A 72,089-nucleotide genomic window follows, 5' to 3' on the forward strand; every position below is an offset into this window, starting at 1 on the left:
CTTAACATTGTATTTATTTTTACCTTTCTGTGCATATAAATACTTTAACATTTTCAAACCTACAGAAAGTATCTTGTTCATAACCTGGAGACTGCTTGTATTATATAAATAGTTTCACTGCCCTAAAAATCCTCGCCTGACCAGGCGGTGGCGCAGTGGATAGAGCGTTGGACTGGGATGCCAAGGACCCAGGCTCAAGACTCCGAGGTCGCCAGCTTGATTGTGGTCTCATCTGGTTTGAGCAAAAGCTCACCAGCTTGAACCCAAGGTCGCTGGCTCCAGCAAGGGGTTGCTCAGTCTGCTGAAGGCCCGCGGTCAAGGCACATATGAGAAAGCAATCAATGAACAACTAAGGTGTTGCAATGAAAAAGTTATGATCGATGTTTCTCATCATTCCTGTTTGTCTGTCCCTGTCTATCCCTCTCTCTGACTCTCTCTATCTCTGTAAAAAAAGATCCTCTGTGGTCTGCCTTTTTATCCATTCTTTCTCCATTATTCCTGGTAACCCTGTTCTTTTCACTGTCTTCATAATTTTGCCTTTTCCACAATGTCATATACTTGGAATCATAGAGTAGGTAGTCTTTTCAAATGGGCTTCTTTTACTTACTAATAAACATCTCAGCTTCCTCCATGTCTTTTTATGATTCGATAGCTCATTTCCTTTAAGCACTGAGTAAGATTCCATTATCTGGATGTGCCATAGTTCCTTTATCTATTCACCTAGTGAACAGTTGTTGAGTGTTTACTCTGAATAAAGCATTAGTTATATGCAATTAAGGGACATAATATAAGACATAGTTTATAAATACAAGACATTGTATGGTCGTTCAAAAAAGGTATATTAAATTAGGGCCTTCTATTAAGTGGTAGCCTGGAGCAAGAATATCACAAGAAAGGAGAGCTTCTAATTGGTTAAATTTCAGTCTTCTTGAAGAGAAAACATACGAGGAGAGAATTAGAAGAATGGGTAGGATTCCAACACTGTTATGGACTAAATTTGATCCTTTCAAAATCTATATGTTAATGTTTTAACCCTCAACCCATCAGAATATGACTATATGTGGAGAGAATACTTTTTAAAAGGCAGTTAAAGTTAAATGAGGTCATTTGGACTCTAATCTAATATAACTGGAATTCTTATAAGGCTACACAGAATGCATCTTAAAAGTAGTCATGAAGAATAAGTAAAATAGTTCTTATGAATGTGACTGGTACGTATTAAACCTCAAAATGTTCAGATCAGTTTTCTTATTCCACAAGGATAGTTTTATTTGTCTTTGTGTCCCTGGGACTTGCCATAATTCTTGTCACAGTGTTTACATGCAACAAATGTGTGGTGAATGAATGAAGCATTAACAGAAACAATAAAGCTGGGAGAAGCAAAAGGGAAACAGAATATAATGTATAAATAATGTATAAGGGGTAGCTGTAAATATTCAGTTTCTCAGGTAAGCAGAAAGTTTTGAGCAATGTTAAAGGGCAGTAAAAGGAAAGAGGAATTCCTACCTTAAGCTGGTCACATGGGACCATACAACAGGTACACTCAACATAATTTGAAAAGCATGAAGTATAACAGGTATGCAGGAGCTATCTGCAGCCTCATCTTACTAGGATTTGAAGAAGAAAAGGTCGCCTCAAGCATCCAGGGATACTGACACTGCTCATACCTCAGGAACAAGGGAGGTCAAGGGAAAAGGTACAGAGGACACTCTCGGGGGGTGTCAGTGACAACAAACCCAACAAAAAAGATCATGCAAGGTGGTGTGTATTAAGCATGTCTTTTTATTCTGATGCCTTGACATCTTGGGATCTTGCTGATTCCGAAAGGGATTGTGCCCCCTCCTTTCCCCAGGGTCAGCTAGTTTCTAGAGATAGCAAACAACCTTCCTGGGAGCCCAATTTTTTATATGTAAACCAACCAGCCCCAAGCCCATACCCCAACCACCTCCTTTATGGGGGTCTCAGAAAATTCTCACGTGGGAATCATAAGCTCCCTGCCTTAATGGTCTGAAAGCCAGTAGACAACAAAAGACCATCCTCCTCCCCCCAATGCCTCAGAGCCAACCAAAATTATTTAAACTAGCCAATCCTAAACCTGCCTACCGGGCATCACCTTTCGCATGGAAACCTCAATATAGTCTCTTGCTCACATTTTCCCCTTGCCCCTTTTTTCCTTCAAATGGGCCCTGGTGCTTTCCCATGTGGTTAAGTGGTGTGCTGTGTCTCCTGTGTTCAAGGATCTGTGAGTATAAAAACTTCTTTCTTCACGACAGTCTTTTCTGTGTCCACATCTCTCTCCCTCTCTCATTCATTGTAACATAGCCAGTACTATGTCAAAACTATTCTTAGTGTCAGTGACTCAGGTTTCTTAAGTTTTTAAGTTTTATTTGTCATCTCTGACCAACTTTTAATACTTTAAAAAGTAGTCAAACAACAATGAAATACGATCATTCACCTATTAGTTAAAATCCAAAAAATGGACAATATTGCGTGATGGAAAGGATGGGGAACAATAAGAACTCTCATCGAATTGCTGGTGTGAATTCAAAAGCCACTTGAAAAATACTTAGGTGATGTCACCCCATTAAAAAAATAAAATTATAAAAAAAAGAAAAATACTTAGGTGGTTTCTTACAAAGTCAAACATAGTCTTACCATTGGATCTAGCAAGCACATTCTTCGGTATTTACCCAACTGAGTTGAAAACTCATGTACACACGAAAACCAGCATGAGAATGTTTGTAGCAGCTTTATTTATAATTTGACAAAAATTGGGAGAAACCTTCAATAGGTGAATAGCTAGACAAACTGTGTGGTATATCCATGTTGCAAAATGAGCTAGCAAATCACATAAAGACAGGGTGAATCTTAAAAGCATATTGTTAAATGAGAGAAGCCAGTCTTACAAGGCTACCTCTTGTATAATTCTACTCATATAACATCTTGGAAAAGACAAAACTCTATGGAGATGGTAAATAAATTAGTGGTTGCCAGGGACTCAGAGTGAGAGAAGAGTTGAATAAGTAAACTACAGGGGATTTTTTTAGGGTTATGAAACAATTATTTATGTTGTTATAAAAATGGTAGGTACATGACACTACATAGTTGTCAAAACCCGGAGAAATTTATAGCACAAAAGGGGTATCTTAATTCTGTGTAAATTTATAGCACAAAAGGGGAGTCTTAATTCCACATATTTAAAAAAATTTTTGAAAGTTGTAAGACCCCATGATGGAATGCAAAATATGACAAAAGAATCTAACAGTATTATAAACAAATGAACAATCTCATTGATGGGGGTGGGGAAAAGTGCCGACCTAAGTAAATCTAGAAATAAATGGAGTATGTAAAATTAAAGGCAGAAGAAGTTGTACATCAGCATTCTAGTTTATAAAGTTATTTTCTACAAGGTTACAATCATGTAAACACTGTACAGCAGTGTTTTATAACAGCCAGAAATTACGTGCCAGTCTGTGAAAGAGTTAATCACCCTGACGTTGTATGAAAATTACAGACCCAATGATCTTAGTAGAATTTGTATATGCTTAGGATGATTTCTGCCTTACTGGTCCCTGTAATAACTCTCCTATTTTTACCAGTCCCCAAGGGTAAAACGTTTGAAAACCACTCCTCTGTAGCACACTGAAACTGAGCATTTAAGTAATGGATGGTTGGTGGTGGGAGCCAGGTTTCTCAGTGTAGGGATGAGGATATAGACAAGCAAGGGGAGAAGGCTAGAATAGTCCATGTGGTACCAGGTTAGAGTTGGAGACATCAGTATGGACCCATATATAGCTTAATATAGATACAGATAGTTTTTAGAAATATTTACAGAGATGTGTATGCGTGTGTTAAATATACACACACATATATTTTTTCTCTATCATCTGAGAGGACCTAGCTGTAACAACACCACAGGAGCATCCAGCACACCTAGACCCTAGCCTCAATCTAATTCCTGCTTCTAGGACTGAGGCAGGTAATAGACAAGATGAGCCTGAGCATCTTATAGTTCCAGAAAGTAAGGGAGTGCTCAACAAAACCCCATAATGACTGGAGTAGTTTATAGAACACAGGAGCCAACTGGAAAAGATCTCAATTGCCAAAGCAACAATTTGAGCAACAAAATGAAAGAGCATTGGGTTTTAACCCAAAGCATAAAAGTAAACATCCATGAATCCATACTGATATGAATAAATAATTGAATAAATAAACAAATGGGGACAATGACAAATCTCCCCTGTAGAATAATCAAATAACTTATGTAACTATTTCACTGTCAAAGACACAGGTCTAACTCCTCACTCCTTAGTTGTGGGCTGCATAGAGTGACTATCTTCCATAGAATATAGTATGAAAAAGAAGGGGAAAGGTACCTTTACCATGGAGAAACATGACAAACACTAATTCAACCACAATAATCAAGGTCAACATCAACAGTCACAGATCATATTGACAATGCGCAGTCTTGATGTGATGAGATGAGGATGGTACTTTCCCTCTGTGATCCTCTTCCCTTTAACTCCCAGGAACATTCTCACCATGAGGAAAACATCAGACAATTCTTAATTGATGGATAGTCTACAAGATACTTAGCCAGGTCTCCTCAAGACTACCAAAGTTGTCAAAACCAAAGAAAGCCTTAGAAAGTGCCACAGTAAAAAAGAGCCCCAGCCCTGGCTGGTTGGCTCAGTGGTAGAGCGTCGGCCTGGCGTGCAGGAGTCCTGGGTTTGATCCCCAGCCAGGGCACACAGGAGAGGCGCCCATCTGCTTCTCCACCCCTCCCCCTCTCCTTCCTCTCTGTCTCTCTCTTCCCCTCCCGCAGCCAAGGCTCCAGTGGAGCAGAGTTGGCCCGGGCGCTGAGGATGGCTCCATGGCCTCTGTCTCAGGCACTAGAATTGCTCTGGTTGCAGCAAAGCAATGGTCCAGATGGGCAAAGCATTGCCCCCTGGTGGGTGTGCCAGGTGGATCCCGGTCGGGCACATGCGGGAGTCTGTCTGACTGCCTCCCTGTTTCCAACTTCAAAAAAAATAAAAAAAAAAAAAAAAAAAAAAAAAAAAAAAAAAGAAGAGCCCCAGAAAAAATGACATCTAAATATAATGTGCTGTGCCAGATGGGATCCTGCAACAGAAAAAGAATATTAGGGAAAAAATAAAGAAATCTAAATAGAGTATTTTATTCAGACTCTAGTTAAACATAATGTATCAATATTGGTTCACTAATTGTCAGAAATTTATATATTAATGTATGGACCATATTAATGTATTAATGTAAGATATTAGTAACAGAGAAAGAGTATATAGGATCTTACTGTATTATCTTCACAATTTTTCTGAAAGTCCAGAACTATGTTAAAATGAAAAGGCTTTTTTTTTTTTTTAAAGTTCTTGGATGAGGATCTGGTCTTAATTATTTTTCTTAAAGCTGGTTTTTGTCTTTAACTCATTATTTTATCATTTAAATCATGGAAATCTAGCTTTTTAATTAATAACAATAATAAGTTTTAACTTATCATAAATAAAAAGCTAAAAATCTTTTAGAAAATTGGAAGTAAATGATTAAATCATATGCGTACAAAAGTATAGGACTCTATATATTTTCCATGCTGACAATAAGCATTGATCACTGCACATTCACATTACTGAAATGAAAGTGGAAAGTCCCATGACAAAAGTAAACTTTGAATTTAGCTAAAGTCTGTATTGCTATATACCTTCAGAATACAAAATACTGCTGGCTAGGAATAGGGTTTGGGAAAAAATAATGAATGACTTGAGAGAATTCTAGTAAACCTGATCCCGTAGGTATCAATAAACAGGTGAATGGATCCCTTGAAATGTTGACAAGAAACTTCTGCTTACTTTTGCCAACATTGGCAAGTGTATGTCTGGTAGTCTTTGGAATCTTCTAGAAATTATATAGACTCTAGTGCCCACTGTCTCTAAGAAGGTGGGTAGCAAGAATGCTGTGACGTCCTCTGAGTGTCTCTGGTGGTCACAGTTGTCTTGAGGAAGTGCGGGATGACAGAAAAAGTCATCTGTCTGCACACCAAGCAGTTGAGGGCCTTTCTCTTGGTTTAAATACTGACCCTGGCACCACCGCCCTCTTCCCTCTCCCTCACAAGTCCGTATTCTTTGTTCACTCCATACATACATTTAGAGAATGATTAATACATGTGGAACCTGTACTAGAATGTATAACACAAAGCTGAATTAGACATAAATCTCTCTGATCTTCTCTCAAGGAACCGACAACCTAACGAAGGTGATCACACATTTGCATAAATTATGAAACAAGGTAGAGTGATCATTGGAAAGCAATAGTTCTGAGTTGATAAGAGCATTATTCCACTTTTCCCCCTCCTGCCTAGTAAAACCTAAGCTCACATGAGGCTATTTGGCTGTCAGGCACACTTTTGGTTTTTAGCTCTCATGTCTCGTCCGAGTTTTTCATCTGTACCCTCTCACCAGCTCCAGTTGGTCACCAAGTCAACAGATTGGACCTCAGGCAGATTCTCATAGTGATCAGAATAAAATAGAGAGTACTTAGCTGGCTACAAAAAACCAACCAACCAACCAACTAACTAATAAACAAAAAAACCAAAACTTTCAAGCCTTAGCCCTTGCCTATTTCTCCAATCTCATCTTCTAACCCAGTGGTTCTCAACCTTTCTAATGCTGTGACCCCGCAACACAGTTCCTCATGTTGCAGTGATCCCAAACCAAAAAATAATTTTGGTGGCTACTTCATAACTGTAATTTTGCTACAGTTATGATTCGGAATGTAAATACCTGATATGCATTATGTATTTTCCGATGGCTTTAGGTGACCCACAGGTTGAGAACCGCTGTTCTAACCCATCCTCAGGTTCCAAACATACTGAGCTACTCAAGGTATTTAAAACATGTTCTTTCACCTCTTTGTGTGGGCAATGCTGCCTCCTCTTTCTAGAATGCTCTTCTCCCTGCCTTCCATCTGACTACCACCTCCATATTCTTCAAGGCTCACTTTTCCTGTGAGAAAGGGAGGTCCTCTCTGCTGGTCTACCATCCCTCCTCTGTGTTATTATAGCTCGTTGGCTATGGCTGCATCCCATTTTTTATTGTCCGAAATGTAACCCCCACCTCCTTTATATACTCTTACTTGTCCTCCAAGACTCCCCTTTGGTAGCCCTCCTCCCTTTAGTCAGAGTTAATCTTCCCTCTATTTATCCTTCTATTATAGCTCTGAGTCACATCTGACTTGTGTTAGTTGCTGGCTTGTTTTGTCTGGCTTTTCGCCTGATTGTTAACCATTTCAGAATAGGCAGCTTATCTTCATCTTTTATTTGAGCACAATGTCTGGAACAACACCTGTTGATTAAGTTAATTACCCTTTCTGTGGTTACTTGGGCCTCTAGGCAACCGAACATCTCAAGGCAGATGCAGAGGCTGCCCAGTTGGCTCCATTTCTGGACATTCTCACAGGGCAGGCTGTGCCAGTCTTTACATGACTTAATGAGCCTCACACAACCAGGAAGTGTAACTCACAGCGTGTTTATTTCTTCTCCCGATACCTGTTCTGCAATCATGAGCAAACAGAAAGAATAAATCCAGACCAGAATCTGAAATGTAGAAAGGCCACTTGTCAGCGGCACCAGTGTTTTCTGCTGGAGCTAGCAGAGCAGCCTGGGCTGCACATTCCTGGGCCATGAATAATATCAGTTGTGATTACACTTCAGTATCTCATCCATCACCAGCCTGTGAGCATCGAATATAACCTAATTAGGAAACGTGACAGTCCATTTGCTGGGGATGAATGCCGGGAAGCAAAGGTCCACCTGCCTCTCCAGAGGTGCGGGCTCATTGAGGTTCACAGGCAGGTTTGGATCCTGCGGAGCTCAAGGGCAGATCTCACCGTCTAGTTCACATTTCTTACATAATCACCAGGAAGCTAAGCTCAGACACCTTAAATTCCATCCTATTCTACACTCTTCTGCAAATGCATTGTGAAAGAGTTATATTGGGACTGATAGTCGTTTAAGGTATTAACTAAGTGTTAACTCTGCTTAACACATTTTTCTGTTTACTAATTTTGATTGACCTCAAATAGGAACTCTGAATTTGTTGATAATTGGCTTCTCATCTTTTTTGACTTCTAAACTTGTTTGGTTTTTCTTGCATAGCCCTTAAAATGCACTTGAGGGCTGCATTTTACCTTCCAAAGTGCAGAGAACAGAAGTCTAAGGATGTCTACAGGCCCAATTATAAAGAATGAGGCAACATCTTTATGGTTCTTTTGCATGAGAAAAACTACAGGCTCTTCTTTGTACAGAATGCTACTGCGTTTGATTCCTCATTTGTCATGCATGGACTTTAACTTGTTGTATTCATTATTCAATCCTCTGTCTATTCATTCATCTGACATTTGCTGATTACCTGCTATGTGCTGATTAGTCTCACCTCCATGGGGTCTTGGCACCTGGCAGTTACAGAGTAACTGGCAGGAGCAAAGAAGCCTGTGCCCACGAAGCAGTGAGAAGGACTCAACTGCTTTGGAAGTGAGGGCCTGGTGGAGCACACAGAGCCCCAACAGGCTGAGTTAACTGATAAGTCAACTTTAATTCTATTGTAATTTTTTTTTTGGTCAAATCATCTTCTGCCAACTCAAAGTACAGTCTTATAACCTATGCCTTGTCTTGATAATGCGTGAGCTTCAATGACATGTCCCAAGGTTCTTTTGCTGCTTGACATGGGGTCTCAGGGATGATCACTAGAATTACTGATTTGTCTTGAATCATGGTTAAGTCATCTTAGAGCAGGGGTCGGGAAACTTTTTGGCTGAGAGAGCCATGAATGCCACATATTTTAAAATGTAATCCTGTGAGAGCCATATAACGACCGTGTACATTACGCATTATCCAATAAAAATTTGGTGTTGTCCCAGAGGACAGCTGTGATTGGCTCCAGCCACCCACAACCATAAACATGAGTGGTAGGAAATGAATGGATTGTAATACATGAGAATGTTTTATATTTTTAACATTATTATTATTTTTTTATTAAAGATTTGTCTGCGAACCAGATGCAGCCATCAAAAGAGCCACATCTGGCTTGCGAGCCACAGGCTCCTGACCCCTGCCCTAGAGTGTTATGATAGTTGACCACCTGTTTCCGAGTGTCCTCTGTATCCATTTCAGAGATCAGAGCTACCCTGGATTCTCATTCTTGGTATGTAGTCTATCTTTCTCTAATTTTTAATGACATGTTCTCTTCCCAAGAGATGGAAACTGGTTTTGGCCAGGATCCTCATTGTTGGTCAAATAAGTTTGTAAAATATGATTTTTATGTTTGCTTGCTTATAGTTTGCATTGGGGGCTGGGCAGCACCAGGTATATGTGGTCTGTGAAATATCAAATTACCTTCCTGCTTGGGAAGGGCCATTGTTTGGATAATGTTTGCTCGAGGAGAGGTTTTTACACCAGAAAGTTTTGAAAAGAGCAAAGAAGAAGGAGAAGAAAGCCATGTTTGCAGAGAGGAGCAGAAGGAGCAGAGAGAATGCAAAGTGGTGAGAGAGGAGCCATGTTTGACAGAGAGAGGGAAGGTGTGCAGATGGAAAACCAGAGGTGAGGAGCTTTGTGAGCTCGGCTGAGACTGGTGAGGCCTTTGATGCTAGGAGAAACTGGAGAAGATTCTCCTGGTTGTAGAACTGGAGAATACATCAGTGGCTTTGGGAGCCCTGAATGGAAAGGGAAGTGCTTTCCCTGTGTGTTTGCTAGTTGGCTAGTGTGAGACTTTAATAAAGGAATGGCCTACAATTTTTTGGCTCCACTGTTTCTTTACTGTCTGCCTGAATTCAACGGGAACCTACATGTGAATGCCCATGATGGCGGCGGCCACTGGTCATACACTCATGAAATACTGAGTGGGTGGATACCGTCCACTCCTTTCTGTTCACCAGGTTCTGACCATGACTGGGGACATCCTGCTACTTCTGTCCTTTAACCTGATGTTTGCCTGCTTTATGTCTGGACATTATTTAATTCCCTTGGTTACCATGCCCTACCTGCTTGTTGGAATTTTTGTTGTCATCCTAACCTCAACCTGTTTCAGCAACTCCACCCTGCTCATGCCTTACTAAAGAATCATGAAATTTGACTGGGAGGATAATCATTGTTACTACTTTTGCTTTACTGTTAGGGAAACTGAAGTTCAGTAGGATTAAGTGACTTGGTCAACTAGATGTATAATACATAAGAGAACCAGGCTTTATTTCATGTACTCTGTCTCTAAATAGTTTGTTCCTTGCTCAAGTCCATGCTATTTACTCTAAAAATCTTCTTTTAATTATTTTTTATTTTTCAATTACAATCAACACACAATATTACAATAGTTTCAAGTGTACAACCCAGTGATTACACATTATATAGCTTACTAAGTGACCATCCCAATAAGCCTCATACCCATCTGACACCATACATTGTTATTAGAATATTATTGACTATATTCCCTATGCTGTACTTTATATCTCCATGACTATTCTGTAACAATAAATTTGTACTTTTTAATCCTGTCACATTTTCACCTATTCCTTTAACCCCCCTTTCTTGGCAATCATCAAAATGTTCTATCTATGAGTCTGATTCTGTTCTGCTTTTTAATTTATTTTGTTTTATAGATTTAATTGTTGATAGATATGTATTTATTGCCATTTCATTGTTTCCATTTTTATTTTTCTCCTTCTCCTTCCTCTTCTTCTTCTTCTTCTTCTTCTTCTTCTTCTTATTCTTATTCTTATTCTTATTCTCTTCTTCACATTTCACGTTATATACAATACTAGTTTGGTAATGATAAACTCCTTTAACTTTTTCTTGCCTAAGAAGCTCTTTATACGTCCTTCAATTCTAAATGATAGCTTTGCTGGGTAGAATAATCTTGGCTGTAAGTTCTTCCTTTTCATCACTTTGAATATTTCTTGCCACTTCCTTCTGGCCTGCAAAGTTCCTGTTGAGAAATCATCTTACAGTCTTATGGGAGTTTCCTTGTAGGTAACCGTTTTTCTATTGCTGCTTTTACTACTCTCTCTTTGTCTTTAACTTTTTGCATTTAAATTGTACTGTGTTTTGGTTTGGGCCTATTTGGGTTCATCTTGTTTGGGACTCTTTGTACTTCCTGGACTTGTTTGTATATTTCCTTCACCAGGTTAGGAAATTTTTTTGTCATTATTTTCAAATAGTTTTTTATTTTTTTATTTTTTGCTCTCTCTTTTCTCCTTATGGCACCTCCATGATACAAGTATTGGTATGCTTGAAGTTGTCCCAGATGTTCTTTACATGATCCTCATTTTTTTGGATTCTTTTTTTTTTTCTATTTTGATTGAGTGGTTTTTGCCCCAGTGCTGGAGCTCAGAAGGAGTGTGCAGGGGCCTTTAAAAGGAGTTGCCTGGGACTGCAGCAGTCCTCTGTCTCCCTCAGCTACAATCCCCATCGGTTTTTACATCCAGGAATTATGAGGACTTGTCTTCTTTGCACTGGAATACTGAGCTGGCAGGCCTGGTGTGGGGCTGGGACCCCTTGTTCCTCAGGGGGAACCTCTGCATCTGAGATATCCCTTTCAATTTTAAACTGCCAAACATGGGTGTGGGATCAACCCTTTCCACATCTCTGCTCCTACAACCCATCTCAATATGGCTTCTCTTTAAATCTCTAGTTTTAGGACTTCCATTTAGCTAGATTTCACAGGACTCTGAATGATGGTTGTTCTGTAGTTTACTTGTAATTTTGATGTGGTTGTGTGAGGATTCAAGTACTGTGTTTACCTATGCCACCATCTTGACTGGGGGTCTTACTCTAAAAATTTTAAGATGTGATAAAAAACAACAACAAAAAAACCCCCCCACCTTAGCTGTGATAAAAAAAGATGAAAATATACAGAAATAAATCTTTTGTTGTCATTATCATTAGCAAATAGGCTCCTACGAGTTTGCAGCAATGTGTTTTTTCAGCATCTATCCAGATCTTTGAAACAGAAAAGCTGCTCCTTCCTGCAGCAGATGCAATTGGCAGGTGGGTGGGAAGTTATGACAATGTCTACAGATGCCAGGTGTGAACCAGTTATGCTTAAAAAAATTTTTGTGGTTATTTAGAAAATAGACCTCCTTTTCCCAAACAGAGAATGATATAAGTGGTGGTTAGATCATTGGGTTATCCCACAAAGGTTTTCTGACTAATAATGTAGCTGAAGTACATATTTCTAGTTCATAAGGTAAGTGAAGTAATGCTTGTGTTATGCCATTGCAACATAACCATCAAGGCCCTGATCAATGAAGTAATGTTTATTTTGAGCTCTTAGAACTGTCACCTGACATTAGTGATGCTATCACTATTGTCTCTAGAGTGTGTCAGGGTGGTTGGGAAATATCTCAAATTTTAATACTCAGGAGTTGGTTTGTCTGATGAGAAAAGTGAGAAGATCTTCCAGAGAGAGGTCAGGTGGCTTAAAAAAAAAGTGCAGATGTGGAGTAGAAAAAGGGCAAGAAAGGAGAAACTCCAGGAACAAGAACAACAACCAAAAGGTGAGAGCAAAGAAGTTGGAAAAAAATCAGTTATCCAAGGATGAGAAATAAAATCTGACAAGAAAATGAGAACAAATAAGAGGACTTAGAGAGTGTAGATTTAGAAGGTTAAGGATTTATAATGTGAGAGACAGAAGATGATTTTGGCAGAAGATAATTTTGAATGGCTTTGGATAGAGCAACCTCAGCTTTAGAGAAATGTATTTAACAAAAAGCTATATAATAAAGCTTATGTCACCTAACCCTAACTAGGTAAAACCAATGGGCTGCCAGGTCAGCCATGGATTCTTACCGAGGGGCGTCAGGAACAACCTAGGAGGACATGAGGGCTAAGGACTGATGGGAAAGGGCCCTGTGGGGAAGCTAAGCCAAGAAAAGTCGGGGAAAAGCAATTCTGCAGAGAATGGCTTTGGTGGAATGTGTACCTCCCTGTTAGTCTTTGCCCTCTTCCCAACATTAGAATGTGAGGAAAACGACTAGAATAGGATTTGGTCCAAGGTAAAGAAAAGGAATTAAATAGTGGCAATTAAGTTGATGGTACTGTTATCTCAAAGATGACATAATGAGTTTCTTTGTTGGTTTGTTTATTTGCAAAAACCTAGATAAGGTCTGGAAATAAAAGAATAGGAAAGGGAGATTGATAGCTCTTTGTCAATAATGTAAAACTGCTATCTCCTTTTTGACCTGGGGCAAACTCTGCATATTATGTAGTCTTTAGGGAAATGTTTCTCTTCTTTAAAAGGGATTTAAGTGAATTTATTTTGGGAAAGTAGAGTGTGCTTATTGTTTAGATAAAAATCCAAATGTTGTTGCCCATTGAACAACTCTGACATTAGGGGAAGATGTGCTGTGAACTATTATGTCTCAGGGATTGTCCTAATTGGAGGATTTGGAGGTGGAGGATCATATTTTAGGATAAGACCAATCCCCTTAAGTGGAAGGATAAAGTTTCCTAGGGGAAGGTTGAGATTTGAAGCACAATGGATTGAAGAATGTTCTTTTTTTCTGAGGAGGGACAGGGCAGTAAGGTTAAGAACCAGGGGACCCAATGACAGGATCTATCCACTGCTCCACCACCTAGTCAGGTGCAATGACAGGATCTATGTGAAACATTTAACTTGCTCTTCAGTTTTTTTTATAAACCCTGGAAACAGTGATGCTTAAGGTCATTGTTAATATTAAAATGATAATTATCTTTATCTCCAAATCCTTTGTCAAGTACTATAGCCTAGTGTTGTTGATAGAATGTAGTGAATTTAAGAGATGTGATAATAGAGGGCAATGTTACATTCTGCTGAGGTCACTATGACAGCACAAGAGTTCTAGGGATGGGAAAGTACCTTTGGAAATCTAAATGAAGAAATAGCAGTGAGTAGCCAGAGGCAGAGGTGGCACTGGCAGAAGCAAGCCATGGTGCTGGACAGTTTCAAGAGCAGATGAAAATTGGAGAGAACTTCAATGAAGAAAGTGTCCATTGGGATTACATAATCAAAGAACGGAGACTTTTTTCATCTACTCTCCCAATTAAGATGTTGGAAGAGCAGATTTCTCAGGATCCTAGGCAGTTGAGCACATATGTGGCTGAGGCTTTCTCAGAAATGCTATACATGTATTCTAGAAGAGTTGAAGATGGAGAAAGTGGGAGCCAGGGGAAATCCATCAGAGGGACCCTAACAGAAGTCAGTGGGGAAGCCAAGTCAGGAAATCTTTTCACCTCATCGGTCACTATGGTGAAGTGGAAATAAATGCCTGTATAAAGGTGTAGAATTTCAGCAGGAGTAGGAATTGCCATTTTCATTTGTCATTCATGGACATTATTTATTGTGTGTTGCTTCCTATTAATTAAACTTGTATTAAAATAATATTGTGGTGAGAGAGTTGGCAAGAAAAACACTTGTTCTTTATTTCATTACTAGGCAACTTGGGACTATTGGCAGAATATTCCAGCAAAAGCAGTATTTTATGAAACTGATTACCTGGAGACCTTGTGGAAGGATTTATTGTGGTGGGTGTTACACTTAGATGAGGAATTTTTCAGTAGCTGTGGAAGTCTCAAAGGATTTGATATGAGATACCTGAAGAAGCAAGAGTTAATAGTTTTGCATGTGGGAAGAGGAAACAGAGCCTGAGATAGTGTTGTCACTGCGGAGTTAGAAGAAGGTTTTGGCAATACTTCCAATGATATCATGTAATTAAGAAGGAGGTTAGGTGAGGGGAAAGACTGGGAATTGGCCTTAATTTTTATTCCATTTGAAATGTTGATTTAAGTTTCTGCTGGGTTTGCTCCATCTATTCCACTGGCCTGAGAAAACGAAGTGATTTAGCTTCACACATGAGTTCAACTCCATCAAAATCTCCTCTTCTTGGAGAGGAGGACAGGACCCTAATCCAGTCTTAAAGACCCCATATCTAGGATGATTCTTTGCTTTGAGGAGCTTGTCCTCACCTCTAACACCCACTACATCACTGTTTAGGTGACTTTTATCTTATACCCTCTCTCTAATCCTACATCTCAGTATGTCTGAAGGACAATGTTATTTGAATGTCTTTATATATTGCATTTAATTTATTAAGTAAATTCATGTAGTTTTCTTCTAATAGTCACCTTTCATAGTGTGTGTGTATGTTTTTTTTTTTTTTATTTAGTATCAAGAGAACTACTTGGCTTTTTCTGGTTCCCTGGATAAAAACTTAGCAGCTTTTTGACATCTAAGATCCAATCCTGTATCAGTTATTTTGCACAAGGCAGAGTTTTAGTTCAGAAGGCAGTGCTGAGTGAAACTGAATTTGAGGCATTTCAAGAAGTTATATCTAAACAGCAGAGGTCAAGAATGCTAGATAAATAGGTTATAAATATTTAGCAGGTGTTCTATTGTTGAACGAGTAAATGAATGCCTACATGCCTGAAAGCCTCTAGGACTTGGTAAATCCATTTTCAGTGGAAATTATTCTGGTGCATCAAATATTTATTAAGCACCTAATATGTTCCTGTCATTTTGCTAGACCCACAGATGGAAATGTTAAAAAAGAAAAAAAGTAAAAAATTCAGAGTCTTTGACCTCTAGGAAAAGACAGGGAAAGATATATACACTCACACACACACACACACACACACACACACTCTCTCTCTCATGGTTAGTACAAACCAAGCAGAGGATGCTGGGAGAGCATAGGGTGATTACTGAGCTAGGAATAATTATTTAGGAAATGGCGGCTCCTGGCTAAGTGAGCAACCAATCAAAGCTTACTGTGTGAGAGACAAGCAGACAAAGAATGGGGCAAAGTTAGGAAGGGAGTTTCAGCAAGAGGGGCTATGCAAAGAAGAACACAAGAGTGTTTTAGAATGGATAGTATAGTGAGGGACCAATTGTTTAAGGCATCAAGTGAGAGGCAGTGGTTTGGGAGAGATAAGAATAGATAGATATGCTTGACCGGTGGTGGCGCAGTGGATAAAGCATCGACCTTGAATGCTGAGGTCGCTGATTCAAAACTCTGGGCTTGCCTGGTCAAGGCACATATGGGAGTTGATGCTTCCTGCTCCTCCCTCCCCCCTTCTCTCTCTCTCTCTCTCTCTCTCTCTCTCTCTCTCTCAGTCTCTAAAAATTAATAAAAGAAAAATTAAAAAAAAAAGAATAGATAGATAGCAACAGATGAAAGAGGGCCTGCATTCCCTGAAAGGGAGCTCAGCCAGGCTTGGGAGAGTTACAGAACCAATCCAGGCAAAGGAATTACATGTGGGCTCTGTGTTGGAGTGGTCTCTCTGACAGCCAGGTGGAGGATGGACTTCCTGATTGAATTAAAAGCAGAAAAAGAGTATGTATAACTAAACAGGAGATAACTGAGGCCTTGAACTATACTTTAATAATAGAAACATAGGAGAAGAAATGTGTTAGAGAACTATTTTGCAGGACATTTGGGCAAGGCTTGGTGAGTGATAGAATTTGGGAGAAAAAAGAGAAAAATGACTCTAGGTCGACCCTCAGATTCTTGGTTTGGGTGAGTAAGTAATTTCTGTGTCATTGTCTTATGGAAGCAAGGAATTGAATGAATAATGTAAGGACAATGATAATTTCAATTTTGTCCTTACTGACTTTGAGTACCCATTGGGATATTCAAGGGGATGTAAGAATTCCTTCAACTAGAGGAGGGTGCTTGAGAGAGCCATGTACGGAAGGGAGAGTCTAGTTCAGGGGTCCCCAAACTTTTTACGCAGGGGGCCAGTTCACTGTTCCTCAGATCATTGGAGGGCTGGACTATAAAAAAAAACACAACTATGAACAAATCCCTATGCACACTGCATATATCTTATTTTAAAGTAAAAAACCAAAATGGGAACAAATACAATATTTAAAATAAAGAACAAGTAAATTTAAATCAACAAACTGACCAGTATTTCAATGGGAACTATGGGCCTGCTTTTGGCTAATGATGGTCAATGGCCGGTTCCATATTTGTCTCTGCTAGCCGTAACAAGTGATATGATGTGCTTCCAGAGCCATGACGCATGCGTCCTACGTCACCGAAAGTAGTACTGTACATGAGCGATGCCAAGCTTTGTGGTGCTGCCACATACAGTACTCCAGTTAGGAAGGGAGTTTCAGCAAGAGGGGCTATGCAAAGAAGAACACAAGGAGTGTTTTAGCATGGAGAGTAGTGAGGGACCAATTGTTTAAGGCATCAAGTGAGAGGCAGTGGTTTGGGAGAGATAAGAATAGAGAGATAGATAGCAACAGATGGAAGAGGGCCTGCATTCCCTGAAAGGGAGCTCAGCCAGGCTCGGGAGAGTCACGGAACCAGTACAGGCAGAGGAATTACATGTCAGCTCTGTGTTGGAGTGGTCTCTCTGACCACCAATGAAAGAGGTGCCCCTTCCAGAAGTGCAGCGGGACGGATAAATGGCCTCAGGGGGCCTCATGTGGCCCGCAGGCCATAGTTTGGGGACCCCTGGTCTAGTTCCAGTTAAGAGCAAGAAGTGGAGGGAGAATCTCTAAAAAAGTTGAAGAAATAGGATGGTTGAATTATCATGGAAATGAAGTTCAAAAGGGCACAATTGATAGCTATGAGGCAGGAGGAGTAAGAAATGGTTAGGCAGTTGCAGGAGGCTTCAAGTCCTATGAGATGATGCGTGGGAGGGTCAGGGGAACATTGGTGACATTTCTGGTTACTAAATTAAATTCTTGGGTGTAGTTTTGACTTGTGGTTGGGGTCCCTTCACACACACACACTGTTGGTCAAATAAGTTTATAAATATGATATATATGATTGCTCGCTTATAGTTTGCATTGAGTTTGAGGGACAGGCTGCCTGTAAACACTCAGGATCGTTATAGCCTAAGGCTTAGTTTTAAAACTAAGCTTTTCCTCACACACTTGACTGCATAATGTGGGGTGGTGCACTCTTATGAGGAATCCCATTATGCCTCAGATAAGTGACTTTGTATCAGAGACTTCCTTATTTGTATATTAGATTAAAGGTTTTGATTTCTACAGTATAAAATGGGGACAGATGGGGGGCTCGCTTTCTCGGTTCCTGCTATCACCATTGCAGGGGCCTCCCTGATCCCTTGCCCTTGTCTTCTCTTGTGGCTTGCCTGTCTTGGTGAGACACCAATAAACAAAATGGCCCATCATCCTCCGACTCTGCCATTTCTTTACCGTCTACCCGAATCCAATGGGAACTTGCATGTGAATGGCTATGATGGTGGCTCCTGGCTACACACAAACGCACACATAAACCCCAACAAACCATTCTCAGACAACTGCAGTGTGTTGGAGAATTTAATTCAGTTTTGAAACTGTCTACTGAGAGATAGCATCATATTCCACAGGTTAAGGGTTTAGTCCTATAGGCCTGCCTCACCCCATCCGCATCGCATCCACACTTAAGATGCAAGATTCAAGCTCAAGTTACCAGAGTTTCTTACAAATAGGCCACAGATTAGAGGTTACAGTGACCCCCACCCAATGGCCAATCTCAAGTCCAGGTTGTTACCTGTACTTCTGACTAACTGGCTGTAAAGCCAGTAGCCATGGCCACCATCACAGCCGCCTGGTCCATGCAGGCTCGCATTTGATTCGGACAGACAGTAATGAAACAACAGAGCCAAGAACTGGTGGGCCATTACCTTTAATCCTAGCTTGCACCTGGTGGGCAAGTAAAAACACAAATTGGGCTCCAAAACCCACTCATTCAGTGCTCACAAAGCTACTGACTTATCCGAGTTTCCTAGAATCAAAGGTTTCTAGCTCACTAGCCTTATTCACCTCTCTGCACAAACTGGCTTCTCCTTCAGCACTCTTCCATCTTGGCTGTCTCTCTTCTCCTCTATGTGGCCTTTCTCTGCTCTCTCCTCTAATGCTAATCTCAGGAACCAAGAGAGCAAGCTCCCGGTCTGCCCCACTTTATAGTATAGAAATCAAAACCTTTAATCCAATATACAAACAAGGAAGTCTCTGATACAAATTTACTTACCTGAGGCATAATGGGATTCCTCATGAGAGTGCACCACCCCACATCAAGAAGGGTGGGAAAGGCTTAGTCTTAAAACTAAGCCTTAGGCTATAATGACCCTGCCTGCTTACAGCCTGTCCCCCACACCCAATGCAAACTATAAACATATACATCATATTTGCAAACTTATTTGACCCACACTGGCAAAAATCAGAAGTTCCTACAATTCCCTCCTTGAGTTCAATTAATTTGCTAAAACAGCTCACAAAACTAAGAGAAACAGATTACTTATCAAGTCACTGGTTTATTGTAAAAAGGAGAGCGAAGTAGAAGAGATGCATAGGGCAAGGTAGGTGGGAAGGGACTCAGAGCTTCCATGCCCTCTTCAGGCATGCCATTCTCCCTGAATCCCCATGTGTTCACCAACCCAGCGTGATGAAATCATTGGCTATTGGTCATTGATTCAAACTTCAGCTCCTCTCCCCTCTCCTGAGGTAGAGTTCTATCCTTCTAATCACGTGGTTGACTCTCCTGGCAACCAGCCCCCATGCTTAGGTGCTTCCAAGTCACCTCATTCACATAACAGAAGACAACTTTATCACTCCCAACACTTGGGAAATTCCAAGACTTTTGGGAGCTGTGAGCCAAGAACTGTGGATGCAGACCAAGTATTTTATAAATCATAATATTGCAGTAACCAAAGATGATATAGCTTTCAGGCGTGGTAGTATTCTCTGGCCTTCAGAATTTCTCCTGAAGGAATTTAGGATTTAAGGCAGGGCATTGTTTGAGTTTGGTCTCAGGCTGCTTCTATCGGGTAATCAACATTGATTGTGATTTTTGGTTTCATGTGACAATGGTATCAATGGAACCTGTGAGTATGGTATAGAAGTGGTGGCCCTTATGAATTCGACAAGCCTTGTGCTAAGTGAAAGCCAAGTTGGCAAAAAATGGCCCCAAGATATCTGTGTGTATGATTTTATCTAAAAGTATACACCAACCAGGAAGTTAGCTATTAGATACTCATTTAATTAATCAGAGCATTTCAAATTTTCTTCTACATTGGTAATGGACATGGTAGGGAAAAACAGAGAAGTCAAGAGAACTTAATGCTAAGAAGTACATAAATTAAACTGAATCAATTCTTGATTTGTTATTCAGAAATAATTTTCTAAGTCATTTGCAGTAGTAAAACGAGTTTCTAGAAGTTTTTCCTCATACACTCCAAATCTCAATAACTTCACAAGCCTTCAGAATTTTTTCCCAAGTGGTTCTGATATGAATATTGCATTTGGGCATTTGACTAACTAAAAATGTCAACAACAGATAAATGCTTTAAAATAGAAAGCCATTTTGGCACAGGACTAATGTGTTTGGAAGATCCAAGTCATAAGGCGTAAAAGGTGAATCTTCTTTAGTGTTCACCACATCTTTCTCCCATACTTAACCTCTCACAATGACTTCCTATAGCCCTCACATCAAAATCTCAGCATTTCTTTCCGTCTTTCAAAGCCTTCAATAATCTGGCTTCATCTTTATCTGTCAAATAGGAATAATAGTTGCCCTATTTATCTCACAGGTTCTTTTTTGGTCAAGACAAAAGAAATAATACACGTGATAGTGATTGGAATGATCTAAATGTTATAGTATATATTTAAAAGGTAGGTCCTTCATGGCTATGCTTTTGCTTTATCCTCCTTCCTTTAGCGCCAGGATTTCTTTTCCCTAAATCCCAGGCTCCCTAATATTTGGTAACTCCCATCTGCCTGCCCAATCTCTATTGATGACCAGCACCACCTCTGGTGAATACTCCCTTTCTATCTTAGACCTCAAAACAATGGTTCTTAAAGATCAGCATATCCTTGCCTTTATAAACTGGCTTGTGTACATCAGACCCATCTTCAACTCCCTCTCCCATTTTTCTGAGTCTAGACTAACAAATCCACAGCCTCCTTAAAAACAAAAACAAAAACAATGATTTCTGTTGGCCTTTCCTGGCCTAGCTTATTTTACTTTCACACAAGTTGTATATTAGAATCCTTCTTTCCTGTGAAACAGCCTTGCTTTGAGGGTACTGGGGATCTGAGTCTAACGGAAAAACTACCTTACCCAAAGCTGCTAGAATACGGTCATCAAGTACTGTGCAGGTGTAAAAGTCTAGACAGATGCAGGGACCAGAGAATGCTATCCAAGTCAATCTTCAAGATAAAGTGAGATAAGACAGATAATAAAAGTTGGAGTATGAAGACTAAACTCGGGATGCCTGATAGATTAAGATGAAGGACAGAGAGTAGACCATCACCTGGAACAGGCATTGTTGGCCTGCTGCTTCTACACATCTGCATGGTGTTTGGGAAGGCTGCTGGCCTCATTCAACAGGCCAGGGATGGAGCAGACATCCTGGTTTGAGAGTCCCTCTCCTTTACTCAGAAAAACCTTCACTGACTCCCACTGTCTATAGAGAAAGTCCAGACTCTTTAACCTGGTATAACCACTGTTTTCCAGGCTCACCAGCTTGGGGACTAAACTGGTCACATTTCCTTAAATGATCAATTATGATGGCATGCTTAACAGCAGACATTTTTGCTTGTTCTTAGGTTCTCCCATTAAAATAGAGGCTTAAAAGTAGAACTGCTTGCTCTTGGGACCTAAGTTTGAAACTGACAAGGTGTCACTTCTATCACATTTTTTCTTCTTTTGTGACAGAGACAGAGTCAGAGAGAGGGACAGATAGAGACAGACAGACTGGAAGGGAGAGAGATGAGAAGCATCAGTTCTTTGTTGCAGCACCTTAGTTGTTTATTGAGTACTGTCTCATATGTGCCTTGACCAGGGAGCTACAGCAGAGCGAGTGACCTTGTGCTCAAGCCAGCAACCTTGGGCTCAAGCCAGTGACATTTGGGCTCAAGCCAACAACCCCATGCTCAAGCTTATGAGCCCAAGCTCAAGCTGGATGAGACTGTGCTTCAGCCGGTGACCTTGGGGTTTCTAACCTGGGTCCTCTGCATCCCCATCTGACACTTTATCCACTGCGCCACCACCTGGTCAGGTCCATCACATTCTATTGATCAAAGTGAGTCACAAGGCCAGCCCAGCTTAAGGAAGTTGGGGAGAGTTCACCTTTTGATGGAAGTGGTGGCATGCATAAGGGACTGCAAGAAATTGTTGCACCCATGTTTACAGACAAACTACAAAGAGAAGAAGAAAGGCAATCTTTATTTAGTGCCTTGACTGAGGTACCAGTAGCTACATAAAATGTAGATATCTAGACAAGTGTCTATCTTGAAGGCAAAGGTAGCTGTCCAAGATTATTAAGGAGGCAAATAAACTGAAATATTTGCTCAGATTACCAATAAGGCTGCTATGCATGCTTTATCACCTTAAAAGTCTCTGAATCAAGAAGTGTCACTATTGTCTGCACCCAGTAGAGTTTTTCCAGATATTAGCTCTGAGAGCAAGAAAATAATAAGATATTCAGCTACTGCAATTTTTCTTTAGAGATTACTGGGCTTTTAAATGAAAACAGTAAATTTTCCTTTTCTGCAGTTTTGAGAAACCCTCAAACCATTTATGTAACGTAATTCAGAAGTTATAGGACAGTTTACAATGAAACATTTTTATGAGCAATCAAATGCAGCAGCCGAACGATTTTTCCCTTTTCAGCTTTAAAATGCTAAGACTTTTCAGCCACACTGTGATCCAAGGAGGAAAAGGAACCCAGAGGAAAGAGTAGGAAGGCTTGGGCGCATTTGCAAACTCTGCTCCTCACTAGCTTGTGGCCGGGGCCGGTCACCCAGCGGCTCACTGCCTCTGCTTATTCATTTTCCATTGGGAGAAATAAATTGGGTTGTGCCGACCTGGCCCTTATGAACACTGGGCAGTGCTCTGAATGTTATTTTATCTCAGTAAATGAATAGCTAGGTCCATAATAATAAAATATCTATGTTGAATATTATTGGTTTCTTTGTAGAGGTATTGTTATTTTTATTATTATTATATCCAAAAGTCATATATGAATGTTAGCTAATTATAAACAGTTTAGACATATATAAGGCAAACAAATCAAACCTATTTACATCCCAATTTTCACCTATCTCTCTCCTCGGAGGTAACCACATTTGTGCTTGGTGTGTATCCTTTCCATTTCATACTTTAAAAATATACACAACACTCAGCCAACATCATACTCAGTGGGCAAAAACTACAAGGGTTTCCCTTAAGATTGGGAACAAGACAGCCAATGAGGTAATCTGTCACGTGGGCCCTCTCTACCCTTGCTCCTCCCCCCAATGGAAAGAAGAGACAATCTTCATGATAAAAACCCTTCTCTGTTCTCTTGCCCCCCACCAAAGGGAAGATCACCAAGCCACCAAATAATCCTTTATTTTTTATTGTTAATAGCACCTTGCCCCACCCTTCTTCCTACAAAAACCTTCCTTTTGTACAAACCCTCACAGGCCCTGCTAGTTGCTAGACAGGATGCTGCCTGATTCATGAATCATTTAATAAAGCCAGTTAGATCATAAATAAGAATATATTTTTAATTTATTGTTGTGTATGCATCTTCATAATCTTTAAAAACAAAACTGGGAGACATAAAAGAACTTATCAAATGTTGGTGACTTCTGCTTCCCCCTTCCTTCCCTTGACTGTTTTGTTTTTTCTAAACAAACCCTCAAGCGGATAGCAGCAAACAACCCTTCCCTCCACTTCCTTGCCCTCAGTATTTTTCTGGGTCATTCCAAGTTCAGAGAGTGACTTTTACCTCAGATAACGCCCTTCTGATTCCCAAATCTAAATCTACCTTTGAATTCCTCCAACATTCTTTCAGCGTTACCTCAGGGAAAATCTTCCCTCTTTGGCTCCTGCTGAATCTACTCACTCTGTTAAAAAATATTGGCCCTCTGTCTGACTCAGGTGATAAATCTGAATCAATGAAAATGTCTGTTTGCTAATTTACCTTTCATGCTAACGTGTGTTTCTCTTGTGCCTGCTCTGTGCCAGACACCACGGACCACCGGTTGTGGGAGCATGTGTCAGGGGCCCGACCCAGGTTAGGGATCAGGGAAGGCTTCCCCAAGGAAGTGCTGACCTGAATTCCGAGAAGGGAGGAGGCAATCAGTGTGTACTTGTGATGTGGTCGAAGGACAGGTCTGATGAGATTTGTATTTTAATACAATAATTCTGACTTCAGAAAAAAAAACAAAAACAAAAACAAAAAACAAGTTGAAGGGGTGCAAACATGTTACAGGTGAGATAGGCTACTAAGTAAGGTGACCAACTTTTTACGATGAAAAGGAGGACAAAAATAAATTGAAAAAAACAATATCGTAAATAAAAGAAACATTTTATTCATTGCAACAATAATAAACTGTACTATGATAAATGCATTATAAAAACATTTATAATATTTTATATTGTAATTATGCTTAGATGCCTATTAATTTTTAATAATAATTTTAAGAAAAAAGTACTCATTTAGTAAAACTAAATATCAAACAAAACCACTAATTTGGAGTGATATACGGGTGTATTTATCATTTTCTAATTAAAAAATGTCTGTTTTATGCAACTATTTAATCAAAATGCGTTATTAATAGATATGGTTTGAGGTTAGATTTCCATTTTAAAACTTGAACTTTGAGCCCTGGCCAGTTGGCTCAGTGGTAGATGGTCGGCCTGGCGTGCAGGAGTCCTGGGTTCAATTCCCGGCCAGGGCACACAGGAGAGGCGCCCATCTGCTTCTTTACTCCCCCCTTCTTCCTCTCTGTCTCTCTCTTCCCCTCCCGCAGCCAAGGCTCCATTGGAGCCAAGATGGCCTGGGCGCTGAGGATGGCTCTGTGGCCTCTGCTTCAGGCGCTAGGATGGCTCTGGATGCAACAGAGTGACTCCCCAGAGGGGCAGAGCATTGCCCCCTGGTGGGCATGCCGGGTGGATCCCAGTCAGGAGCATGCGGGGGTCTGTCTGACTGCCTCTCTGTTTCCAGCTTTGGAAAATTGCAAAATAATAATAATAATAATAAATAAATAAAAATAAATAAATAAATAAAACTTGAACTTTGAGAAAATACTTGTAAATAAAATTATACGTATTTGGAAATTATTAAATAGATAATGAATTAATAAAACGTGAATTGTGCTTACCTGTCTATGATTGAATATCTACTGAGAAAGAAATAATCGTGAGTCTACAATGTTGTATGTGCCATGTCGTGTTTCAGTAAGAAGTACACAAAGCCATTTGCATTCTCGGTATATCACGCTCTCTCTCAAGGTCTCCCATACAGACAGAGTGCATGCATCTCATAATCACATCTCACCGCACTGTACTGATTCTTGACAAATCGTCATGTCAAATACAAATATGTCACATCACACACAATGGATTAACTGCATTGATCAAATACGGACATTTACAGATTAGTCTTCCAATATCAAAAAGGAAGACATGTAGGAGGACACTTTTCGAGGGAGGAGGGAACTTACAAAAGGACTGTCCTCCCTAAAGGAGGAGGATTGGTCACCTTATCAGGACAAGTAAAATAGGGAAACTGAGATAGTTAAAGGGCAAGCAGTTTAGAGCCATTTAGTAAATCACAAAATCCTATCTGCTGTAACAAAGGACACTTAAGAGTAAATGGTTCATACTTCTCCTTCCAAGTCACTCAGGAAGTGAGATAGCAGAAATCCAATTAGGGCCATTTGTGCCAACCACACCCAAGGTTGGGTGAAATCAAGGGAATAAATTTCATTTTAACAAATGAATATTCCTTTGGGTCCCTCCCCTAAAACTTCCTCTAAACTCCCCGCCTTTAAAACCCTCAAGACCAAGGACCTGGGTCACACTCTCCCTCCCAGAAGCACCCCTGCCCCCTTTCTTCCCTCTCAGGCACGCATCTCCTAAACTCTAAGGTCCTCGGGAGACTCGTGACAGGGGAGCAGTGGGCAACGGCAGCTAGTCCCAGGCTAACTCCCTGAGCGTGTTTCCAAGGCCCCCTTTTCTCTGGGCCAATAGCAGCCCCACTTTGGTTCACTCCTGTCACTGTGACTTTAATTTTTCAGTGAGCCCAAGCAGCCCCGCCTAAGCTCTCTCCTGTTGCTTCTTCTATCCTAAGGCCTTCCTTGTTTCAAGGAAGTAAGTAATAGATAATACCCTCAAAATCATCTGAACTCGCTATGTGAAATTTTTCTTGCATGAAGTCAAGAACCCATATACTGCTGACCTCAGGCAGACCCGCTCCAGCCCGGTTCCTGTCTGTTAACATAGGAAGATGAGTTTCAAAGAATTCATATAAAAACAGATAGTATTTTTTTTTTTTACAGGGACAGAGAAAGAGAGTCAGAGAGAGGGATAGATAGGGACAGACAGACAGGAACGGAGAGAGATGAGAAGCATCAATCATCAGTTTTTTGTTGCAACACCTTAGTTGTTCATTGATTGCTTTCTCATATATGCCTTGACCGTGGGCCTTCAGCAGACCGAGTAACCCCTTGCTCAAGCCAGCGATCTTGGGTCCAAGCTGGTGAGCTTTTTGCTCAAACCAGATGAACCCACGTTCAAGCTGGTGACCTCAGCGTCTCAAACCTGGGTCTTCCGACGCTCTATCCACTGCACCACCGTCTGGTCAGACAAAACAGAGTAATTTATGAGGTTGAACAGCCTCTGATAATCTTGAAATGACAAATTCTTTTTAAATTCTTATATGTTCATCTATCACCTAATCCTCTGACAGTTAAATCCATTTTGAGCATTAAGTATTATTTAGAATAAAAACCTGAAAATAATTATTTCTCAATTATGATGATTCATATTACCACCCAATCATTTCTACTATTTTTGGAGTAAACCTACAGCAGTCTTGCTATGGTCCTTGCTAAGAAAGAGGAAGGGAAAGAAGTTCAGCAGGATACAGTTGGTCTTTACATCTCAAAAGTTCATTCATTACCTTCCTTCCCTTACTGCTCCAGCTTTCCCCAATTTCACTCAAAATCATTTATACACGACATATATATATATATTTATATATATATATATTTTTACAGAGACAGAGAGAGATTCAGAGAGAGGGACAGACAGGGACAGACAGACATACAGGAAGGGAGAGAGATGAGAAGCATCAATCATTAGTTTTTCCTTGCAACACCTTAGTTGTTCATTGATTGCTTTCTCATATGTGCCTTGACCGTGGGGCCACAGCAGAGCAAGTAACCCCTTTCTCCAGCCATCGACCTTGGGTCCAAGTTGGTGAGCTTTGCTCAAACCAGATGAGCCCACATTCAAGCCAGACACCTCAGGGTCTCAAACCTGGGTCCTCTGCATCCCAATCCAACACTCTATCCACTGCGCCGCTGTCTGGTCAAGCTACCTGACCCATATTTTTAGTATGATTATATTTATCAATAACTACTCAAGACCATTTATTGGGGGACAGTAATAAAATAAATATATAATATGAGCCAGAATCTCCAAGATGTATAATGTGACAATGTCAGAGGCATATAAAAATCAGGAGCATATTTCATTCTTGTCTCAACAGAGTGACATTAACTTTCATGGAGACAAACAGACTCTCACAAACACAGATCAGCTATTACCATTTAAGGATTGTCTCTGAGAAGAGAATCTTGTCTTCTAAAACTTTACTGATTCTAATTTAATCCACACTTTAAAATAATTAAAAATAAGCCCCACTAATGAGTACTGAAGATGGTGCTGTCCAGGTGACATTATTAAAATAGATCTTCATTTGTCTTCATTTTAGGGGATAGTGATTTCGCCTTTATTTTATTTTTAAATTGTGGTATTTAAGTTTTTAGGTCCCACTTTTGTGTCCTTTGCTGTCATAGTTCTGAACATCATTTTCCAGGATGCTTGAATAATTTGTGATTTTTTTTTTTAAAAGAAGTGATTTCAAAAATGATGGGAAGAATTTAGGTTGTGAATGGTTCTGCTTGGGAACACATCCTCCCTCCATTGAGATGATAAGAATGATAAGAAAAAGTAAAAACATTGAGGAAGTTAAAGCAAGAACCAGAAACAAGATATTGTGGATAAGTAGCAAACAATTTTGTTTACAGAGACACATGGGTAATTTTATGTGCTTTCAGTGGATGTGGCCAACAGGCAATTAACCCATTCTTAGTCTTCCCAAAAACATGTGACTAGTCCTAACTAGAGGAAAAATAATTAGTTTGAAGCTATAACATGCAAGAATTCTTAGTCTGAGTTTCTCATTGAAATGTGGAACAGAAATGGGAGAACATGGGGTAAAGAGTATTGGCTTTGGAAATTAGATTAATAGATGATTATGTGTACGTAATGTATATATATTATCATCTATCAGTCTTAATGAATAAACACATGTGTAGCATTTTGAAGATGGCAGCAGAGTAGGCGGATGCACAGATGCCCAGCTCTCACCACCAAACTAATACAAATCAATTTAGGAAAAATCAGTGTAAAAAACCAACTCTGGACTACAAGAACAGCTCTCAAAAACCAAGAAGCAAAGAAGAAGCCACAACAAACCTGGTAGGGAGTGCCTGAATCTCCCCTGATTATAGGAAAGGGGGGGGGGAAGGCGGGTGAGGCTGAGAGCCCAGAGGGGATCTCACTCCAGAGAAAAGAGCAGAAAATACTACTCACAGCCACTTGCCTGGCGACCAGGGAGCGAGGGGTGTTGAAAGGACTGGCTTATCTCCCAAGTGGAAAGGAGAGAGAGAGGGACAGACTGTGAGGGGCAAAGGAATGCAGGAGAGGACCTTAAAAAGCTGACTCATCCATGCTGGAGGTGGCCATAGCTGCAGGAGGGACTGATCCTTCCACAAAACAGAACCAAATTGCTTCCAGATCAGAAATCTCCAGACATCTCTTCAGCTCCAATCAGCACAACAAGACACAACTGAAAACAAGAAGTGGGGAGGAGGGGCAGTAACTCAGGTCTCCATGGTCTACACCTTCTCCTACTGAAGCTGAGAAAACACCCTGCCCCCAGAGAGATTAGTTGGTGGAAGAGGCCTTCAGAGTCTCAGGTAACACCCACGGCATTCCTGGATACAGATTAAAGAAAGCCCCCTGCTGAGATCAGTAAACAAAACTATCACCTGTTAAGAAAACAAACAAATCAAGACTTCAAAGCTGCCCAAATCTGAAAGTGGATTACAGATAACAACTGATAACAACCCAAGAAGACCTAGAAATAACACAACTGTAAACTGGAGGCAGACAACACCAAGCCTAGACCCAACCAACTCTATAAATAAAACAAAACAAAGAGGATGAGTGTAATCCAAATGAAACCACAAGAGACACCTTCAAGAGATGAACTGAAAATATGAAAATAATTAAACTTCCAGATGCAGAGTTCAAAATAATGATTGTAAGGATGCTTAGGGATCTTAGAACAACAATGGAGGGGCAGTTTGAAAACCTAAATAAAGAAATAGCAAGTATAAAAAAAAATCAGTTGGAGACGACAAATACAATATCAGAAATAAAGAACACAATGGAAGGAATTAAAAACAGGATACATAGAGCAGAGGATTGAATCAGTGAGTTAGAGGACAACTGGACTGAAGGCATGAAAGCAGAAAAAAAAAGAGAAAAAAGACTCAAAAAGTCAGAGGAAACTCTGTGACAACATGAAGAGAAATAACATCCGCATCATAGTGGTTCCTGAAGAAGAAGAAAAAGAACAAGGGATAGAGACTTTGTCCAATAATATCATAGCTGAAAACTTTCCTAAATCAATGCAAGAGAAACTCTCACAAATCCAAGAAGCACAGAGGACTCCATTAAAGAGAAACCGAAAGAAACCTACACCAAGACACATCATAATTAAAATACCAAAGCTAAGCGATAAGGAGAAAATATTAAAAGCTGCAAGAGAAAAAAAAGTTATCACCTACAAAGGAGCCCCCATAAGGATGACATCTGACTTCTCAACAGAAACACTTGAGGCCAGAAGGGAATGGCAAGAAATATTCAAAGTAATGCAGAACAAGAACCTACAACCAAGACTACTTTATCCAGCAAGGCTATTGTTTAAAATCGAAGGAGAAATAAAAAGCTTTCCAGACAAAAAACAACTCAAGGAATTTATTACAACCAAACCAATGCTGCAGGAAATATTAAGGGGCCTGATGTAAACATATCAAAGTGGGAAAAGAATACAGCCAAAAAAAAAAAAAAAAGAAAAGAAATACACCTTTAAAGAAGAAAATGGCAATAAACAACTACATATCAATAATAACCTTCAATGTAAATTGATTAAATGATCCAATCAAAAAACATAGGGTAGCTGCATGGATAAGAAAACTGGACCCATACATATGTTGTCTACAAGAGACACAACTTAGAACAAAAGACACACATAGATTGAAGGTAAAAGGATGGAAAAAATGTTTCATGCAAACGGAAATGAAAAAAAAGCTGGGGTAGCAATACTTATATCAGACAAATTGGACTTTAAAACAAAGAATATAGTAAGAGATAAAGAAGGCCACTACATGATGATAAAGGGAGTAATCCAACAGGAAGATATAACTATTATAAATATCTATGCACCTAATATAGAAGCACCTAAATATATAAAGCAGATTTGATGGATTTAAAGGGCAAGATCAACAGCAATACTATAATAGTAGGGGATTTCAATACCCCACTAACATCACTAGATAGATCCTCAAGAAAGAAAATAAACAAAGAAACAGCAGACTTATTGGAAACACTAGATCAACTCGATTTAATAGATATCTTCAGAATCTTTCACCCTAAAGCAGCAGAATATACATTCTTTTCAAGTGCTCATGGTACATTCTCTAGGATAGACCACATGTTAGGGCACAAAAGTGCTCTCAACAAATTTAAGAAGACTGAAATCATATCAAGCACTTTCTCCGATCACAACGGCATGAAACTAGAAATGAATCACAGCAGAAAAGCTCAAAAACTCTCAAACACATGGAAACTAAATAGCAGGTTGTTAAATAATGAATGGATTAAGAATGAGATCAAAGAGGAAATAAAAAAAAATTTAGAAACGAATGACAATGAGCATACAACTCAAAATTTATGGGACACAGCAAAAGCAGTGCTGAGAGGGAATTTCATAGCACCACAGGCACAATTTCAGAAGCTACAAAAAGCTCAAATAAACAACTTAACCCTGCATCTAAAAGAATTAGAAAAAGAACAGCAAGTAAAGCCCAAATGTAGTTGAAGGAAGGAAATAAAAAGGTCAGAGCAGAAATAAATGACATAGAGGCTAAAGAAACAATACAGAAGATCAATGAAACTAGGAGATGGTTCTTTGAAAAGGTAAACAAGATTGATGAACCTTTAACTAGACTCACCAAGAAAAAAAGAGAGGACTCAAATAAATAAAATTAGAGAGTGGAGAAATAACAACTGACATAACAGAAATACAAAATATTATAAGACAATACTATGAAGAACTGTATGCCAAAAAACTAGACAACCTAGATAAAATGGACAAATTCCTTGAAACATACAATCTTCCAAAAATCAATCTGGAAGAATCAGAAAACCTAAACAGACCAATTACAACAAAGGAGATTGAAACAGTTATCAAAAACTCCCAACAAAGAAAAGTCCAGGGCCTGATGGCTTCACAACAGAATTCTACCAAATATTCATAGAAGAAATAACTCCTATCATTCTCAAACTATTTCAAAAAATTCAAGTGGAAGGAATACTTCCAAGCTCCTTTTATGAGGCAAGCATAATTCTGATTCCAAAACCAGGCAAAGACAACACAAAGAAAGAAAATTATAGGCCAATATCTCTGATGAATATAGATGCTAAAATCTTCAACAAAATATTAGCAAACCGGATCCAACAATATATGGAAAAAATCATACACCATGATCAAGTGGGATTTATTCTGGGGAGGCAAGGCTGGTACAATATTTGTAAATCAATCAATATGATTCATCACATAAACAGAAAGAAGGAGAAAAACCATATGATAATTTCAATAGATGCAGAAAAAAGCATTTGATAAAATCCAGCACCCATTCATGATCAAAACTCTCAGCAAAGTGGGAATACAGGGAACATAACTCAACATGATAAAAGCCATCTATGAGAAACCCACAGCCAACATCATACTCAATGGGCAAAAATTAAAAGCAATACCCTTAAGATCAGGAAAAAGGCAGGGGTGCCCCCTTTCACCACTCTTATTTAACATGGTCCTGGAAGTCCTAGCCACAGCTATCAGACAAGAAGAAGAAATAAAAGGAATTCAAGTTGGAAAACAGGAAGTAAAACTATCATTATTTGCAGATGATATAATATTGCATATAGAAAACCCCAAAGTCTCAGTCAAAAAGCTACTGGACCTGATAAATGAATTCAGCGAAGTGGCAGGATATAAAATTAATACTCAGTAATCAGAGGCATTTTTATACAGCAGCAATGAACAGTCAGAAAAAGAAATTAAGGAAACAATCCCCTTCACAATTACAACCAAAAAAATAAAGTACCTAGGAATAAACTTAACCAAGGAGACTAAAGACTTGTACTCGGAAAATTACAAAGCATTGATAAAAGAAATCAAGGAAGATACAAACAAGTGGAAGCATATACCATGCTCATGGTTAGGAAGAATAAACATCATTAAAATTTCTATATTACCCAAAGCAATCTATAAATTCAATGCAATACTGATTAAAATACCAATGACATACTTCAAAGATATAGAACACATATTCCAAAAATTTATATGGAACCAAAAGAGAACACGAATAGCCTCAGCAATCTTAAAAAAGAAGAATAAAGTGGAGGTATCACACTTCCTGATATCAAGTTATACTACAAGGCCATTGTACTCAAAACAGCCTGGTACTGGCATAAGAACAGGCATATAGATCAATGGAACAGAACAGAGAACCCAGAAATAAACCCACAGTTCTATGGACAACTGATATTTGACAAAGGAGGCAAGGAAATACAATGGAGTACAGACAGCCTCTTTAACAAATGGTGTTGGGAAAATTGGACAGCTACCTGCAAAAAAATGAAACTAGATCACCAGCTTACACCACTCACAAAAATAAACTCAAAATGGATAAAAGACTTAAATGTAGGTCGTGAAACCATAAGCATCTTAGAAAAAAACATAGGCAAGTAAGCTCTCTGACATCTCTCGGAGCAATATATTTGCTGATTTATCTCCATGGGAAAGTGAAATAAAAGACAGGATAAACAAATGGGACTGTATCAAACTCAAAAGCTTTTGCACAGCTAAAGACAACAAGAACAGAATAAAAAACAAACTACACAATGGGAGAACATATTTGACAATACATCTGATAAGGGGTTAATAACCAAAATTTATAAAGAACTCATAAATCTCAACACCAGGAAGACAAACAATCTAATCCAAAAATGGGCAAAAGAGATGAATAGACACTTCTCCAAAGAGGACATACAGATGGCCAACAGGCATATGAAAAAATGCTCAACATCACTAATCATTAGAGAAATGCAAATTAAAACCACAATGAGATATCACCTCACACCAGTCAGAATGGCGCTCATCAACAAACAACACAGAATAAGTGCTGGCGAGGATGTGGAGAAAAGGGAACCCTCCTGCACTGCTGGTGGGAATGCAGACTGGTGCAGCCTCTGTGGAAAACAGTATGGAGATTCCTCAAAAAACTGAAAATCGAACTGCCTTTTGACCCAGCTATCCCACTTTTAGGAATATACCCCAAGGACACCATAGAACGTCTTGAAAAGGAGAAATGCACCCCCATGTTTGTGGCAGCATTGTTCACAATAGCGAAGATCTGGAAACAACCCAAGTGTCCGTCAGAGGAAGAGTGGATTAAAAAGCTTTGGTACATATATACTATGGAGTACTACTCAGCCATAAGAAATGATGACATCGGATCATTTACAATAACATGGATGAACCTTGATAACATTATATGAAGCTCGCCTGACCTGTGGTGGCGCAGTGGATAAAGCGTTGACCTGGAAATGCTGAGGTCGCCGGTTCGAAACCCTGGGCCTGCCTGGTCAAGGCACATATAGGAGTTGATGCTTCCAGCTCCTCCCCACCTTCTCTCTCTGTCTCTCTCTCCTCTCTCTCTCCCTATCTGTCTCTCTCTCCCCCTTTCTCTCTCCTCTCTAAAATGAATAAATAAAATTAAAAAAAAACATTATACAAAGTAAAATAAGTAAATCAGAAAAAACTAAGAACTATATGAATCCATACATAGATGGGACATGAAAATGAGACTCAGAGACATAAACAAGAATGTGATGGTAATGGGGGGTGGGAGGTGGGGGATTGAGGAAGGACAGAGGGGGTGGGGGAGGGGAGGGGCATAAAGAAAACCAGATAAAAGGTGACGGAAGAAAATTTGACTTTGGGTGAGGGGTATGCAGCATAATCAAATGTCAAAATAATCTGGAGATGTTCTCTCTCAACATATGTACCCTGATTTATCAATGTCACTGAATTAAATTTAATAAAAAAAATAAGATACCATAAAAAAAACCCACATATGTGTAAAATTATCTTTATCGCTATCTTCATATCTACATTTACATGACCTAGTAAACACTCAATGGTTGGATGCCTTTTGTTATGATTGTAGTTCCCAAGGAAAGATCGGTTTAGAGTTGTTGTGGTAGATTGAATAACAATCTCCAACGATGTCCACATCCTAATCCTTGGAACCTGTGGATATAATCTTACCTGACCAGAAAGGCTTTGTAGATGTGATCAAGTTGAAGTTTTTGAGATGGGGAGATTATTCGGGATTACCAAGTGGGCTCTAGGAAGACACAAGAGTCCTTATAACAAGGATGCAGAAGGAGTCAGAGTCAGAGAGAAAGCTATGTGACAACAGAGCGGAGAATCAGAGAGAAAAGAGTTGAAAGTGCTAGCTTTTTTTTTTTTTTTTTTTTTTTTTATAAATTTTTATTAATGGTAATGGGATGACATTAATAAATCAGGGTACATATATTCAAAGAAAACATGTCTAGGTTTATTTTGTCATCAAAATTATGTTGCAAACCCCTCGCCCAAAGTCAGATTGTCCTCCCGTCACCCTCTATCTAGTTCTCTGTGCCCCTCCCCCTTCCCCCTAACTCTCTCCCTCCCTCCGTCCCATGTCCTCCCTCCCCCCCCCCACCCTTGGTAACCACCACACTCTTGTCCATGTCTCTTAGTCTCATTTTTATGTTCCACCAATGTATGGAATCATGTAGTTCTTGTTTTTTTCTGATTTACTTATTTCACTTCTTATAATGTTATCAAGATCCCACCATTTTGCTGTAAATGATCTGATGTCATCATTTCTTATGGCTGAGTAGTATTCCATAGTGTATATGTGCCACATCTTCTTTATCCAGTCTTCTATTGAAGGGCTTTTTGGTTGTTTCCATGTCTTGGCCACTGTGAACAGTGCTGCAATGAACATGGGGGCTACATGTGTCTTCACATATCAATGTTTCTGAGGTTTTGGGGTATATACCCAGTAGAGGGATTGCTGGGTCATAAGGTAGTTCTATTTGCAGTTTTTTGAGGAACCACCATACTTTCCTCCATAATGGTTGTACTACTTTACAGTCCCACCAACAGTGAATGAGGGTTCCTTTTTCTCCACAGCCTCTCCAACATTTGCTATTACCCGTCTTGTTGATAATAGCTAATCTAACAGGAGTGAGGTGGTATCTCATTGCAGTTTTGATTTGCATTTCTCTAATAACTAATGAAGCTGAGCATCTTTTCATATATCTGTTGGCCATTTGTATCTCTTCCTGGGAGAAGTGTCTGTTCATGTCTTCTTCCCATTTTTTTATTGGATTGTTTGTTTGTTTGTTGTTGAGTTTTATGAGTTCTTTGTAAATTTTGGATATTAGGCCCTTATCTGAGCTGTCGTTTGAAAATATCAGTTCCCATATAGTTGGCTGTCTGTTTATTTTGATATCAGTTTCTCTTGCTGAGCAAAAACTTTTAATTCTGATGTAGTCCCATTCATTTATCTTTGCCTTCACTTCTCTTGCCATTGGAGTCAAGTTCATAAAATGTTCTTTAAAACCCAGGTCCATGATTTTAGTACCTATGTTTTCTTCTATGTACTTTATTGTTTCAGGTCTTATATTTAGGTCTTTGATCCATTTTGAATTAATTTTAGTACACAGGGACAGGCTGTAGTCCAGTTTCATTCTTTTGCATGTGGCTTTCCAGTTTTCCCAACACCATTTGTTGAAGAGGCTTTCTTTTCTCCATTGTGTGTTGTTGGCCCCTTTATCAAAGATTATTTGACCATATATATGTGGTTTTATTTCTGGGCTTTCTATTCTGTTCCATTGGTCTGAGTGTCTATTTTTTTTGCCAATACCATGCTGTTTTGATTATCGTGGCCCTATAATATAGTTTAAAGTCAGGTATTGTAATGCCCCCAGCTTCATTCTTTTTCCTTAGGATTGTTTTGGCTATTCGGGGTTTTTTATAGTTCCATATAAATCTGATGATTTTTTGTTCCATTTCTTTAAAAAATCTCATAGGGATTTTGATGGGAATTGCATTAAATTTGTATATTGCTTTGGGTAATATGGCCATTTTGATTATATTTATTCTTCCTATCCAAGAACAAGGAATATTTTTCCATCTCATTGTATCTTTTTCGATTTCCCTTAACAATGCTTTGTAATTTTCATTATATAGGTCCTTTACGTTCTTTGTTATGTTTATTCCTAGGTATTTTATTTTTTTTGTTGCAATCAAGAAGGGGATTATTTTTTTGAGTTCGTTTTCTAATATTTCATTGTTGGCATATAGAAAGGCTATGGACTTTTGTATGTTAATTTTGTATCCTGCGACCTTACTGTATTGGTTTATTGTTTCTAATAATCTTTTTGTGGAGTCCTTCGGGTTTTCGATGTATAGGATCATATCATCAGCAAAAAGTGATAGCTTTACTTCTTCTTTTCCGATATGGATGCCTTTTATTTTTTTGTCTTGTCTGATTGCTCTGGCCAGAACTTCTAGCACCACGTTGAATAAGAGTGGAGAGAGTGGACAACCCTGTCTTGTTCCTGATTTAAGGTAGGAAGTCCTCAGTTTTATGCCGTTTAATAGGATGTTGGCTGATGGTTTATCATATATGGCCTTTATCATGTTGAGATATTTTCCTTCTATAGCCATTTTGTTGAGAGTCTTAAACATAAAATTGTGTTGTATTTTATCGAAAGCCTTTTCTGCATCTATTGATAAGATCATGTGGTTTTTGTTCTTTGTTTTGTTGATATGGTGTATTACGTTAACCGTTTTGCGTATGTTGAACCATCCTTGAGATTCTGGGATGAATCCCACTTGATCATGATGTATTATTTTTTTAATATGTTGTTGTATTCGGTTTTGCCAGTATTTTGTTTAGTATTTTAGCATCTGTATTCATTAGAGATATTGGTCTGTAGTTTTCTTTCTTTGTGCCATCCTTGCCAGGTTTTGGTATGAGGGTTATGTTGGCCTCATAAAATGTGTTTGGAAGTATTGCTTCTTCTTCAATTTTTTGGAAGACTTTGAGTAGAATAGGAACCAAGTCTTCTTTGAATGTTTGATAGAATTCACTAGTATAACCGTCTGGGCCTGGACTTTTATTTTTGGGGAGATTTTTAATAGTTTTTTCTATTTCCTCCCTGCTGATTGGTCTGTTTAGGCTTTCTGCTTCTTCATGACTCAGTCTAGGAAGGTTGTATTGTTCTAGGAATTTATCCATTTCTTCTAGGTTGTTGTATTTGGTGGCATATAATTTTTCATAGTATTCTACAATAATTCTTTGTATATCTATGATGTCTGTGGTGATCTCTCCTCTTTCATTTTGGATTTTATTTATTTGAGTCCTGTGTCTTTTTTCCTCGGTGAGTCTTGCCAAGGGTTTGTCATTTTGTTGATCTTTTCAAAGAACCAGCTCCTTGTTTTATTGATTTTTTCTATAGTTTTTTCTGTTCTCTATTTCATTTATTTCTGCTCTGATTTTTATTATCTCCTTTCTTCGGCTGGTTTTGGGTTGTCTTTGTTCTTCTTTTTCTAGTTCCTTAAGGTGTGAAGTTAAGTGGTTTACTTCGGCTCTCTCTTGTTTGTTCATATAGGCCTGAAGTGATATGAACTTTCCTCTTATTACTGCTTTTGCTGCATCCCAGAGATTCTGATATGTCGTATTTTCATTTCATTTGTCTGTATATATCTTTTGATTTCTGCGCTTATTTCTTCTTTGACCCATTCATTTTTTAGAAGTATGTTGTTTAGTTTCCACATTTTTGTGGGTTTTTCCCCCTCTTTTTTGCAGTTGAATTCTAGTTTCAAGGCTTTATGATCAGAAAATATGCTTGGTACAATTTCAATTTTTCTAAATTTGCTGATATTGTCTTTGTGGCCCAACATATGGTCAATTCTTGAGAATGTTCCATGTACACTAGAGAAAAATGTATACTCTGTCGCTTTGGGATGAAGTGTCCTGTAGATGTCTATCATATCCAGGTGTTCTAGTATTTCGTTTAAGGCCACTATATCTTTATTGATTCTCTGTTTGGATGACCGATCTAGAGCCGTCAGCGGTGTATTGAGGTCTCCAAGTATGATTGTATTTTTGTTAGTTTTTGTTTTAAGGTCAATAAGTAGCTGTCTTATATATTTTGGTGCTCCTTGGTTTGGTGCATATATATTAAGGATTGTTATGTCTTCTTGATTCAACTTCCCCTTAATCATTATGAAATGACCATTTTTGTCTCTGAGTACTTTTTCTGTCTTGTAGTCAGCATTATTAGATATGAGTATTGCTACGCCTGCTTTTTTTTGGGTGTTGTTTGCTTGGAGTATTGTTTTCCAGCCTTTCAAAAAGTGCTAGCTTTAAAGATGGCGGAAGGGAACCATGAGCCGAAAGATGAGGCTGCCTTTGAAAGCTGAAAAGGGCAAGCAGAGAGATTCTGTCCTGGAACCTTTAGAAGGACTGCAGCTTTGTGGGCTTGTTTTAGATTTGTGAACTTCAGAACTGTAAGATAATAAATTTGTGTTGTTTAAGCCTCTAACTTCATGGTCATTTGTTACAGCAGCATCAGGAAACTAATACAGGTGTGGTTGAAAAGGAGGTGTTGGAGTTCCCTCAATACCATGTCTTTCTAGGTGGCCCATCTGTGAAGACTCATAGCCCTAAACCTTCAGGAGCCAGAGCTTTGAAGGAAAACCCTGAAGGCACGCTGAGGAAGGCCCCCCAGTGCTATCTTTGGAGACTTGCAAGCAGGTACCTTGTCTTCAACATCACCAGTACACAAATTGTACCTGGCCATGACCTCTTTTTGAGCAGAGGCGGGATTTAGTGGAAGCTCACAGGAGCCAAGGAAGAAAGGGAGAAACAGGAGCCCACCCACACACATGGCAAGTGGTGGATTGTCGGCTGTGGTTTTCCTGAAAGGCTCTTAAATGGCTTTCAGAACATTCTTTGTTGGGGCTCTACATTCTTTGGCAGGGCTGTCATGACCCAAGGGGTGTGGCCAGCAACCCACATCCTCTGGGGTGTTTTGTGGGCTGCTCTGCAGCGTGGCACAGGGACCCTGCCTTGAGAGACCTGTTTCCCTCTCAACCTATTACTCAGAAGTCTTGATCCCTTTCTGTTTATCCTTGAGATAAAAAATATCTCTTCAATCTTTCACTGTGAGAGGAGATTATCCCTAAATTTTGGCAAACTGTTATTTAGAGTCCTTACACCTGCTAAAATGTCATCTCAAGTCCCCAAAGCCCAAAATAAGAGTCAACGTCTCACTCTTTCCTCAAGCAATGATTCAGCCAGTGTGGTCAGACAAGAGGCCATTATCCTATTCTGTAACGTCTCGCTTGCTCCCCGGTGCTCTCATATACACCCCTAGTCAATAGCTGTATTAAAGCACTTTTTCCAATATTTTGGAATCGTTTGTCTTTCTCTCCCCCAAATCAATTCATTCTTTGGTGCTGGAATCATGTCTAAAGAGCTTGGTATTCCCAACATAATGTTACTGATTTTTTTTTCTTTTATGATCAAACTTTACCTTATGGAGTTGATTTGATACCTGCCAGATGTGGTTTCTATTTAAAAATTGAAGCATAGTTTACATACAATCCATCTAAAAGGATTCAATATTCAATGACTTTTGACAACAAATAAAACACGACAGTTGAGTACAACAAACAAGAGGCAATTACTATTCATGTGTTTTTTTCACCATGAATTAGTTTTGCCTATTTTTGGACAACATACAAATGAAATAGTACAGTTTACACATTTTAGTTTAGCTTCTTTTACTTAGCCTAAATGGAAGTCTTAAGAGTCATCCATGTTTCCGCATCATCACTATTTTTTTTCTTTTTATTTCTGATTAGTATTCCAGTTTGTGAATATCCCACAATATGTTCATCCATTTTCCTGTTGATGAACATTTGGACTAGTTTCAGCATAGGGCTATTATGAATAAAGTTCCTCTGAATAGTCTTGTGTAAGTCTCTTTGTGCCTTTCATTTCTGTTGGGAAATACGAGTCATTGAATAGTTGTAGAAGTTAATTTTATAAGAAACTGAAACACTGTTTCCTACATTTTGTACCATTCTCCATTCCTACTAGCAATATTTGAGAGTTTCAGCTTCACCATATCTATCTTTATCAACTTTGGTATTATCATACTTTATATTTTACTCATTTTAATGGGTGTAAAATAATATTACATTGTGGTTTTAATTTGCATATCTGTGATGATTAGTAATGTTGAAAATTTAGACACATATTGTTTAACTTTCAATTTTTTTTTCAGATATCTCATTGTTATTGATTTTTATTTAATATCATGTTGGTCAAATAAGTTTGTAAATATGATATATATGTTTGCTCATTTATAGTTTGCATTAGATGCAGGGAACAGGCTGTAAGTAGGCAGGATTCTTATAGCCTAAGGCTTAGTTTTAAGACTAAGCCTTTCCCACCCTTCTTGATGTGGGGTGGTGCACTCTCATGAGGAATCCCATTATGCCTCAGATAAGTGACTTTGTATCAGAGACTTCCTTGTTTGTATATTGGATTAAAGGTTTTGATTTCTATACTATAAAGTGGGGCAGACTGGGAGCTTGCTCTATCTTGGTTCCTGAGGTTAGCATTAGAGGAGAGAGCAGAGAAACCCATGCTGTAGGAGAGCAGAGAAAAGCCACATGGAGGGGGACAGGAGAAGCAGCCAAGATGGCGGAGTGTTGAAGGAGAAGCCAGTTTGTGCAGAGTTTGTGCAGAGAGAAGGAGATGGGGAACTGAGGTGAATGAGACTGGTGAGGTTAGAAACCTTTGATTCTAGGAAACTTGGATAAGTCATTGGCTTTGGGAGCCCTGAATGGAAAGGGAAGTGTTTTTCCACTGTGTGTATTTCTTGCCTACTGGGTAAAGCTAGGATTAAGGCTAATGGCCCACCAGTTCTTGACTCCATTGTTTCATTACCGCCTGTCTGAATCTAATGCGAACCTGCATGGGCCAGGCTGCTGTGATGGTGGCCATGGCTACTGGCTTTCCATATCATTAGGGTCATAAAATGTACTCTAATTTCAATTCTTTTCATTTTAGTAAGTTTTGTTTTATAGTTCAGTGTACTTCATCTGTCTTGGTTAATGGTCCATGTGCAATTAAGAAGCCTGTATATTCTGCCATTGTAGGGAATATTGTTCTAATATGTCAATTAGGTTAAGTTGATTGATAGTGCATTCCAACCTTTTGCAATTTCACCATCTTTTTCTACTTTTTCTATCAGTTACTGAGAAGGTGATGTTAAAATATTTAGTATGATTGGAAAACTACCTTCCTCTCATTTCTCCTGTTTTCTGATTTTGCATTATGTATTTTGAAGCTGTTTTTTTCTTTCTCCCATCTCTTTCCTTCCCTTTATTCTGTCTTTTCTACCTTCTTCTGGATGAATCAGTTAATTTTTCTAATATTTCATTTAATCCCTTGTATTGGCCTTTAAGTTCTACCTCTTTGTAATGCCACTGCGTGATTTTTTTTTTTTGGAGTTATTTTAAATATTAAAATATACAACCTTAAATTGTCATAGTCTGAGGATGTCCTCCTAGTCGCTTCTCTAATGCCCCACTCCATACTCAGTGCCTACACGGAACTGTACTATCTCATCTATCCATGTACTTTGTTTCTATGTCTCCTTCACATTTTGTCCTAAGATCCAAGGACTCTTCCTTTGCCTCTGTACCTTGTTCCTTGAGCCCACGCAGCCCAGCTGGCTCAATTCTTTTACCCCTGTAACTTTCTAAATAAATTTTTTGAAAAAAAATCACAACTCACTTTAACTAAATAACATACAGTTCCCATTCCACAGTGGAGGTTAAGCCTTTTTTACTACTCCTTTCTATTGTTCTCATGAAGTCCTGACTTACAAATCTTCCATGTCATGATGTATGCAGGTGTTTGGGCTTAGGTTGCTTGGCATGACCCTTGCAGGCCACAGTGCATTGCCCAGAGATGGAAAACCACACAAACAGTAGAGCCCTTACAAGAAGCTGTCTTCTCAAGGCCTTTCTCCGTCAGGAGTGGTGTTCATTAGACTTTTATACCCCTCCTGCCCAACCGTTTCCTTATTTCCTGTTACAAAGTGGTGCAACCTCACCAATAGTACACAATAATAGAGTTGCCTCCAAATGGGACAATCACTACATGCTCCAGAATCACAGTTGCCATGGAGGTGCATGTAATTGTGAAGCTGAAGGCAGAGCCTCCCAAACCTTGAGAACCCATTGCTGAGCAAGAGGAGCTCACAAACTACACCCTGACACCAAGCTGCAGGGGTGGTGGCGCAGTGGCAGTTACCAGCACAGTGGCATATCTTGCCTTTGATCGTGTCCTTTAAACCAAGAATCAGTCTGCCCACAGGGACAAGTACCAAAACCTGGAAAAGCCAGTCCTCCTCTGGACTCAAGACCCCTTGTAATAGGGACACTGTAAAAAAAGAAAATGACAATCACCTGAGTGTAAAGGCTGACTTCGGTGCATCAGGCTATAAGTCACTGAGAAAGAACTACGTTTCCCCTGAGAATTACTATTTTCTTTTCTGGTCTATTTGGTTTTCTCTGTTTCACTCCAGCTTTTCTTAATGATTTTCTTTTTCCTCTGCTCTTTTTGTCCATGCATGTTGATTCATCTGCAAAGAGAGTGAAGTGTAGGAACCATCCTTTCATTCTTTCCTTTTTCTTTTTCTTTTTGCGACAGAGAGAGGGACAGATAGGGATAGACAGATAGGAAGGGAGAGAGATGAGAAGCATCAATTCTTAGTTGAGGCACCTTAGTTGTTCATTGATTGCTTTCTTATGTGTGCCTTGACTGGGGGGCTACAGTAGACCAAGTGACCCCTTGCTCAAGCTAGAGACTTTGGGTTCAAGCTGGTGAGCCTTGCTCAAACCAGATGAGCCCACGCTCAAGCTGGCAACTTCAGTGTTTAGTACCTGGGTCCTCTGCATCCCAGTCAGATGCTCTATCCACTGTGACACCACCTGGTCAGGCTCCTTTTCGTTTTCTTTATTTCTTTTCTTTTGTGTGTGTGTGTGTGTGTGTTTTTCTGAAGTTGGAAATGGGGAGGCAGTCAGACAGACTCCTGCATGTGCCCAACCGGGATCCACCCGGCATGCCCACCAGGGGGCAATGCTCTGCCCATCTGGGGCGTTGCTCTGTTGCAACCAGAGCCATTCTAGTGCCTGAGGCAGAGGCCACAGAGCCATCCTCAGTGCCCGGGCCAACTTTGTTTCAATGGAGCCTTGGCTGCGGGAGGGGAAGAGAGAGACAGAGAGGAAGGAGAGGGGGAGGGGTGGAGAAGCAGATGGGCGCTTCTCCTGTGTGCCCTGGCTGGGAATTGAGCCCGGGAATCGAGCCCAGGGCTCCTGCATGCCAGGCTGATGCTCTACCACTGAGCCAACTGGCCAGGGCCTCTTTTTCTTTATTTCTTTATTGCTCGCCCATCCCTAACTCACCCCCAACAATGACACCAGACCAGAAAGGCACAAACGCCCTCTCAGAGTGCTGTCCACCACTGCAGTAGCCCTTTGGGATTGCTGAAGAACATGTGTAGTGCTTGATGATGCTTTGCATCAACGTTTGACTATGGGTTCATTTGCTTGGTGTAAAATTATAGGCTAACCTAGATATAACTACTGTGCCTTGTAATTATTGTAGTCAATGGAGTAATTTAAATAAATTAAGTTTTACAATGCTTTGCAGACATAAGGTAATATTATTTGGGCAGTACTGCCAATTCTCTAAGTTTAAGGAACCTGTGGTACAGTTCTCATTAGGAGAGAATACTAGTGCCAACACCCTGTGTTCTGATGTTAGAGAATCTCGGTTAGAGAAACAATATGAGCACTCCTCCCATTTTCAGGTATTTTTGTATTTCCTGTCTGACTCCTGTATCTACTCAATTCATAAAAGGGATAAAATGATTACATTTATTTATTTATGTATTTATTTATTTTTAATTCAGTGAAAGGAGGGGAAGCAGAGAGACAGACTCTCGCATGTGTCCTGATCAGGACCCACCTAGCAAGCCCACTAGGGGGCTGATGCTCTGCCCATCTGGGGTGTTGCTCCATTACTCAGTTAATTGAGCTCTTCTTTGTGCCTGAGGCAGAGGCCATGGAACCATTCTCAGCGCCCAAGGCCAACTCACTCCAATTGAGCCATAGCTGCAGGAAGAGGAGAGAGAGAGAGAGAGAGAGAGAAGAAAAGAGAGAGGAGTGAAAGGGGGAGGAATGGAGAAGCAGATGGGTGCCTCTCCTGTGTGCCCTGATTGGGAATTGAACCCAGGACTTCCACATGCCAGGCTGATGCTCTACGACTGAGCAAACAGGCCAGGGCCAAATGATGATATTTATTGATTCATGCCTTAAATACCAAAGTTTCTTTAGGCTCAAGTTCAGTAAGGCTATGGAAATGATGGTCAGACTGAGCTTGAGTCTTCTTAACAAAAGCATCCATGGAAGGAGTTCTTACCCCTCTGTTCACATCACTTCCCAGCAAACAGCTCTTCTTTCAGAGGGTAAACCTGGGCCACTCTTGCAGGGAGGGAACCCGGGACAACCTATTTTGCTCTACAACCTTGGGATACTTGTTTGACTGAAATATTTTCAATTTAATAGGTCTCTTGGTCATTATGCTCTTGATTTGTTTTGTTTTTGTTAGCAAAAGATGAAAGAAAAGATTAGAAGTACTGGCATTGGTTGGTAAGTATTTTATAGGAAATTGTGGTGTGACTCTAACTCATCTCATTTATAGAAGGTAAGAAACTCTGAAACTCGGGCCTTTTTAAACAAAATTTTTCATTCAACAAACATTTATTGAGTGCTCTGTAGGAATTTTTCTATAGCTAGGGCTAAAATGATGAGTAAAACCAGATATAAGCCTGACCTCATGGAACTTTAGAGGACACTAGCCTTACCAGTCACTAACAATGAATGGGAAGATGCCTGTCTTTCATTTCTTAATGTCCCTAACCAGAATTGAGCTATTGTTTTGTTCTATGGATCTCATATGAGGCCCTAAAAACCATATACTCTTGTTGCTACAATCTTATGCATTTTTTTAAACATTATGCCAAATTTTTAAACATTTTATTGTTATTCTTTATAATGTAGATTCAAATCTGTAATGAGAAACCTACTGCATTTCTTTTAATCTAAGATACTGTCAATTTAAAAGCACTTATTTTGTATACTACAATGAATGTAAACATTTGTCAATTAAACTGATAAGTCAACAAGTTTAAGACAAACCTGATATTAGAGATACTAAAAGGGGAACAAGATAGTTCAGTGCTCCCCAAAGAGTGGTCTCTGGACCAAAATCACCAGCACCACATGAACACTTGCTAAGAATGCAAATTATCCAGGTTCACCCCAGACCTCTGAGGTGGGACCCACACAATCCAGGTTTAACATATCCTCCAATTGATTCTCATGTGTGATAAAAAATTTCAGAACCACCGTAAATTTGCATCTTAGCATCATTGTAATATGATATTTCAAAAAAAAAAATTCAAAGATTCAATCATTTGAGGAAACATTTATTGAAAACCTATTACATGCAAGGGATCACTCTATAAGTACAGTTCATACCCAGAGTTTAACAGGACTTATTGCCAACCAGAAGTTTACAGTTTAGAGGCAGATTTGTCACTCAGGAACTAAAAGTTCAGCCCAAATGTGATGAGTGCTATGGCTGAGACACCCTCAGCGCACTTGGGAAGCTTCTGACTTTAATATTGGTGAGGACTTCATGATAAAGGTGGCGTTTCAAACCGGACCCTTGAAGGACATGCAGGATTTTATTTTTCTGAATGAAAATAAATGAGAAATAATATTCCACAAAAGATATTTCCTTCCCAGTGCCCATTCTTATATGTGAATTCCTGAAAATGTGAGAAACTGATTAGCAAGGCACATGATGAAGAAGTAAGTGTGATGGCAGCCGTGACAACCCTCTCTTGAACTATCTGGAGACGTGTTCACCATCAGCACCTTGGTGCCAACAGAGATGCCAGTGAGTGCCAGGGGAAAAGGCAAGCCTGAGCAGTTCCCTTTATCAGCTGTGATGCCCACGATGGAAACGTTGTTGCTGAGAGGTAGACCGTGTTCCAGAGAAAACAGTTTCAGCGGAAGCACACAGCCAAAGCCCCAGGAGAACAAGTCTTGCTATTGTGTATTTTGTGTCCAAGCATGGCCGCAGAGGTGTCATCCAATGAAAGGACCCTCGCTAATCTCATTTCCATTGTACCCATTGATTTGGGGGCACATAAAATTTGAAGCACAGAATACTTGTGTTTAAAAGATAAGTTTAAAATAACAAAGATAAAGGAAGACAAATGTTAAACCCCAGCAGCAGTGTAATGGCCAATTTAGACTATAGTCTATTCCATAAGTTAATTTAATTTTTTCATTATTTTTACTTGCGGATCATTGCATACCATGTTTGTGCTGCTCACATGTTTATGTTGGGGAGGTTCAGCCTTTCTGTTTATAGGAGATGGCAACTACTCACCCAAGAAGTGTTTAAGACAATTCACTTCTCTTCAATAAGGAGAGGAGTTGTTAATGTGTGAACTGCAAAAGGTGTTTGGAGTTCGAGCTGCTCCCAGGGATTTCGAGAATAATTACACAGCCAGGCTTGTTTCCAACTCCTGAATTCAGGAGACAAAAGGAAAGGAAATCTCTGACAAAAGGAAGCAGAGTAAACCTTGTCAACTCGTGTGGCTAAAGGATGCTTCCTTTAGCACAAACACTTCTTTCTCATTTTAGTGGGACATTAGCCCCTGACTCCACCTGTCATCTCTTCTGCCAGTGTAATGGACTTAATGTTGTATTCTCTACTTGTCAGGCATAGGGTACAAAACACACAGGCAGGCTCTCAGTGAGCCTGGAGGCTTTGAGATGAGCAGTCTCCATCATCCCCTTCTTGGTTAACCCTTCTGCACATCACATCAGTGGGGTGGGGCCAGACTCTCTTTCCCACTGTTCCACCACCTTGGAAACCTAATGAATCCTTGTGTTAGACAATGGGACCATCATGGACCCAAAGGGGTACTAACTACAAGCTGAGAAAAGAGCCTTCTTATCTGAAATGAGACTGTGTTTTGAAAAGTCATAAACTCCACGTTTTTCTGCTTGTAGTGTCATCCTCAAGGCATGAGGAGTAACTCTTCAAAGGCTTGTTTAACACGCCAGTTGATGCATTTGAGTTGTATGCACCATGTCATGTGGAGATTACAGTCTGAGGCTCTCATTGCTTGCCTCCACCTGTTAAAATGCAGTGGATAAGAGAATGTAAGATTTCTACATGGTCATAGGTTTTTACCTTGGGGGAAAGTAGAAGCAAGCAAAGGCCTACAATCATGGTTTTGGCTATTCAGAAAAAAGTATACATTCAGAAAGTGCCCACCAAATTGAGTGTACTGTTTTTTCAGATATGGCAATATTTCACAATGAAGAAATCAAGTGTTTTGTAAGGAAGGCATTATTTACAAGTATTATTTTGATTCAAAACCGGGCTTGGGCTTTGCAAGGTTTCTCTGGGTACCTATGGGGTAGGGAGAGGAGGCTTGTAATAACTGGCAAAGAGGCAGAGCTTTGCATTCAGACCGGCTTGGGTTTGAATCCCAACTCTTTTGTTAACCAGAGATTTGGAATAGTTGTTTCACCTTACCTGTGAAACAGAGAAAACAATGTCCAGCTTATGGAGTTGTTAGAGTTGTTTCTGAGGAACAAACATATTAATGTTTGTAAACAAAATACCTGGCAGGTAGTACATTCTCACTGAATGGCATTTAAAAAAATTACCCACACATACATCATGCATGGGCTTCACACTCTCTTACAAACAAAGAACCTCCTTTCTTAGTTAGCAGAGAATGGGCAATAGAATCATCCTCCATAGGAGGCTTCTGGGGCAGGGGGGATGAGTCAGAGAGGTAGGGGAGATAGTTAAAAACAGAGCAGACAGCACAGGGCATTGTCTCTGAGGGTCTCTCAAGGGAGAGCTTTTCTCCCCAGTGCTGATGTAGGAAGTCAGGGCAAAGTAGACCATCGATGCCATAGGGAGGCATGTATACACCCTCACTGACGAGCTCTCAGTCACAGAATCCTTGCAGGTAATGAAATTGTGAAGTGGGTGCTCTGTGAAGAAACTCTTAAGCAAAGGGGGCTGTTAGGAGAGGCAAATAGACAGGTGAACTGTTGGCCACTGTGACCAGGGGGTGAGGAGGTAATGCCTTTTGCTTGCAAAGAAACAATGGGTACACATTTTCCAAACGACTCATCTGTTTTGCATGTATAAAACTGGCATCCAAGCATGTCATTTAGTACTTAAGTGCACAGCGCTAACATTTTCATACGGACTATGAAAATATATAAAAATTTAATTGCAAGGAGGGAAACCTATATTGGCTTCGGTTAGCTGACCACCAATTGTTCACCACAAATGTCAGAGCTGTGCCGAGGGGGAGCCTCCTGTGCCCCAACTTTCCATTCTCTAAGAGGAAATCATCACCTTGCACTTCTCTGCCCAGAGAAGCATCGTTCTGATCAGATGTAACTTTTAAAACCACAAAAGTTGGTTTTAAAAGATGCCCTTGAATCATCTTGTTCTTTTAGCCCCACAAGTGAGTCACTGAGACCTGAGCTAATGTTTTTATTTATTTATTCATTTATTTTCAGGTGAGGGCCCAGAATTGAGAATACAAGCAGGAACGTGGAAATATACCAACCACGTGACTCCTGTGGGCATCTGCTCTAGCCTCTGAGTGTGGGCTCAAAAATCACTGGATGCTTAATTACACATCTAAACTTAGTGCCTGAATTTGCATGTGTAAGTAATCAGGGAAATATTTGCTTAGAAATGTGTTCCATTTCCTCAGTTTTCTCCAAATTAAATTATTGAGCAGCAGGTCAGATTCTGAAGTACTGTTTAACCATGTATTCTAGAGCCCACCACTTTCGCCTGGGACCCTGTCAGACCTCATGACCCAACTAGGTTAAACATAGTGAGACCTCTTTTTGGGGAGATTGACAGTGGCAGTCAAGGACATGGGCCAGAGTAGGTCAGGTGACTTAAGATGCAAGGCCCTTTTCCCTCACTCTTCACTCGACAGAACCCAGATCTCATTCATACTGATTTTCTCACTCTTTTTTTTAGTGACCGTAGTAAGGGCACTTGGTAGGCACACAGAAGGGGCATTCTGAAGGACCAGGGATAGAACCCGGCATAGTACTGTGTGTCTCCATTCATTTATCCATAATTCAAATACTTTCAAATACCTACGATATCCCATATTGTAAATACAGAGGCAAAAAGCATAGTTCTTGCTTTTAAGACAGTAACAGTCTAGAGGGATATCTCACACAGATAATCACAATACATTATAATTGGTACTATTATTATAGATCAGGCAGATTGATATATTGGCTACACTTCCTCCCTTCCCTGTAGTATTACTGTTATATATCCATACTTTTCATGGCTTCCTATGGGTGGAGTGTACTTTCCTGGCATTGGTTCTGGGTTTGTCCACATGCCTTGCGTTGGTCAATGGGGCACAAGCAGTGGGCTTGAGTTCTAGAGTTTACTTATCACCATGAGAAAGATAAGTGCTCTGGTGAACTCATACTCCTCAGAATGAGACATGGAGCAGGGGCTGTCTTAGACAATCTGCAGATGGAGGAGAGAGAAAATAAATGTTTATTATGGTACCCCACTGAGATTCTGCAGCTGGTTATGTGCGCAGCAAGAACTGACTGATCCACTAGGTCCAATGCAGGCAAGTCTGTGAGGGGCTCCTAATACAGGAGGAGGCTCCTGAGAGATGGTGATGAGTAAGCCAAAACCTGAAGAATAAGTGGTGTGTGTGTGTGTAAATGGGAGGTGGTGTTGGTGGTGGGAGATAGAAAGAAGGGTAGGCAGAAGGAATGGAGGCTGGTTCTCTGAACTGCAGGTAGTATGTCATGGCTGGAGTGAGTGGAAGAACCAACCACCTTGCATGAGGCCGGCATCCTGAAGAGAGGGGAAGCCCACATTAAGCAGTCTGCTTGATGGTGTTCTCACTGGACACTGACAGCTGCCCTGTCACTAAGGATTTCTTTAAAGAGGTTTCTTATAGAGAAAGCTACTCATGGGAAAGTTTCACGTCATTTTGATCTGCATTCATTTTCTATTATCCATTTTGAGTAAGGGTCAAATTGACAAGAGTCTTATTGAACACTAAGGTCCAATGTGTATAATACATGTTATCCTGGTATACAGTATACGTAAGGTTGTTCTCTGTCACGTACAGTATTCTACTTGTATTTTTGGGTAACACCTTTTATTTATTAGATGGCTTATCTTAAAGACCTAGCATTGTTGTTTTCAGAATATATATTCCAGAATCATAAAATTATCAAATTAGTAGAAACTTTAAGTTTTCTAATGTGATATTCTATAAGGTCACCAGAGAGATGAAGTGAAGAGCTAGAGATCACACAGCAAATTCTCAGCAGAGCAAAAATGGGCAAGGCTTTTTTTTTTTTTTTTTTTTTTTTTTTTTTTTTTTTTTTTACAGAGACAGAGAGAGAGTCAGAGAGAGGGATAGATAGGGATAGACAGACAGGAACAGAAAGAGATGAGAAGCATCAATCATTAGTTTTTCGTTGCGGCTCCTTAGTTGTTTATTGATTGCTTTCTCATATGTGCCTTGACCGTGGGGCTACAGCAGACCGAGTAACCCCTTGCTCAAACCAGTGACCTTGGGTCCAAAGCTGGTGAGCTTTGCTCAAACCAGAACAGCCCGGCTCAAGCTGGCGAGCTTGCGGTCTCGAACCTGGGTCCTCTGCATCCCAGTCCGATGCTCTATCCACTGCGCCACCGCCTGGTCAGGCGGGCAAGGCTTTTTAATCTGTTGTTTACTTTCCTTTTCTTCCTTCCTTTCCTCCCTCCTTCCCTCCTTCCCTCCCCCCTCTCTCCCTCCCTCCCTCTCTCCCTTCTTCCCTCCTTTCCTCCTTCCTCCCCTCCCTCCTTCCTTCCCTTCCTTCCTTCCATCCTTCCTTCTTCTCTCCATCTCTAGATTACCCTGTTCCCCTCCCCATGTCTCCTCAGTTTCCTCAGCTGATTCTGGCCTATTGGTTTGGGGTAACCTCATACTAATCACCCTGGCATGGGCTACAAGAGCAGGACTGGGGGATCACTTTCCCCATGTTTGTGGCTATTTGTGCTTTGGGAAAAGTGGAGAGAGTTAAACAAATTTCTGTTGCTCTTTATTTTTTACCATGCTGAGCTTTATCTAGGATGTGTTTTTGCTTATCTTCATGCTAGAAATCCCATTTCCCTCCCTACTTGATCAGAACCACGATCAAGCCAGCCCAAACACCTGTCTATAAAGGAAAGCACCACGCACTGAAGGCCAAGTTTCACACACACACAATTCTGTCTCTTCCCTCTATTATACACTAAACCTAGATTCTAAATATTATTAAAGGTTTTCTCTCTTTTCCTTTGTTAAAAGTATTTGCTAATACAATATTCTATATTAATTTGAAAAGATAAGGATTTTGTGTTTCAATGACCTAATTTATTTCTTTGAACAAAGAATAATGCATTTGCTTTCTCAGGATTTGGTGCTTTCTTTGAATAATGTAATGTTAGAGAAGCATTATAGACTTAACAGAATTAGATCACCTCACATATGTTTTCTCTACTCATCTAAAACCCACATCATATGAAATGGTAATAATAAGAGCCATTTCCACTTGTAATGCATACTGAAAATTGACTTGGTCATAACTCACAAGCACATCATTAACACATAGTTAAGAGTGTAAATGCCTTTTCTCTTTTTCCTTTTTTTTTTTTTTTTTTGGTTTAGAACAATTTTAACTAAATGTGGTGTATACTTTTCTGAAATTTGACTAACATCTTGACTACATACTCCTTCAATAATATCTATAAACTCAAAATTCAAAAGGTTCTTTTTCTTCTAACAAGTACAAAATTGTCAAGAATGACCTTAAAAGCTCAATGACTTAACTACTATATATTATTGAGTCAGTAATTAAAAGGAGAAACCAGTCAGTCATGTGCCAAGGAGTTTCACCCGTGAAAATGTCCCAGAGTTAGAAGCTATGCAGGTCATATAACTGGGAAGTTAAAATTAACAACCAGAAAAATAACTGGCTTTGCCTTTAGCATTTCTCTTGGATAAAACTTGGCTTTGGGGCAGTTTATAATCTGGGTTCTAGCCGCAATTAGACATGTGACCTTGGGCAAATCACATAAGCCTCTGTGGTCTCAGACTCCTCATTTGTGAAATTAGAAGGTTGAACCAAGTTAGCTTAAAATTTCTGCCTATTTCTATGTCTAGCACTTAAAGTTATTATTCCAAGAGCAGTTAGTTGTCATTCATTCTCCAAATCCACTTAGATGAGAACCAGGGAGAAGGAGGTCAAAATTGTAGCAAGTAACACCCAGGTTGAATTTAAAGAAACTTGTTATAGAAAGACCTATTAACTATGAATCCAAATTTTATAGTTAATATATCATAGCTGCTCTTTTAGGTTATTAAGAATGAATTGATAATATAACGTCTTATTTGGTTACATCTATTTCTCTCAGAGCCTAGCGTCTTACAAAGGGATAAACCCTTCTAGAAACAAGAGCGGGTATTACACAAGTAACTTTTGCTTAGTACTTCCTTAGAACTCTTTGGTTACTAGTAACTACCACCAACTTACGTGAATTTCAGTAACACTTTTTGTTTTAAGGAGACAGAGATAACTCATGGAACCCAAGAACAGGAATGCAACTGGACCTCGGGAAAGGTTTGCAGCCAGGAAGAGAGAAGTTGTGAGGAGCCTTGTTGGGGTCCTCTTTCTATCTCTTGTTGATACTCCTTTCTATTAATAATTATTGCCTACCTTCTCTTTCCCCTCTGCAGAATTTGCAGCCTCAGAGAGAAGGTTTTCCCTTTCCCAATCACCACTTAACACATACACCCTGTTTCAGAAGATAAAAGTTTACTTTGTCTTTATATATTAATTAGAAAATTTTCAGTCTAAAGTCCAAATTCCTAAAGAAAGAATCTGATTGCTCTGATAGGCTCAGTATGGTCAAGCTTTCATCACTGCTCCAATCCACTGCAGCCGAGGGGATAGAGTCATATGTTAGACTGGGCTGTGGAGAGGGGACTCTGAAATGCACAACTCTAAGGGCTACTTTTCACATTGAATTGTATGTGACTGATGTCCAGTGGTGTTATGCTGTGGGAGGTTCTTACTGATAGCCAAAAGGCATTTACTATGCACAATGCACTGTAGTTGCTAGAAAATCAGCCTCCTTCTCAGTACAACTCCCTCTCACTTAGCAGACCTTAGTAAGTGTCCTCTGCTCAAGGGCTAGAAGTTCCTCCAATGTGTCAGACCTATGGCACCTGTCTGATTCTTCATAGTGCTGTGTCCTTGCGCCTGAGATGAGCATCTGGTGAGAGCTGAGACAGTAGAGCTACCGTGTTCCCTCTCTGAAAGCCACCACAATGCCATGATGGCTCTTAAAACTTCTATGGGACCATTCCTTCATCTTCCTCACGTAGAAGCAAGGATTCCAAGTGTGTGATTTCCTTTGGTGCTACATTCTAGAATTCAGCATTTTCTTGGCTTCCCCTGAACAATCAGCCGGAAACTCAACCTGCACTGAGAAGAGACAGTCCTCCCAGTAACACCAAGCCATGTGTTTCTCCTCCAGAACACGCAGGCCCATTGGACGTGAACCAGTATTACACATTTTTTAATTTATTTTCTTTGATTCAGAACTTCTTTATGCAGATTTATGAGCACTAGACATGGAGATCGATTTAATTCTCCCTAATTCTGCCTTATTTAACTTGGCCATTCCTGGGATGGAGCTTTTGCTCAAGTGGCTACACTTACAATATCAAACCTTTGAAAAGCTGAGAGCTGCTTTGTTTGGTGCTTGGCATCTAGTGCATGTAAAATAGCCTGGATCTGATATTTCCTTTCCTTTAAGTAAGAACACATCTCTTGAAAAGGTTTGGTATGGTCTTGCCAAAGAAGGAAGCAGGAAACTCAAGCCAGCCTGGAGTTTCATGAGCTATGGAAAACTGGCTAAATTCACCATGAAAATAATTTGGAAACATGAAGTGAGTACAGAGCAGCTTCTTCCTAACCCAGTTCATTCCAGCCTCTGCAAATACTATGCATTAATGTATATTTGCTGAAAAAGGTAATTTACGTTGAAATCTTATTAATTCATATGAACCTAGTTCAGAATCATGATCATCTGAACAAGCGTTAGGAAGCGTTTCCCTCTGACTTATCTTCGAAAAATAATGTTGGTAATAGAATTAATGATACAAATAATAGACTAGACTCTTCTTAAGTGATTAACAATTTAATTTGCATATAATGCATACATTTTAAATGGTCCCATGTTTTTATTAAACCAAGTCTAAAGTGTTAAAACATCAACTACATTGGAAACATCCTGTAATCAAGACTTGCATCGCTTCAGCAGTCCCACATTTTAGTGTGAATTAGTGAGGCTCATTCCGGTACTTCCAAACTCCTGGGAGTTTCTAAATGCGCACCACTCACAGGCCTTTGCAAAGGTCACAGTTGTTTGTTTAAATTAAGTTTATCAGTTGGATTCTAGTTTTGTTCAGTTACCCCACATTTTCCCCCTCTTCAAGCGTTCTTTTCTTTTCCTAGAATATTATACGTGGGTTTATTTTTTGTTTATTTGATAACTTGAATTTTGAAAGTCTCATACACAGACATTAATAAATGTGATGAGGAAAAGATTTTATTTTATATACCATGACAGCATTAATTACCTTGAGAATGCCTCTGTGCCAAGAAGGCTGAGCTCGATGCCAGTGATTCAAAGATCAAAGAGACACAGTAAGTCCCAAGAAGAAAGACAAATAAAATAACAATAACATATAGAATATTGCAATGATGAAAGGTTTATAATACTATGGGAGTATGAAGATGGGAATAATTAACTGGGAAAGTTGAGGAAAGTTCACTGAAGAAGTAACAGATGGGCAGTGTCTTCAAGGTTGTGTAGGAGTTCTCTAGGGAGATAAGTGCAGAAAGTTACTTCCAACAAGGGGCATGGGAACTCTGACATATCAGAGATCATGCCATTGATGAGACTTGGAGCAGAGGTTCCTGGTAGGAGATGAGGCCTTGGACAGGATGGGCTGTCTGTAGAGGACCTTCTATGCCATGATAAGTAAGTTGGGTTTTATCCTATGGCCACTGGTTTGTAGGTTTGTTTGTTTGTTTAAGGAACATGTTTCTTTTTCAATGAAATCTTTCAGCCAAGATCCAAAATACAAGAGATAGAGGAGGAGCAGCTCCTTTGAATTGGAGGGAAGGAGATTGGGGTTCAGTAGGCTTAGCTCTTAGGAGCTCCCCACAAAAGACTATCTAAAAGCCAAGCTGCAAGACAAAGTGGGAGGGAGACATCTATGCACAGAAGTGATCCAACACTGGGCACATGTCTGAAAGGCCAATGTGGCCACTCTGTTGGGACCATAGAGAAACAGGAAGCAGAGGGACTCATTTGGGGCCTATATGCACATGTGCAACGGTAGGACCAGAAGAGAGCAGCTCAGGGTGGGAATGGACGATATTTTTAAGGTAGGACTGTGGGAGGAAGCAAAGGATGCATTGAAGGTGATTCTGAAGTTTCCTCCAGCTTCTGATGGGGCGAGCATTAATACTGGAGCTTCCAGATCCATTTGACAAGAATGGCTCCTTTTGATTTTAGAATGAGTGGTTTCACTCTGATTGAGAACCCTGTAGTCAAGTTTGGAATGTGTCAGATTCTCTTGAAGAAGGAAAATGTCATGATTAGAGACTAATTTTTAAGATCTTTTGTGTTTTTGGATATGAAAAGATTTTTCCAGAGGCAAATTGCATACTGAATAGGAACTAATGATGGTTTGAACTACTCCCACTACCCCCACCGCCCTCTCTCCTTCCTCGTGTTTAAGCAGTAGTGAGTGGGAGACAAAACTCTAATCATGTCTGCAAATGGCCTCTCTCTGCTGCACATATTACTTGAGGAGTATGTAAAAGATGCAGATCACCATTTAAAAAAGAGCCCTGAGAAACGTCAAAATATGGTTTATTATGTGGAAGACTTGTTGGCAGTTTGACTTTTAAAGCATCCAAAATAAAGTTCTTTGATGGAAAACATTTACTTAATTTTCATCAGTGAACTCCTGGAACTCACATTTACAAGGAAGTAAGACTATTTTATTTCCAGAAACAAATGCTGTGATTGCCCTTGTCTCCCGTTTCTTGTGACGTGTACCCTCTGAGTTAGACCAAGTAATAAAGTAGCATAAAGCAGCTTTGTTTTTTCCTTCCCTTGGAGGAAGCAATTTTGTGACTATAAAGAGGATATTCTAGCACTAAGGAATTAACTGCATAGGTTCTGTTCACCCTTGGCTAGCTGGCCAGAATGCATGCCAACACTAGGGTATCCTAGCGTGAACAAGAATGCTATTTTGGTCTGTTGTAAAGAACTGTGGAAAGCAGAATTTGGACTCTTTTATCACATCCGTCAGCAACCACAAAACAAATGTTATTGCAGAATGAGGACTGTGGATGTACAAATACTAAAAATGAAATGAAATGAAGATTATAGAGACATTTTTCTAGTTTAATGAGTACCAAAGCTTTGCCTGTGCTTTTTCTTTTTTGGAACCCAAATGCTTCTACACAGCTTTGGATGTTTGCAGAGTTTGATGAGGGCCAGGTGTAGAGGAGGAACTGATGAATTCCACTGCTTCTCTCTCCAAACCATGATGGGAGAGGGAGGACAAAACAGCCCATTATGTGTGATAGCAAACAACCTTTCTTAAAATGAAATAAAGATTGACTACCCGGAAGAAGTTACCTAGAGAATTTAATAATCTCAAGATAATTAGATTCCTTTTTTGAGAGTTTCTCTGGAGAATATTGCCCCTTTCAAAGAAACGATTATAAGAGCTTTTAGTGGGGGCAATCAAGTCCCCAGAGAGAGAAAGGATCCCAAAGTGACCGAAGTGGCCAGCTGACGCTGTTCCCCTGACCAAGTATACCCTGTGTGCACACTTAATCTTTGGGTCTTCCTCTGGAATTTAAGTAGAAAATTTTGACAACAGAGTGGGGATGCAGGAGGGAAAGGGGGGTGGATGGGGGAGGTGGAGGAGGGGAAGGGAGGATAGATGGTGATGGAGGGAGACTTGACTTGGGGTGGTGAACACACAATGCAGTATAGAGATGATGTATTATAGAACTGTACACCTGAAACCTGCATAAGTTTATTAGCCAATGTCACCCCAATAAGTTCAATAAAATTTTTTAAAAAAAATCTCTAGGGTTCTCTTGTTCATGGAATTAAATGTTTGTAAGATTCTGTGATTTATAATAGACATTAAATGTTACCTCCCTTTCACAGAACTATTAGCTTTAATGAGTTAACCACTTTGCTTCCCTTAAATAAACAAATGGTAAAGAGTATTGGACTGAATTTCCTCAGTACTAACATATTTCCCCATCTGCCTGAAATTTCATAATTAGAGATTCATTCCTTTAGGTTAAAAATTTCCTCTCTCCTTTAAATTTTAGATTTTTCTGTGACCAAAATCACATCAAATCCCTCATGTGAACTTGTTTAATTTAAAACAATTAGAAAGCTCTATACAAGAGTGTAAGGATGTAGAGCAGTGGTAGTCAACCTGGTCCCTACCGCTCACTAGTGGGCGTTCCAGCTTTCATGGTGGGCAGTAGCAGAGCAACCAAAGTATAAATAAAAAGATAGATTTAACTATAGTAAGTTGTTTTATAAAGGTTTATTCTGCCAAATTTAGCAAAAATCTGACATAAAGTACTTGGTAAGTAATTATTATTATATGCTTTAACTTGCTGTAACTCTGCTTTATAAATTTTATAAAGTAAAGTTACTTCCCTACTTTATAAATCACCATTACTGTGGAACCGGTGGACGGTTAGAAAATTTTACTGCTAACAGAGATACAAAAGTGGGCTGTAGGTATAAAAAGGTTGACTACCCCTGCTGTAGAGCAACAACGACTCCTGTGCAATGTGGTTGGAGTGTAGGTGCTAGAGCCACTTTCTAAAAACAGTTTGGGAATATCTATTGCTGGCTAAGATGGGGCAATAGGGATTGAAATCATCTGCCTGCTTGAAAAAGGAAAAACCTTAAAAAAGACCATAAATTAAATGAAATAATGATTTTCAGGACACTGAAATCAGACAGTGAAGGACAGTGAATGAATTTTGTGAAGGACACAAACATTGAGCCCATAACAACATAATGATGAAATACTGCTACATTCAGTGCTTGCATTGCAATGTTGTTTTCTGTTCATATTTGCATCAAACAGAGGACAATGACATGCCACACTGTTTGAATGAAGGTTTTGCAAGGGAGAAAAAAGGGGTGGGGTGAGGGCATTGAGTTAACACACCCCCATGATGACATAGGCGTGCCTAAGCAGTACTGACTTCTATTCCTGTAGGAAATGAGCAAATATCTTTGTTTATACCAGCTTGTAGTCAATGAAGAGGAAATGCATAGTGGAAATGTTTCTGTTTCTGATTCACAATACAGTTTTATTTGATTCCCAGGAAATGCAGGTTTTCAAACATACCACAAATGTAGCCTCTTCTTTGAGCATTTAAGGCAACTTTATATGGTCATCAAGTGATAGATCAGCAAAACTGGCATCTGAGGATTGCTCACCAGCAGAACTTATTATTGTTCTTAAATTTGAGGTTTGTTCATCGTGAGCTAGAAAATTCTTTTTATAGTATACTTATACTAATAAGTACTCTCTACAATCGCTTGCCAAGGTCAAAATCTAGAACTGGAACTAAGCCTGTTTTTAAACCATTTTGGTCATTTCATGTCCCCAAAACAATATCATCAGGTGTAACAATTTGCTATTGTTACTAAATAATTTAACAAATGCGTGCTTTTGTACTTTTGTTTGTACTGACTTTAAAATTTGTTTTGGTTTTATGGTTGACTAAAACCTGTCAGGATAGAGACTCTAACTAGTTTTATATGTATTAAACAATATCATAACAAAACAATGCTGAGAATCTATAGGCCTTCTCTTTCTTTATCAATGTCTGTGTCTTATGTTTGAGAACTATTTGATTAGTCAAATGAAGCAGCACAAATTGCTTTTTCTGCTACTGTTCAGAGTAAAAATTATTTCAACATAACCTACATTTGTTCCCAGGCCTCTTTAAACTGTGACTAAATATCCTTTCATGTACAAAATACAAACACACACTCCTAAAGTCCAAGCCTCTTTCTCTCTCGGCCTGGTTATCCTTTCTCTTTCTGGGTGCCTCTCCTCTTGTAAGCTCTGGTGTGCCAGGAGGCATGCCGGCACATCCATGCCTCGTCTGCAGCCCTCCACGCACAACCACATGGTTTTCAGAGTACTGACCACATGGTTTTGTGAGCACAGGCCTGTTTTTCAAACACTTAAAGCACAGTTAAGACCAGGTCCTAGAGTTTCACTGAAAGCCCGGGATAGTCCAAGAATGACAGAGGCCAGCAGAGTTAATATCACAAGGGGTGGCACTTAGATTTCACAGGCTTATCCTCCCAACCTCTGAATTCCCACCTCCATCTCCCTGTCTCATGACCAGAAACTCAGACCTTGCCAAGCATCTCCAGGCCTCTCTCTTTCTGGCTCTGAGTAACTGACAGGGGAAACATCCATTTCCTTCTGGGAAAACTCCCACTGCTACCCAGACCGTAGGCTCTGACCTCCAAATTCTGGGCTGGCCAGCCTCTAACAACATTGTGCAGGCTATTCCAATCACACAAGTCCTGTCATTATTATTATTATTTTGTATTTTTCTGCAGCTAGAAACGGGGAGAGACAGTCAGACAGACTCCCGCATGCGCCCGACGGGGATCCACCTGGCATGCCCACCAGGGGCGACACTCTGCCCACCAGGGGGCGATGCTTTGCCCCTCTGGGGCGTCGGTCTGCCTCGACCAAAGCCACTCTAGCGCCTGGGGCAGAGGCCAAGGAGCCATCCCCAGCGCCCGAGCCATCTTTGCTCCAATGGAGCCTTGGCTGCGGGAGGGGAAGAGAGAGACAGAGAGGAAGGGGGGGTGGAGAAGCAAATGGGCGCTTCTCCTATGTGCCCTGGCCGGGAATCGAACCCGGGTCTCCCTCACGCCAGGTCGACGCTCTACCGCTGAGCCAACCGGCCAGGGCCAAGTCCTGTCCTTATTAAAGGACCACAAATTTCCTCTAATTCTGTAAGGATATAGTCATCCTAAAAATGCATTCCATTCCATTTATATTACAAAACAGAACTTAATAAAATGAACGGTAATATCTAAATCTGGGTTTGTGATAATCTCACTTTTTTCCAAAAAAAAAAAATAGGAGCACGTGTTTTATATTTGTGTAGCCAAAGAGCCCTCTCTGATTCTTTCCTTCCCAACGTGGAAAGTCTGCTCCAAAGGTGGATTGACATCATTATCTAAAATTTCTAAAATAATAATAATAAACAAAATCTCAACTCTACCGGTTATTACATTAACAAAGAAAAAGGTTTTTTAAAGCATGCAGATATAGAATCAGGTATTCAAGATCAACTTGTATTGTGTGAGAGGCAATAAAATGTAGCAGTGGAAACTGTGAGCTCTGGAGTCAGACTAACTGGGATTCGGAGTCTTGGCTCTTCCACCTGCTAGCTGGACTAATGACGTGAGCTCAGTGTACCCCTCTTCTCCTCTGTAAAACAGGGATGACAGTATGTCTCACACAGACTTGTGATGATAATTTAAATGTACAAGTGCTTGAAATATTGCACAAAATATAATAAGCACTCAGTAAATGTGGACTGTGATGATGATGATGATGACGATGGTAGAGGTGGTGGTGGTGGTGGTGATGGTTGGCATTTGGGTTCTTTGTAGGGGGTAAAAAAAAGAAAACAGAAGGAGGGCTGGCCAGGAGGCTCAGTAGGGAAAGCATTGTCTGAGGTTGTGAGTTCCATTCCTAGTCATATGAGAAGCAATCACTGGATGCACAACTAAATAGAACAACTAAATGAAACAATGAGTTGATGTTTCTCTGTCTCTCTATCTCTTTCTCCCTCTCCCTCTTTCTCTCTTTCTCCCCCACCTCTCAAATCAATGAAAAACAAACAAAAACCCCCAAAACAGAAGGTGTCCCAATTTTGCTCCTCATGATTATCACTGATAATAAACACTAAAAGGTGGACACAGTCTTCTCTTCCTCCTCACTCCCCTCCACCCCAAATGTGGCCATACACACAACAAGGGACTCAGAAGAGCTGTGGTTCAGCCGACCAACTCTTCCTGACCTCCATCCTTCTCTGTCACTACTGTTGTGGGTTTCCAGAAGCCAAAGTGGACATGGTTCTTGGTTCAGAATTATCAGGGCAGACTGGTGTCAGATTCAAGGTGAGCCAGGAGGGGTTTGAGGAGGACTGTCCGACTATGGAGCTCCAGAGGGGCAGTAAGTGTATCACAGGGAAGGGTCTACAGGTCATCACGTGACGAGCACTTAGCAGCACCTCTGAAGACCTCTTCTGTCAGAGCTCCAAAGCAGGAAGTGGACCCCCAAATCATGGCATTTCTTTTGTTTCTCATTATATCACAGCTCAGTGAACATAAAAGACATTCACGATAGGTTCATTAACATGGCTACTCATTCTGCCAATAGTATCTCATTAAATTAGAAGGGATGAACATCTTTAAATAATCCTAGAGTATGTCACTATAGTAAAACAAAATATTTTGGTAAAAAATACTTTGGGGTCTTGAAGTAAAAGAAGCTAGCTGAGAAACATTTGCAAATGTACCCTTTATGTTAAAGAAATATTAATGAAATATAAATGGTAGTTTAATGACTATAGAGCAAATGGACATATTTTGAGGCTGATGACCCAAATTTATTTTTATTACTCATTTAAATTTCACATACCAGCTGGTATAGTTTTTAAAAAAACAAGTTACTGAGTATAAACATACAAGGCAGATGCTATTTACCATATTTTCTGTTTTCTTTATCAATAGGTGGAACATTTCAAGTTTGTTACTCTCAAACCACTTTTAAGTAATTGTTGTCAAACACGAGTTGACATGATTAACTTCTGAGATGCCATCTGTATGACTATAGTCAATACCACTGTAATGACTATGTGTGGTGCCAGGTGGTACTGGAAATAATCGGGGGAAACACGTTGTAAAATATATAATTGTCTAACCAGGATGCTGTACACCGGAAACTAACACAAAATAATACTGAGTGTAAACTGTAACTGAAAAATAAAATTTAAACTTATTTTTTTTAAATAAATAAATAAGTGTCTTTTTTTGTTACCCTTTGCAGAGCCCCCAAAGCCGCCCATGGTGCTCACAGCTCACCTATCTCCTCTCTGGATGTGCTCATGAGGCGAAGGCGCTGCTCCACTCTGCCTGACCTTTAAAATTTCCAGCCAGGCTCAGCCAGCTCCAATTCATCTCACTGATACCCTCATATATACACGATATTATTTGTTGGAAAGAAGGGAAGGCTGGGGGATTGACCTCACCTTTCCCTTTCCCCTCCCGACCTTCTGGGAGGTGACAGGTCTGACAGCATTAAGCTTTATGTAATTCTGAAAGTACATTTGTAAGAAAAATATGGAAATCCTGAAGAGCACTAACTAACAATCCAAGAAAAACTGGAAGCTGCTATAGATACATATTTTTTCTACTTTAAGAAACTAGGGGCTGATTGCTTTGAGATACATAATCAAGTGGGAGCCAACTGATGAAGAGGCCAGTTCTTATTTTAGGAAGCTGCCTTCTAGCTTGATTAGAAATCTTAAGACCCAGTTTGAAATTCCCATTTTCACATAATATTTTAAAAAATTGTCTGTTTTTTAAAACTAACTCATGCAAAGTTATTAAATCTATTCAACATAAGACCTCTTTCTTTCTCATTTCAAACCAAAGGTATTTTTATTTCCATAGAAAAAAAAAACTAAAATAACAGTGACTAACTCTATTCATATGACTAGCTTTTTATAGGTGACAAAACGTCTTCATGTATTTTTTTCTCATTTGGTCCTATGCTAGTACTCTGAAGTAGCTTCCATCCGCACTTGATACCTGAGGAAATTGACCCTGATCTTCAAAGGTGAAGCACAAAGCACAAAACCACATGGCTGTTAAGTGGTGGGTCTGGGCTAGAGCTCACCTTTCGACCATGAAGGATTACTCTTTAGTTTGTGAAGTCACACTTGCAGTAATGATGGACTTGTGTCATGGGCACAAAAGTTAGTCAAGTCTCAGAAATCCAAACAAAACTGTGGGACCCACCTTCTGAAGTAGGTGGATATGAACTCAGACCTCTAAAAATAAGTCGTTGTTCACAGACTTAGGTCCACAGTGTCCCCTGAAAATGTTTCCTCTCCTTCTCCTATTGGGATATATTGAGAAATGACCGATTCAGCCTCACTCTTTTATTTTTCCTATCTGTATGTGACAATCTCAGGAAGTAAAAATATGCTTCAGGTCAAAGGCATGGTGAGGCTGTTTGCTAAGCAAACAATAATGACAAATGATCTTGAAAAATAAACGTATGCCGAGTAAGGGACTTGGCCATAAGTATAGACCCTGGTCCAGGCAGACAGACGTAGCCCATATCCTGTCTCTGCTAGTACTTGCAGTGTGATTTTGGGCAAGTCAGTTTACTCCGCTAGTTCTCAGTTTCCTCACCTGGTAAATAGCTGTATAAATTCCTACTCTACTGAATTGTTACAACTACTAACTGAGATTTTAATGCTAAATAATACTAATAAACACATATGCTTTATCAATGCAAATTTCCCTTTCGGCTCTTGAATTTATTTTTTTGCTTCAGATTCTATAATAAAACCAGGATGATTTGAACCCCAAAAGCTGAGTATGTAGTTGTTCCCTCCTGGAATGCAGAGGCCTGGTATGTTTCAGCTACCCTCCCCGGGGAGACGGACTCAGCCTTTCCCTCCCCTGCTAGGCTCCCTCTTCAGCAGTGCCCCCTCCACACCTGTGATTTCTCCTCCTTTTCCCAGGCTGCACAGAGCTGGCAATTAGTAGGCCTTCAAAGATGGTTATTGAATAAATGAACAAGGTTGGCCTGAGTGTTAATTCATGTCTCAAGACCCTCTAAAGTGGGCTCTGTGGCATGGCACAATTTACATAATTATCCGGTTAATTACATAGGGCAAACATAAAGATACTAGTGTTGTTTACGCTTGACTAGGTTTAGAGGTTGCCATTCCTCGCATGTTCTCAGCTGTAGGTTCAGGGGCCACCGTGTAGGGCAGCACAGGAACAGTTTCAACCTGAGGTCGGTGACATGCTAAAGAAGGAAATAGAGTTGGGAAGGTTGTTTTCTTTAAACTTTAGGTATCATCTCTCAGAGGCAGGAGACAATGGCCCTGCTCAGACACAGGGATGGCCACATTTAATACTAGAGTGTCCTTACTCCCTCCCTAAGTTTTCTGCAGCTTGACAATGCTTGATACTGCCAGAGCTGTGTCAGTTTTCATTCAATTACCCATTCATTCATTCCACAAATAATTATTGAACACCTTTTATGAACCAGGCACTGTGCTAAACGTTGTATATACAGTGCCTAACACTTAAAGACACTTCAGGGTCTTTAAATCCAACTGTTCAATTCTATATTTGAAAATTTTCATTAATTCGTCTCTCCTGGTGAAGACAAGACCGCTCTTTCTCTACTTGACAGCTCTGAAATGACAAAGTTGTTCTTGCATTGAGCCCACATATGACTTTGGTTCCAGTCATCTGAGGCCATAGATAATAGGTTTAATCCCTCTCCACACACCATCTTTTGAACTGTGAAATTCAAAAGAATCTCATCTTCTCAAAGCCGATATTCCCAAATCCTTGTGCAGTACTACTCCTGATGTGGAAGCATCTCCATCCTTGTCACAGTCTGCCAATCCCCAAAAATGGTGGACAAGGAAAAGGAAACGGGTGCTTGCACAGCCTGAAGATATCTAACACAAAGCAAATGCAGTATTTGGAGCATATGGATTAGTTAGATATTAACTTCAAGGGAATGGGATAAAAATAGGAGCATTCAGACAAGACTTCAGGAAAATTTCCCAACCATGAGCCTGGACTATGCCAAACTAAAAACATTTGGAAAAAAGCTTGAGATGTTCAGCAAATCCCAAACTTGAGCATTTGGGGATGGTTTGGGCTGTCTTAATTGTCCCTGTTTTCACTAGAATAACTTGACAAAACACTCTTTTGCTGAACTTCTTACAAAGAAAGAGTGATTTCTGATTCAACACAATAAGAACCTCTACCTTCCTTTCTTTGGCCTCTTCCTTCTCTTTTTCTTCACTGTTTGCCAAAGTTCTTCCCAGGAGACCACGATTCCTCTCACTGAAGACTGTTTTCATTATCAGGTATGAGGGGCGTATTGAAGAGGTTGATTTATACTCAATTTGAAATTTTTCTTTAAGAGAAAAAAAGACTCCTTTTAAGTAAAGTAGCTGGCACTCCTGTTGCAAATATATTAAATGTTTCCAGATTAGATTCCAGCAGAGTACAGTCTATCTTTGTGCAGGGGTAATGTGCTACAGCTTCTAGACAGCCTTCTACTTTCTGCCAGGGAATTCTCGTCTCGGTTCAGGTACAAGGGGCCATGTAATGCACAGAGGATAAAGGCCTTAGGCTCTCAGAGACACATGCTGGGGAGGGCAGGCTGGCTGGATCCTCTAGACTGCCCTGGAGACTACGATGAGGAGACTGTTCTATAGCTAAACCTGGTCATATTCACCTTCCAAGAATCATAAGGCATTATGGAAAATAGAAGAGCCAAATTTAATTTGGTTAAGCCATCCTCTCAGGACATTTGGTGTAAGCCTGCTGGTGGCAGAACACCAAGCCTGATGGCAATGGTTCCATGTGACACAATCACTATGAAAAGAGAAAAGTTCTGGCACTGAGATATGCCGCTGGGAGATGGCTGGGAGCTCAATGACAGAAGATTGGTCTTTCCTTTTCACAAATGAAAGATTCTTTATAGTCAGAAATAGAACAGCCCTAGATTTGCCAGTGCTCATTACGCATTCTGCTTACTCATGAAGAATTGGGATCCAAGTAAATTGAAAGATATATTGTCCTTCAGACTACTCAGATTCACAGGCTAACTCTAGTGGAGGATGGTTTGTCAGATACTGCAATCTCCGTGCAAACCGTCACCCTTGTCAAAGAACGTGGATTGTGAAGCCACACTTCTCAGCATTCCTTGCAACAAGGACTAGTCTTGGGGAAGAATTTTGGCCAAGGAGATAGAGGGAGAAGTGTGTGGATATTTCTGGGAAAGTTTTGTGGGGGTTTTTTTCAGATGAAGGTTGTTACTTCTTTCTTCTATGTTGCTTTCTTTTTCATCTTCTTGTTTTAAATGTAGATACGGGGCTGGAGGTGTAGTAGCCATCTTAGTACCATGAGAATGAAAGCCATGAGTGGAGCCTAATTGATGATGTCATGAACCTGCAGCTCCAGTCCTGGACTTCATTCTTCTCTAAACTTGCCCACCCCCCACCCCCACATGTATATACTTCCCAAGCTCCAGGAATGGAATCATCCTCTTTCCAAAATCTTTAGGTGTCATCTTTAACTCTTCCCCGTTCCTTGCCTCCCCTTTACTCTTCCATATTCCATCTATTAACAAGTCTGTCAATTCTACCAGCACAATATATCTGAGATTCATCTACTTTTCACCTCAGCTGCCACCTCTGTAGTGAACTCATTACCACCTGAAATATTATGAGAGTCTCTTACTGGGTCTCTCCACAAGTGCTTTGCTTCCTGCAATCCATTTCCACTCAGCAGCAGAAGTGCTTTTTTAAGGCAGATCACACCACTGGTTACACCCCCCACCACCACGACTTAAAACCCTCTATGACATTCCACTGCTTTGAGCATGAAATCGGAACTACTCACAGTAGCCCCCTGAAACCCCACATGACCTGGACACCTTCAGCTCTCCAACATCCCCTATCACTGTTCCTCCTTCTTCCTTCAGTTGTCCAAAACTGCTCATTTCCCATCAAAATGCTGTCACCTTCAGTTCAGCCCCATCTCTTCTTTCAGGTCTTAATGTACATGTCAGAAAGGCTTCCCTGTTCACCAGTTCCAGAGGAGATTCTGCTGCTGTTGCTCTCTATCCCTGTCAGCATGTCTATGATGTCTGATGATTGAATTGGTTTGTTCACCTGTGTTTCTTAGGACCTCTCAACATCTATGTAGACATTTAGACCCATTCCAATAAAAAAAAGTATTTTAAAAGTTATCTTACTAATTTTTTTAAAAAATAGAAACTTTAAAAAAAAGATTTCCAGCTCTTTCTTTAAAGATGTAGACACTTTAACCTGACTAGGAGGTGGTGCAGTGGTGCAGTGGATAGAGCGTTGAACTGGGACACAGAGGAACCAGGTTCGAAACCCCGAGGTCACCGGCTTGTGTGTGGGCTCATCTGGTTTGAGCAAGGCTCACCAGCTTGGACCCAAGGTGGCTGGCTTGAGCAAGGGGTCACTCTGTCTGCTGTAGCCCCCCAATCAAGGCACATATGAGAAAGCAATCAATGAACAACTAAGGTGCCTCAACAAAGAATTGATGTTTCTCATCTCTCTCCCTTCTTGTCTGTCTGTCCCTCTCTGTCTCTGTCACACACACACACTCACACACACACACACACACACACAAAGATGTAGACGCTTTGAAACACAAATACCCACCTCTGAGGTTTTACCCACCCACTGAGAAATGCTAATTACACTAAAAATTACTCTAGCAACAGAAGAATCCTTTATAATACATACTTGAAAGTTGAGCATGGACTATGTATATTGGAGTTTCTGGTCTTAAATCCTATCTGTCCATTAATTAGCTGTTTAATGGTAAGCATATCATTTACTCTTTCTAATTCTGTTTCTTATGCTGTAAAATGAGAAAAACAAAATATATTTCTTTGCTACCTTACAGAACCCTTATGAGGACTAATGAGTATTAAAAAGTACTTAAAAATCTATAATCTAAGGTTGTCTGTTGAAAACCCCAGGCTTGCCTGTTTAAGGCACATACAAGAAGCAGCTAGTATGAGTTGGTATTTCCTGCTCTTCCCTTCTCTGTCTTTTACTCTCTCTCTCTCCCTCTTATAAAATTAAAAAATAGCCTGACCAGGCGATGGCGCAGTGGATAGAGCGTCGGACTGGGATGCAGAGGACCCGGGTTCAAGACCTCGAGGTCGCCAGCTTGAGTGTGGCCTCATCTGGTTTGAGCAAAAGCCCACCAGCTTGAACCCAAGGTCGCTGGCTCCAGGAAGGGGTTACTCGGTCTGCTGAAGGCCCGCGGTCAAGGCACATATGAGAAAGCAATCAATGAACAACTAAGGTGTTGCAACGTACAATGAAAAACTAATGATTGATGCTTCTCATCAATCTCTGTTCCTGTCTGTCTGTCCCTGTCTATCCCTCTCTCTGACTCACTCTCTGTCTCTGTAAAAAATAAATAATAAAAAAATAAAAAAAATAAATAAAATTAAATTAAAAAATAAAAAGCAAATATAAAAGCAAAATAAAAATTCATAATCAACCAACAAATCAATACAACAATCAATAAAATCAACACCAATAGTAAACACAATCCTTTGCTAAGTACCATTCTAAGAATTTTATGTTACAACAATCTTGCAAGGTAAGTACTAATATTAGCATTCCAGTTTACAGATGAAGAATCCAGAGAAGGGAGAATTAGGTAACTTGCTCAGGTCATAGAGCTAATAAATTACAAAGGTAGGATTTTAACTCAATTATTCCAGGACACCATACTGCCCACACCTACAACTCATGTGACAGGATAATTTATCATTTAAATTAGACACTTTTGAGAATGAAGACAGAGATATTGATGGTTATGCTGGCACAACAAACATAAACAAGGACTTGAATTAAGCAAATAGGATAAATAAGGGATGTTGAGTATGAGACTGGATTAAAAGTTTCCTGTACACATGAGGTTGTTGCTAGGAGGGACATGAGCCCATGGTGAGCTACACAAAAATGGTCCATGTATTGCTGCTCTAGACCCCCTTTCTTCTCCAAATCTAGCCTGGCATCCAGGAGGCACTGAATGGAGTAATTCCATGTATTAAACTGAAATCTGTGTGTCTAGAACTGTTACCCACTGATTATGGGCTTCTTTTGTAAGGACGGTAGAGACACAGTGAGGGGCACAGCCTGTGCCATTCTCCCTGGAAGTTCCAGGAGCTCCCCCACACAATGTACCCAAGGACTAGAACACAGAGATTGGGCTCAAGTTCTCAGGGTCATCCTTGCTCAAATGGAATGTCAGCACCTGTATCAAGGGTCATTCTGTGCCTTCCTGTCCATCTATGAAGCAGAAGAGTTCTCTTGTGTGGGTCTATGCAGAGAAATGGAAAATGCGACTTGGGAACTAGATAAATAATATGTTCAAATACCTCCTCCTCTGAGAAGTGCTTTTCAACTTTCCTCTCTCAGGGTCTCTCACTGGTTCCCATAGTTCATTTTATATGCTTTTTAAAACTTGTAATATAGCACACTGTGTTTTAATAGAGGAAACATAGAAAAATGATATAGTACATGAATGCTAGAGCAGTGAAGTACTTACTGGTGACATGACCTGGAGCAAGCAATTTAATCTTGTTTATTCCATCTGTAAAGTGGGGATGGAAATGAACTTACATCATAGGGTTGCTGTGAGGATTAATTGAGTTAATTTATACAAAGTCCATAGAACATCTTTTTCTCCTTTTCCTTCTCTTCATTCTTACAATGAGACAGAGACTGTATTTTATTTACAGTGCCAACAAAGAGTATTTAATATAGAGTGGATTTACCATGGAAGCACAACCAGATTAACAAACAGGAGATGAGTACCAGACCTAAGTTGATAGTTACTTGATTTAAATGACACAAATCTAAAAATATTCATCAACATAGCCTTCCAGAAATATCCAGGTAATTTGTTCTCTATCAATGGAAGGTGAAATTTTCCTAAATGAGTTGCAAGTGTAACTGCAAAACTAAATCAAAATGGTCCTATCCTGTTTAACAAGGTACCAAGTTGCTTTTCAGAGACAGCAGACCAAAACCGAGTCATACAGCCGAAGCATGCACAGAGGAGAGAACTTTGGCCTCCATCTGCATTTGTAACCAAGGTCTCACTACCCTCCATGGAACCAAAGAACCAAGACATAGCCGGAACTTGAACACTGGAACACTTTCAAAGCAAAGGGTACGTTGACCAGGAAGATCCTGTGTTGATGTCCCTTACCATCATGGCCAAGCTCCAAAGTCTTCCAATTAAAATATGCTCCATCAGAGCTTAAAAACCTGACCCAAACCCTGGATGCCCTGGTCAGGGATTTTGGGTTTTTGAGTATTAGCTTCTAGTTCTTCTGGGTGACGCCACTCACATTAAAATAGCTAAACTTTCTCCACTGCAATTCTTTTTTTAAAAAATAGTTTTTCTTATTTTTTTTAACAGAGACAGAGAGAGTCACAGAGAGGGACAGACAGGAACAGAGAGATGAGAAGCATCAATCATCAGTTTTTTTGTTGCGCATTACACCTTAGTCGTTCATTGACTGCCCTCTCACATATGCCTTGACCACGGGCCCCCAGCAGACCAAGCAACCCCTTGCTCGAGCCAGCGACCTTGGGTCCAAGCTGGTGAGCTTTTGCTCAAACCAGATGAGCCCATGCCCAAGCTGGCAACCCCAGAGTCTCAAACCTGGGTCCTCTGTATCCCAGTCCAACACTTCATCTACTGCGCCACCGCCTGGTCAGGCATCTACTGCGATTTCTGATGTTTAGCAATTGGCTCTGTTAGAGCCGGGTGGACAAACTATTTCTGTTCCGAGACACAGGTCAAGTGAATGTCTTTTTTCTTCTGCAAAAAGAGCTGTGAACCCATGGTTAGTAATGGATAATTTCTGTCCAGTGTTACTGGGTTCCTTTGAAAACCCTTACACCTCTCTTATGAAAGAAGCAGGTGGAATTGTTTCATTTATGTTAAAAAAAATGACTAGAAATGGCATAAAGCAATACAAATGCTTAAAAAATAAAATCAGTCACATCTAAACAGACATCTGCAATCCATTTGAGAATCAAGAAGAATCTAGGTTTAGGAAGGAAAAGGAACCGAAAGATATAGCCAGCAGCCCAAGGAAATAAACTTCAGAAATGTTGCAGTTCTCAGAGATCAGAAAACCCAGTAGGGACAGAACACAGCCATGGTATTGTTCTCAGAAGGTGGCAAATTTATCACATATTTCGTGTGAGGCGAACGTGATAACCGCTACACTACAGAAACAACTGCTTATCACATATTTCGTAATTGCTTATTTTTCTGATATGTAATGCT

The 72,089-nt window shown here is 40.0% G+C and overlaps 1 long non-coding RNA gene across 2 annotated transcripts; it reads left to right on the forward strand.

Moving 5' to 3' along the window:
* The first annotated feature begins 9,505 nt into the window (after positions 1-9,505).
* LOC136328634 (uncharacterized) lies at positions 9,506-49,362 on the forward strand. 2 transcript variants are annotated; one of them, XR_010730081.1, is made up of 4 exons: positions 9,506-9,604; positions 45,231-45,271; positions 47,714-47,866; positions 49,256-49,362. It is a non-coding gene; the product is annotated as an uncharacterized lncRNA (long non-coding RNA). The 2 variants fall into 2 exon arrangements; XR_010730082.1 differs by lacking the exon at positions 9,506-9,604 and adding an exon at positions 39,192-39,290.
* The last annotated feature ends 22,727 nt before the right edge of the window (positions 49,363-72,089 follow it).

This window comes from Saccopteryx bilineata, chromosome 3, assembly GCF_036850765.1.
Source record: "Saccopteryx bilineata isolate mSacBil1 chromosome 3, mSacBil1_pri_phased_curated, whole genome shotgun sequence".
Taxonomy (NCBI): domain Eukaryota; kingdom Metazoa; phylum Chordata; class Mammalia; order Chiroptera; family Emballonuridae; genus Saccopteryx; species Saccopteryx bilineata.